The sequence below is a fragment of the Patella vulgata genome, chromosome 6, assembly GCF_932274485.2.
Source record: "Patella vulgata chromosome 6, xgPatVulg1.2, whole genome shotgun sequence".
Classification (NCBI taxonomy): Eukaryota; Metazoa; Mollusca; class Gastropoda; family Patellidae; genus Patella; species Patella vulgata.
The window spans coordinates 23,227,993-23,300,081 of record NC_065884.2 but is presented as its reverse complement, the minus strand read 5'-3'; the positions used below and the strand labels follow the sequence as shown (position 1 = coordinate 23,300,081).

The following is a 72,089-nucleotide window of genomic DNA, read 5'->3' as shown; positions in this document are numbered from 1 at the left end:
TTATAGTGACGTGGTGACCAGCTGTATAAACAAACTGGTAAAAATGATGGTGTAACTTGCTGTACGTCTATAATCACCTCGTATACACCTTTATATCTACATCTCAAACTAATCACATCTTTATGTATTCGTTTTAACATCTACCATCTTTGATAAACAATGTTAGGTGTTGAAGATGGTGCTACTTGTCCTGGTAGTGACGATGGCACTGTGTGTCTTTAGAGTAATTAAGATCGTTATTCAGGTTAAGGATGATATGCATTCGTTTTATCAATTCGGCTAAGGAAGGAAGGATGACCTTATTCATTTGTTTTATCATCTATCTTGTAGAATATGATGCTACTGATAATGGTAGTGGTGGTGACGCTGAGTGTCATTAGAGGACTAAAGATGGTCATTTAGATTCAGGATGATCATTTCAGTGATGAAGACATAAAAAAAACAATTGAAAGTGAGAATAATGATAGTATTGTTGTTTTTTTGTTGTTGTTATTGCTCATGGTGTGTATGGTTTTGGTAATGTCGTAGGTGGGAACATTACTGTTTATGCTGCTGTCCTACTGTTGTTGGTGATGTTGTGGATGGTGGAATGGCTACTGTTTATGCTGCTGTCCTACTATTGTTGTGGATGGTGGAAAGGTTGCTGTTTATGCTGCTGCCAAAAATTAGATATCTGTATAATGCTGAAGATGAAAATTGTATGAATTTGATAATAAATATGTCAAGGAATGAATGAATGAAATGTGGTTTTATGGCACGTCAGCTCCAACCGGGCTATATTGCGCCAAACATAAAATATGTCAAGGATGGTAGTGTAATGTACTTATTAAGTGTATACTAGCGTATGGAAAAGAAGGTTTGTGGGTGGGGTTTGGGGCTGGAAACAAGTTGTAAAAGTTGATTATTTAGGAGGGTGGTAGTGTGGAACTAATAATATATATATACATATCCGGAAAGCAAAATGTAAAATTATAATTATTATTTCTATAAACTTTATAGATATTTTTATATCATGATTAGCCTTCATAAATTTGACATATACAGCTCGTTTTAATATAAATATTTAATAAATCAAACAGATTTAAGAAGCTTTAATGTATCTCATTCAACTTTTTTGACAAACTCCAAGAAACTTCTTTTGATATTACCCACGGGCTATTTTTTTTATTACCAGTAATTGAGATATGGGTCAAAATCTATTCTAGATTTTCAATCAGACTGAAGGGTACTAAAACGAAAAACCATTACATTTGATTTGTGTAATTTATAAAATGTGTCAGTACTTGAGTAAGTTACATTGTTCAATAATCACCGTGTAAATATAAACCTGATATCTAGCAGGCATCTATATATTTTTATCCCCCGAATTCCTGCTTAAACAACTCTTCTCTTAAATGTGTCTTTAAGCCAGCGATTGTAAACCAGAAACAGTCAAGATAGACGAAGAAATTAAGCACCGATATCTAGAGTTACTAGAATTGACGTCAAGCAGCTATCAGTTGGTGCCATTTCTTTTTATCTCAGGGCAACTATTGGATTGAACTTGAAGACATTTCAGTAGTAGAACTAGTCTATCAAGCATCATCCTCATCTTTTTCGTATGTTATTCTGACGTTAACTTTAACCTCATTGGAATTTTTATGCAATGCCCCTGTATTAAGGACAGCATGTCCGCAATGCATGTCTATTCTCAAGAACACACATATTTAATCAATGTTTTCACATACACATTTTCTAGATCTTTTCTTCTCTTTGATAAAATGATGCAAAGATATTCATGTCGACTTTAACTTAAAGAAACATCTGCTGAGTGTGAATTGTGAAAAAATTTGTTCGGTATATTTTGATGTAGTAATCAGTAACTTAAAACAAAGCAGAATGTAGGACTAGTCGTCTGTTATCGCTTTAAATATAATGATGAGAACTGGCCAGATATAACGGTTCCTGATTCCAGCAGATATCAACTTCTTATAGAGATTATAATGTTTACATTAGACTAGATCTATATACTTATATCCACTTCGTCTGTTGCTGGTCAATACATATATACGTCCATCGGTTTGTTAATAACTCCCATCATTCTTCCACATCTGAACTCCAGGTTATACCAGACAGTATTAAATTTCTTTTAAAGTTGGTGAATAGTACAACCGTGTACGACACACTCGCCCAATCGTGATAGATCGAGATCGAATCTTATGTGTTTACTTAAATGATAAATGATAAAGTAACTTGTTAATCTAAAAATTATACTTGTAAATTGTTGAAAAGGAATTGAACTATATTATTGTTTCATTCCATTTCTACCAGGATTTAAAATAAAAAGCACGCAAACATTATGTATAATTTGCTGTAATGTAATACCGTTTATATTATTTAAGATTGGGGCAATGGAGAGGTTATGGTGTCATACACCCGAGTAGTATTCATACGTGGAAATATCCTTTAGGTTTTGCCAATGCGTCAGACCCGGATCACCATACTTATTAATTATACATCGAACAAAGTTCGGGTAAGGTATGGTGTTCGATGACAGATTCAGATGGTACAATCGAAACCCACCGGTTTATCGACGTACAAGAAACTTAAAATTCAATCTGATTAAAACACAGGTCCTATTTCGTTTTTGCTTTAGTTCAAAATTTCGTTTTACTTGTCTTCACTACCAGGATCCGAAAGAATGGTAAAATGAAAACTCACGTTCTGGGTGATGTGGGGAATTCGTCAATCAAATCATCTGATGGGTAGAGTTCTTATTCAGTGATGCGTGGTGGAATTGTGGGTAGACATTCACAACGATTGAAAACGAATAGCCGCTTGGAACACCAACGCGGATTGTTTAATCGAATGACGGACGTCATAGGGCCAAAAGTTGCTCGTATGACCCCTGACGCGACCTCCTACTACAGCCGTTCAGATATTCATGTAGTAGGATGTTCGAATGTATAAAAAAAACCCGAAATGAAATATAGATCTATATTTAAATAAGATTGCTTGAAATTCGTAGGCCGCGGTATTTAAAGGTCTATGTGAATCTTAAAAATACTGATGCATTGTGTTCACAACACCCGAAACTTAATCTCGCTTATTTTCTCAGCATTGTTACTGATTTCGTAAGATTGTAAAATGTTACATACAAATCAAGAAACACAATTGAATGGAATTTTATTGTCAATGAAGCCAATAATTCAATAATGCTCTGAACACTGCATGTTATAATAGTCAATTTTTTAAACACTCTTTATCAAATTACCACATCCTTCAAATTTTGTTCCATCAGTTTTTATATCACTTGTTATTTTAACACATCAGCGGGTTAAAGTATGATTTATTAACGAACTGAATATAGTGATGTTAAACTCATACAAGTCCATTCTTTTATACCAAATATCTCTCATCAAACATGCGGAAATTTCCATTAATGGCTTAAAAAAAATATTAGGTTTATTTTCTTGTGAACAAATGATGAAAGAGGGAACTTGTTAAAACCAATTGCTCCATCAATTAAATCGGAGAAAACACAAATTGACTTTCTTTTCACTTTTAATGGACTGAATTAGTGTTTCTTTCTTCTCCTTTCCACAATCACTGAACGTTGCAGTTATTCCTCTACAATAATGTTTTGTTGGTTTTTTCCTTCATTCATGTGTCTCTATGAAGACTAAGAATTGTGTTTTATTAAAGATTAATAGTTCAATATCCGTTTATTATTCATTAGCACGTGACAAATGATGGAATGAGAAATTTTGGTCAATTCATAAAATGTAAAATAGAATATTTGCATCAAAGAATTTCACTTGAGGAATATAACGAGAAAAATAACCCAAAATAACACATATGCACGTAGATGACAACTGAAAGAAGTTTAGCCTTGGAATTCGTGATAGGTGTCTATTGTAGAAGTATAACTTTTAGAGAAACCTAGTCTTGGGATTCTTAATAGGCGTCTAGTGTAAGCATAACTTTTAGAGAAACCTATTCTTGGGATTCTTCATAGGCGTCTATTGTAGATGCATCACTTTTAGAGAAACCTAGTCTTCATGGAATTTTTCAAAGGCGTCTATTGTAAGCATAACTTTTAGAGAAACCTAGTCTTGGAATTCTTCATAGGCGTCTATTGTAGATGCATAACTTTTAGAGAAGCCTGGTCTTGGAATTCTTGATAGGCGCCTATTGTAGAATTATAACGTTTAGAACTGATCCTTGGAATCGTTGATGAGCGTCTATTGTAGAAGTAGAACTTTTATTATTTAAAGAAACCTAGTCTTGGAATTCTTGATAGGCTTTTATTGTAGAAGTAAAACATTTAAAGAAACCCAGACATGGAAGTCTTGAATCTCATAACACACTGTTTCCAAATAGTTTTTAATATGCTAATATAATTCGAAATATATTCATTGAATATTGAACGATAAATAGTTAATGACATGGTTGTATAGTCATCAAACTTTTTGTTTCCTTTTAATTGTTCATGTAAAGATATTTATTATTACAATTTACATGTTATACATGCAGTACGTTCTGTATCAGTACAGTTTTGATAACAGTTTATTTTCTCTTGTAATGATATTTATTATCACAATCTACATGTTACACAAACAGTACATTCTGTATCAGTACAGTGTCGATAAACGTTCAATTGCTTTTTGGGTTTAGATATTTTGGTTCATTTTTGTTGCCTTTATTAATATATCCCCGGAAGTTCAGACCACTCATGTCAGTTTCTGAGCTTTTTCTAAAAGTTGATTTTAGGTAGCTCTCTCACTATTATCCATCTATCGTTCAGATATAGAGAACACCTCCCTTAAACTCCCAAGGTGATTTTCTAATTAATAAACTTAATTCCTACCATCATGTAAAAAAGAAAACAACCCTACTTATCCTACTTCGTAATATTTACACACAATGTCCATAACATCTAATTTTCAGTTTGGAAATTTTCTGTAAGTGTTTGTACATGGAATCGGATTGTCTTTAATTAAGTTTTTAAATATTGGCAATAGTTTGTCGATGATCTCTTGAGGAATTACATGATACACAATACCTTCTTGAGAAATGTAAACAGTTCTACGAGTACTCCCAGAGACATTACGACCGGGAGGATTTAGTTGTATTATTAGATTCTAAGTGTTCCTACACCCAGTCGATCAGAAGTTATAACGTATATCGACAAAATATCAACCAATTCAAGTATATAGAGCAAGGATATTCAAGCTATTTAAGTGTGTAGAAAGCAGACGTTGAAAGCAGACGATGTGCAGCTCGAGTATGTAATTAACAACGATGATACAAGATGGCGACCAACCATGACAGATCTCTTTTGACATTCGTATCTACAGGGAGTAAAAACATGTGAAAATCACCAGATTTCTGCGGTTAAAGAAATTTGAAAAAATACAGAAATGAGGAGCGACATGATGTCGACCGCCCAGTAGGGGTTATAATAGGAAGAACCGAATGAAAACAAATAGCAATAGCCTGCAGGTTGTCGGTTGTGATTGATTGAAAGTAGAAGATCGAATGGGGTTTCTAGTTAAAACAGAACCCGCGGGAAAATACCCGCCATGTTAATCTGTAAAAACCACAGGTTGAAATTTATATAAATCTTAAAGCCCTTGGCGGTCTCTAGTAAATCAAATTGTTTTACTATTTTTTCTTGGTTTAGACTCAGTTTAATTTTTTTTTTGGCGAGGGACATGTAGGCTGCTTTAACAATGTACTTAGAAAACATTCCTGTTATTAAAAACAAATAGTATTCTTGTTAACCCGCTTATCCGTACCAATTACTGACACCTTGAATTCTCCACTAGTCTTTTGGTAGAATATATGGCACCGGTGTAAAATAGTCTTGGAAATTTTGAACTTTTATTTGCTGTTCTGTGTACACACACATTTACCTTTGTACTAAAGATTACGTCACTTGACGCCAGTACACAGTTTTTTAGAATTTATAACTTTTAAAAGAGGGAAATTATCATTTTAAAAAAAAAAAAAAAAAAATACAAATCGGGAAGGAATATCGACATAAAACTACGCCGTATACGAACAGAGTAAGTGCCGGGATAGTTAGAGTAGATTTTTTTTAATGAGTTTTTGGGTCTGTCAGAAGTAGAGTTACGGGGGTCATCTTCCGTTCCCACTAAAATAAACAGTACATCATGTGCGTGTGTATATATAGTTTGTGTAAAGGTAATCTTAGAAGACTGATAAATATCCACCTGTCGACTAAAACTAACCTCACCTAACGTTAAAAGATTCATCAGTAATAATGATGGGAACAGAAATATTTAAACGATTGTATTATCATTCATCGTAAATTTTTTTGTTTTATTTTTAACAAATCTAAACAACCACTTTATCAAAGTCGTATTGTATCAATCAATAAAAAGAAACAAATTCTATGAACTGTCCTTAAATGTTTTTAGTTTACATAAACGTGGCTCAAGTCGACAATCTATCTTCTACATTTGATACATCTTTTGTATTACTGTAGTTCAATCACTAAGCTGGTGACTGGGTGACAAGTTCATTTTTATTGTACCACTGTAGCTAAATCACTAATAAGCTGGTTACTGTAGGTGCGCAGTGTGCTAACTTTTTATTGTACTACAGTAGTTAAACAACTAGGGCGACCTTCGGTTATAATGTTTTGCACAACTAGTGGTCCTGGGCCCTGTTTCTCGAAATTTTAACTAAAGATAAAATCCAAATTTTAGTAGATACTTCCATTTTGATTGGTTAAGGACTAAAATCAATCTAATATTATCCAATCAAATTACGAAAATTTGGATTTTATCTTAGTTAAAATTTCGTGAAACAGGCCCCAGACCATCGTCTGTTCAAAGATGGCTCCCCCCATTGACATGGCGGTGTCATTTTACTCTGCTTTAGACCTCGACCATAACCCTAAAAACCCTTAAGGTTAAGGAAGGTAAATTCATCTAAATAGGAGATGAATCGCTATGATATAAGATGTTATACAGTTAAATAAATAAATAAATAAAAAAATACTTTCATGAAATTAAACTTGCGCATGCGTAATTTTTAGATTTACATAGATTCAGACATAACATACGAGACCAAAAATATCTGCTTATAGAAGTATCGACCATTTAAAATTCCTACAAGCTTTCCTAAAACCACATACTAAACAAAAACATTCTTACTAAATATTCTACACTTACGTTTCATCGACATCCGCCATCTTGGAACTACTCCGACCATGCCACAATAGCATGGTAGAGTATTTTCGATCTATGGTCCGCACTAATTGAAATTCGGATTCAGTTCAAACAGTAAGTGCTAATTTCATTTTTAGTGTCCACTGTAAACAATGCAGGTGACTTTTGCTATGCTGGGTGTCAATTTCATTCGTGTCGTACAGCTGGTGACTGTTGATTTGCTGGAGGTCACTGGGTGCGAACTTCATTTTTGTTGTACTCCTGCAGTAAAACAACTAACTAATGGTGAATGCTGGTGCATCAGGTGCTAATTTCTCCCCAAGTTCCCCTCAGTTGAATAGCTTAGTTGTGAGTATACAGTCTAATGAAATGAAATGAAATGGGGTTTTACGTCCTACTGCTCTGCTCTGAACTGGGCTAATGAAGACGGGCATATGACATACGGTGTGCTATGAGGGGCATTTTGCCCGAACAGCGGCAGTGCGGCCTACTCTTATATCGAACTCCAACTGTCAAGGGATCTTTTACGTGCACGCCGGTGTGTATATGGGACCTCAGTTTTTCGTACCATCCGAACGACTAGACGGCTGTCCTGCATCACGAGTATACAGCCTAAACTGTGTGATTACTTTCGCTAGAACATATAATGCGACTTCATTTAGGGATACTAACCGGTTGTGTTTTACTTATTTGTATCAATAAACGAGCTGGGTAATAAAATGCGAAAAAGAGGTATTCTTGTTCTGGGACTAGTTCAGTGCGCTTGCATATTACCTAACATTCTTTTAGAGTTACCTTACATCACTAAGATCAGTTGCGTCCACGTGTGACCTAGAGTTATGGTTAGAAACCTATATATCACAAAACCCATTTGACGTAACGATTGCTCTCTGATGAATGCTGTAGAATCGTGAATAATATGTGGAGGATTAGAATAACCATAAATATGTTTTCACTGATCTGTAGTTTAGGGCATGATGGCAGTGACACAAGCCAGGCGCCAGCACTTGTGGGGATTAAACTATTGCATGCGCTATTATCACAAGAGCTTCACGGATTTCCAAATGTCAGAACTGTAATCTAGACATTATACACAGTTTTATCGAGCGACATTAAGCTGAGCAGAAACAGTTATCTGCACACTAACATAGCACTGCTATATTAATTGGCTTTGTTTAAAATGAAACAAATTGAGTATAGTGATGTAAGGCATACATTTAATACAACATCATGTAACTTGGACTCTAATCTCTATTACAGTTTGCCCCATGCTGCTTTAACTTGCCATTTTCATTCCCTTTGTCTATTTTTTACTTTATTATCCTACCTTTATATATTTTTTGTTATCGTTTTAGGGCACATAATATATATTTTTTTATTTAAGCAAGCTATTTCTGTTTCTTAATGACGTACCACAGACTAATATATTTTGAAATAAGAGTTATTCATTGAGATATAAGTTGATCCAAGAGACATGGCCTAAACAAATAAAAAATGGGCAACAATTTTAATTCCAACTAGTTAAAAACACTCCTAGGTTAGTACAAAAGGAGACATGATCTTGGTAATCAGTGACATATTCAGTTTCAAATACAAAGTGAATATATATTGGAGTCCAACAATATTGCATATGTGATGGAACTGGTTTAACACATTTCAAATATAATTTTAGTACAGAGGCCACACGGTTGGTGCATGGCATGACCGGATTCTCAAAAGTAGAGAGCAACACTTAATGAATAGGTCGTCATGACTTTCATATTGCGTTTTCTTATTTTTTCTATTTCCTTTCTCAGACCAAGTTTAATTGTTTAATTCAGTTGGTTTTCTAGATGAAGAGTATAAATTAACTGTGGTATATAGAAAATAGAATAATGTACAAGTGCAGCAACATGTCTTTGACGATAGATCAATCTTAGATCAGAAAAGGTTGCATAAACCTTTCCTTTAAGTAAATAATTGAATGTGACTTGACATTTATAAAACATTGTTCTTTCTATAGAACGTATTTCCGTCTCTGCCTGATTTCTTTTATACAGCCCGGCATCGATAACGGTTCCAGTACTGTCGAACATTTCGCAGATTTTGTTATCAGAATTTCAGCTATAGTTTCTGGTAACCTTTCGTGCTATTAGATCAAGTGATAAACCCAGTCAAAATAGAAGAGGGCTATCTGCTCAATCTCAAGATTGCCCAGATCAATACTAATAAAGACTTGGCAGTGATCAGTTGCGGGTGATAATTGAATAAGCTGGTCACATGACGGACTAAACTGAATCTGTGCTCGAAGGGGTATTTCAAGTTATCATTACTGCTTAATTAATAATAATACAGACCCCCTACAGGCTAGAGTTCCTGCAACTAATAATCATTCCACCATTCTCAAATTCTAACATTTCGTCTCAAATGAAGGCATTTTTTTTATCTCTATCTCTAACAAGACACGAATTTTGGGAATAAAAACATTTTGGTTAATAATCACTTTATAAGCGAGGACTTATTACGCCCAATTAAAATTATATCTTTATGTCTTTCCAATATAAAAGCAAATCTGATCCACATTACATGCCCAAATCCAGTCAGAGCTTACAAAGGCACAATGCCCTATCATATCAATCATAGATCTACATTTACTTTGGACAGCTATTAAAACGGATCGCACAACTTTGTAAATATCCCCATAATTATTCTCATGCATCTAGGTATATCTTGATCTTTAAGAAGCTTTTTATGACATTTTTATTATATATTACATCAGACAGGCAGGCGTGCTAGACAACTGTACATCATATATTTTAAAATTACAAGGCCACAAAATATTAGAAACCCTTCATTATATTTAGTAAAAAAATATGTTTAATATTAAAGTATATCATTTTAAATCATGTGTAAGTCAGGGTTATGCTTACACTTTCCGGAACACCTTATACAACTTATTGTGTGTATGGATTTCGAATGTGATGATTTCAGCATACAATTACACTGAGTATATGGAATTTAACTATCGATAGTAGAATATAAACTTGAGATGTGGTTTAAAAATATGAATACTTGATTTCCTTCTTTTAGATCTACATTAATGTTTGTTCTGGCAAAAGAGGGTATTAACGTAATTGGTATATTGGTTAAAGTAGTAGTAGAGACTAGAGACGTCTCTTTCTATATTACTCTTAGTGTGGTGCCGGATTTTTTTTATATTAACTGGGACAAATCATATGATACTTAATTCCCGTTTCTTGTTCTTAATAACGATTTTGATATAATATTATGATTACATGTTGGCAGTGCAATTCAATTTTGTAATTGGTTATTAGGATAAAATGAAAGAAGTTCATCTACCAAGATAAGAATTATAATTGCGTGGATTGAAAAATCAGAAATGTTTAAAGTCTGCTAATGGAATTGGAAAATGAAACTGCAGCGCTGGTAATCTGCGCTTTCAGGAATCTGAAGAGATTCTTGATCTCAAGAAGACGTGGTTTCTCATATTGGCAAGCTCTGTACATGCAACTCAATTTCCGTTCTTTTTCATTAATCAGTTATACAAGTAAATTAAAAGAGAAAACGTTAAAGACATGGTATCAAATTCTATCCTTCAATCTATTAGATTCTGTATTTTATATAAAGTGAAAGGGAACATGACTCTGCCATATATATCTGTACCGATACTCGCATCTACTCTGATCTTTTACACTTTGATAAAGACATAGTTTAATTTGATGGAAAATTTATAGAAAGAAATACGGAATGGTTATATTTTTAAAAGTTAGTGTTTCATCAACTCCTAGACCATTGTTAAAACAATAATATTGTTTGTATGGTTAAAATATCACCAATATGCATATTCACCATTATGGTTAAAATATCACCAATATGCATCTTCAAGCACCACTATTATAGTTAAAATATCACCACGATGTTTCTTCACTATTATGGTAAAAATATCACCAATATGCATCTTCAAGCACCACTATTATAGTTAAAATATCACCACGATGCTTCTTCACTATTATGGTTAAAATATCACCAATATGCATCTTCAAGCACCACTATAATAGTTAAAATATCACCACAATGCTTCTTCACATGACAAGTGTATTATTAACCTTTACAAACAGAAGCAGTGGCACATCCACTGATATTAGCACTCTGGTTGAATTTTGCTCAGTTATGGGGTCATTAATAGCGGGTCTCTAATTCGGGGCACGGACTTCTTCTAAGATTAAAAACTTAGAGATTTTGTCCTATAGTTGAGACACTGATCAGAATATATTCCAATTCAATTTAGCGATATCTATAGCTAGTACATAATTAATGGATTTAACCATTATAACGTATAATGGATAATTTCCTATTTCATTGTTTTGAGTTGTCAGGTAGACAGAGGTACTGACAGATTAATATGTTATCAACTATACATTTCACTATTAATTAGACACTCTTGGTTAAATTCGTATAATATATTAATATGTGGCTTACGGGCGTTAATAAAGCTATAATCTTAAGTGAGAATCAATATATGTTAAGTCTTTCATTTCTCTTTTAGGGTAAATATAGAACATGGAATAAGGAATGACAAAAACAGAAAAACGAAAATACACCTACAACTAATCCTGATCAGGATGGATCACCAGAAAGCTGTTTGGGTGAAGATTTAGTCTTTATTTCAAATAAAGGAATTAATTTTTGAAAGCAAAGTGACAGTTTAAATGACCTGATTCGTATCCAAATATTGTTGTAAGAAGTGGAAAATGTTATTCATAGAAACAAGGACCCGTCTAGAATATTAGCGTTTTCTCATCATTATAGCGTTCGAATATTAAATCTAATAGCCGAATTCCTTACAATTTGTGTGTTGATTTGTCTTGTTCGTCTACGAAACGTACAGGTGTCCACTCAACATACATTATAAATAGCCGTTATAATTTTGAAAAATAAATGTTACATTAAATAGTTGAAGATCCTTTTAACGTAAAATTCTGAATTATAAAAGCCAACTATTTTTGCATACATTTACAAAGAATCTCCTTGAAGGATTTGTTTCGTATTTTGAAATTCTATACGAGTACTTCGCCCTTACAGAATAAAATTCGAAGTAGAAAGATGTAAGGAGATAATTTCAAAATGTAATAGTGTTACAGATTGTGGTGAATATTTATAAAGGCAAAGCAATATGTGGAAAAGCAAACTCTACGATAGTAGTAGGACTAACTATACGAAATTAACACAAGTATAAACAAAAACATACGTTATTTTTTACAGGTGAACTGAAAAGAACAACACACAGAAAGTCTACGCATATTTTTATGCATTGAACCGTTGAGTAGATTTTATGTATTTAAATTGAGATGTATATAACCAAGTTTGGCAATCTGATTAAAACACAGATCCTTTTTCGTTTCGTTTTTTATAGTTCAAAATTTCGTTTTACTTGTTTTTTCTACACTAGGAATCTGGAAGAGTTGTTATATAAAGCACGTTCTGGATGATGTGAGGGATAAGCCAATGAATCAGTCTGTTACGGTGACTTCTTGGCGTGCCATACACGGATCTGTTGGTAAACCACTAGAAACGCCAACGCTGATTGATTAATCAATGTCTCACGTCATAGGGCCAAAAGTCGCTCATACGACCCGTGACACTACCTTCGAGTACAACTGGTCAGATCTTCATGTAGTGTAGGCCATCGAAAGTATTAAAAAAAACGAAACGAAATATAGATCTGTATTTTAATCAGATTGCAAGTTTGTCTTCAACACAGATAGCCAAAATTACAATTTGATTAAAATACAGATCTATATTTCGTTTCGTTTTTTTATACTTTCGATGGCTTACACTACACGAAGATCTGACCGGTTGTAGCGATAGGTCGCGTCAGAGGTCATACGACCGGCTTTTGACGTATGATGTCAGACATTTGATTAACCAATCAGCATTGATGTTACTATAGTGGATTACCCACAGTTCTGTGAAAAACACGTCTAAAGCTCGCCGTAACAGGTCGTTTCATTGGCTAATACCTCACACCATCCAGAACACGTCAATGATAACAACTCTTCCAGATCCTAGTGTAGTAAAACGAAATTTTGAACTATAAAAAACAAAATGAAGTAGGATCTGTGTTTTAACCAGATTGCCAAAATTAATACTTTCCAGCAAATAAACGGTGTTCCGCTTAATCCTTAGAAGCCATGGTTGCTCAGTGTGTGGGGCACTGCCTCGCTAACTAGGAGATCCCTGGGTTCGATCCCGGTGTTGACCGAGAGGGTTCTTCTTCGGAACGAACACACTAGGTTTTCGCCCTTTTCCTGACAAAAATTGGCATCAAAGCATATTGCATAGGATATGCCGGTCTTCATTACCCGGTTTTTGCAGAGAACAGGACGTTAAGCTTCATTTCATCTTCCTAATCTTTTGAAACAAAAATTTAATCGCGTGGGTTTTTTTTCGATTACTAATGGAAATGGCGCATCAGATTAACCCATTTCAATGCTTTATCTGGACTTAAATCAAAAAGGTTTAACTTCTTTAAGTCGCCTGTCTCTATAGGTGATGCTTTCGTATATGTTCAACGCCATTAAGGCAGATTCTTCATTTTAAAGTAGTTCCTTAAACTTATACAATATAAATTGTTTCAATGGCATTTAGTTTCATTAAACTGGAATATACAGGTCACAATTCTATTCAATGTAGTTCTCTGGAAGTGGTTATACTGGGCCCATGAACCATAACATTTTATACTCCCCTGGGGGATATGTTTTTTTTTAAAACTCTTGCACATTTTACCCAGTCCTATTAAAATTATAACAGCAGTTCATACCGTTTATTTCTAAGTTGTTTCATCTTGCTCTAGAGACATTCTGACTTGGCCCCGTTTCTGTAATGTGCAGTATGTGATTTATAGACTCCAGGGCATTCAACCAATCAAACCCCTTGATACAGAATATTTCGCCAAATCTTTTAAATGGATTGATTATCCAGACAGACAAATAAGCAAAGTAACAATGTCATAACCGGGTCTATAGATTGTATATTTTAGCTCGATCTCTAAAAACAATCGAGCAAATGTATCAATGTATGTTAATAGAAAAGTGGGTTGAAACAGAAAGGGGCTAGCCTGGATTTTTGTAATTATTTTAATCTTTTAATTTATAAATATTTGTAGTGTTGAGATATACTATCAATACGTCCGACCAGTGGAGGAACTGCCATGTCTAAAAACAAGACGTTGTGCGGTATGTAGTTGTCAGTATTCTAGACTTATTGTGTCAACTAACTGTCTTAACCAGACTTGTTATCATCCTAGATTAGTCAAGCGACCCGAATTAATATTATCTCTTCTAGTAGACTGAATTTACTGACATTATTTAAATAGATACATACTCATGTGGACGGCTTGACTTATTATCATTTTACTTGATTCAGTCTGGTTATACACATTCTCGATAACAAGTTTTTACTTAATACTCTTCTCTTCTATATGGATAAAGCGTTATATACATTATAATCTCAATTGTATATAAACATATGTATATTTTGTTACGCTTTAATCTTTGCGAAAGAAGAGGTCATCTAAATGATGATGATGGTGATGGTGCTGCTGCTGCTGATGATGATTTGGTTACGATTGTCGTATACAGAACGTATTGGTTTCAGGCGTACTACAACATATTGTTATTAAACTTTTTGCTTGTGTTTTATCCCGGGCATATAGTAAATAATACGACAGTAATATTTGCAGCCCTTCCATAGTAGTGTACCGGGTATTAAAATCAAATATCAGAAGGCTTGCTTAATTGTCAGATCTACTGACCAGTTGTTAAATTATCCAAACTCTTATCTTAGATCTCATAGGAATGCTGAAATTTCATTATTTCATCATTGGACCACCCGTTTTACTCTTTATACATGCAACCAGACCTTTTATACAATTCTTCTTCATATAGCCTATGTGTCAAAACTGCTTCGCCAACAGATTAGCAATTAGTTCCCCTGAAACACAGCAGAGTTAGAAACGTGAAATGGTGAAATCATGGAAGGTCGAGGATGACAGTAGAAAGTTCATATTGAAGTTTAATCGGATCAGTATAATGTGAAATTATAAGAGAGGGCTACAGAAAAAATTGCCCCGAGCCACCGATTAATTAACGTAGAATTCCGCTTCCACTCGGTAGTGATCCAGGCACGGTTTTTAGACTAACTTTAACCGCTGTAATCAGCCGCACATATCTAACCGTCAGCCCAAGGACGAGGATTCTTGCTTAATCAGCTTGTGGAGAGATTGCCTGGCGAATAATTTCTACATTTATCAAGCTTCAATTTGTTTATTTAGAATTATTTGATTGGAAAATGGATGAGTATTGTCGAAGTTTTTCTGATCTGTTAAAAAGAATCGAGTCTCATCCCGAGAAACTTGTCAATCAGGATTTACATCTAATTTCATTTTCTTTCTCATTTCATCGAAATCTTACTTCGTTATAAAAAATACTGAAACTCACCACAAAAAAAAAAAAAAAAAAAAAAATAATAAGAGGAAATTCTGGCATGGTCTTCCTGCACTGTTCCGTCTGTGATCAAAATGAGAATAACATATATTCAGTTTTAATGAAAATTCTTCATATTCTGAAGCAAACTGATCAGCAGTGAATATTCGCTGGGCCGCCACAATCACTGATAAGGATGACATCGATGCGACTTAATAAGCCACAAACATTAACTTTTTTTCTCCGACAAATTAAATTCTAAAACATTTTTTTTATGTATTAGAAAAATAAATAAAGAAGTTTGACGTATTTGTAGGTAACATTTATTTCCTATTTTAGTGTAAATGGGTATTAAAATGAGTAAAAGGCTCCATTCCGCCCGAACCAGTAAGGTCTTATGTAAACAATGCATGCGTCACGTGTTAAAGGTAGTCATCTTTTACAGAGATATTAGAAGACTTTCGTAATCCTCTGTGTAACAGATTGATTCTGAAGCTCTTATATTTGCTGTACGGTTTCCATTCGCAAGGGTTGGTAGTTTTAAACTGGCAAGTAAAAAACGGGATAATCGAATTCCAACTGCCAAGGGTTCTTTTACGTGCACACTAACCTTTACTCGCAAGTCTTGTTTTCATGCCACCCTAATGACTACACGCTGATCCTTATCCCCCTAATCCTAAACCACTGACAAAGGGGGAACTCCCTGAAAAAGCCCAGTTAGTGAGCCCGCGCCATCCTCATTGAGTCGCCATGGCGCCACAAAGATTACCTTAGCGTACATGGTCATGACAATTGAAATTCGACGATAGAAACAAATAGGGGTATTTTAGATGTTCACAGGCGATAGATACGGTGAATAGTAGGACCACGTAAAAAAACAAAATAACCGTATATTGGTTTCAAAATGAATTTAGTATTGTATTTGTCACGTTCGAAAATATTTAATGCTTGTGGAGTTAATGTTTCTGCCTATCGTACCAAACCACTGATGGACATACGTCCTCTATCTCTAAAACCATTTGAGGGAAATACTTTTGAAAGTGGTCTGAGAAACTGCATGCCACTATAATCTGCACAAAACGACTTTGTTGGTGGTATTCGGTTGGTTTTACTTTCAAGGCTTGCTCAGAATGATCTTATATAATCCGATTCTAATCCTTGTCATAATCCTAGACTCATCCTTCTATTTTTAAAGCCACATTTAATCTGCTTGATTCCCAAGTATTAAAAAAAGTTAGCGTTCAGTCCATTTGTTTTTATTCGATCTGATATTTTTATGGAGAGCCATAGTCGTCTGTCGCTAGTCCCAAAGGGACAATGACATCGTTTATAAGATAGATTGCTAGACTCATATTTCATCACTGTAAATTACTTTAGCTTTTATTTAGAAAATTGAATAAGTCTACTAGATTTTAACGGAACATCGACTTTTTAGACTGGATTAAAATAAAGACAAATCTTAAGTGATCGGTTTTTTTAAAATAAAGATTAGTACACGCCTAGATTTCTTTTTTTTTGCCCTAGTGCTGAGCAGCAGGTCGCTATCCAGCGGGTCACCAGCTACAAACTATCAGTGCTGGATATGTGCGCTGGTCTCATTTCCAGTTCCACACACAAACTCATCCGTAGTCAATTACATTTATTTGGCTAAACGTAATAACGGATACAATATTTTCTATAAGAATGACCAATATTCTACGGTGGATTTAGTAGGATTAATAATAACAGACTTATAGGAACTATGGAACCATGGTGCCGGGAATTTCTTTCTTAATCTTTTCTTTCTAAAGTAAGAGATAAAAGACAGAAAACGTGTCATTATAAAAAGAATGAAGCCATCATATTATTGTGGTAGATGTTCTCAGATTCTGCCAATAATCTTCAGCTTGAACGATATACCCCAGTTTTCATTAGATTTATTTGTCCAGTTAATATTAGCGGTGTAAAGCACGTTCTTATACCATGTTTAATTAATATAATCAGTGCCTATAGCTAATCAAGTCCTTGTTGGTGATGTCCTGGGATGGGAAAGTCTTGGAATACAAAGGTTAGCTAAAGTTAGAATAAAGTTAGCCTTTTAAATAGATTTGTTGTTTTTCGTTTATGATAGCTCAGATTCATTGTTCAAAATAAAAGAAAGGCTATTTGTAGGCATTTGGCATTCAGAATACAGTTAGCATTTCAAATTGTAAACTGTGTTTATGATAACACAGATTCATTCTTTCAAATAAAAGAAAGGCTATTTATGTCAATATGGCGATATATAAGTACATACATATCAAACCGAGGCCAGGTATTCTTGCACTTCCGGTGTTACGAACTTTGTCCTGAATGAACTTGAATGTTTTACTACATGGCAGGTTTGTGTATATTTACTGATATCTTGAACAAGATGGTACTAGTCATGATACCATCCGGTATAATTTCTTTGCGGACATAACCGAGTTCGAAAAAAATGTAAAAGCATAATTTTTAACTATGTAAACTTCCCTCCAAAAGGAGAATCAAGTGTTCTAGTAAGATTAAAACTATGTCCAGAACACACTGGTTGTCATTATTTGTATCTAAATGGAGGGATAGCTTGGACTTTGGTAAAAGTAAAAGTAACCCCAGGGTATGGACACCAAAAAAGGCACGTACTCAGAATACAAAAGTTACTATGTAACCATGTCCACTTTGCAAACCCCTTTTTGTCCTGGATTATAGTCTAATTCAAATTATATCTTTATTTCGTTTCGTTTCTATGGCTCGGATTTTCTACAGTCCATAAAATCTAACATAATTCAGATCGAGTTGTATTCAGATGGCTGACGTCGTCTGACATCCACGATACTCCAGTGACTAGTTTTCTTATAAATCAGTGGGCAATGTCTTGGCTGGATTGCTACACTGGCACTTTCATTGGCTGTTTACAGTATAATAGTCATATGCATAGAAATTGTCACATGTCATAAAGTAAAATGATATCCGATAATCATAAGATACGAAATAGGAAACGAAAGAAATTTAAAAACGAATCGCAACAAATCTTAGTTTAGTCAGATGCCTTGGCTGACCACATCTTCAGAAATTCATCGCTCTTCTTTTCCTGAATAAAGTTTATTAATCAACCCTCGCTAATATACATTAAATTGTCGTTCCTTTTAGCAGATCGACAACTTCCAGACCTGACGATGCTTAAATTATCCGTTTTCGGTGTTTATTTTGAATAACAATCCTCGAAAGGGTTATTTAAATTATTGTATACTGTCAGTTTCGAAAGATCTGGTAAGGGTAAAAATATTCGCAGTGTCTAATATTAGTAAGCAGTAGTCGATCAAAGCTACCGACTTTGATTACACGAGCTAATTCCAGAAGAATAGAAGTATGAATAACGCTGATATCAGAATAAATGGTGGCAATTTACTATGTCTTTATAACTAAGATAAATCTCTTCTGGTAGAAAAGGGAGCCGTTCATTGCTATCAACCTTTGGCATTAGCAATCATTTTTATAATACAGCCATCTTTAAAAGAATTCATCACCTTTTTGTTTCTCCTATGTCTCTGTCACAGACTATTAAAATGCCGTTTCTGGAGAAGCTGCTCTCTAGACGGATGGCGCCTTCAAATCATTTTCTTAGAAACTTGGTGATGTTTTTTTTGTCAATGATGTTTTATTTTAGCGACATCTCAAGATGGATGTTTGTTTTGGAGATCAATCATTTTCACGTTTGTTTTTAATAAGTTAATAATCTAATTTGTTGTGATTTATCGGTGGCGTTTTAAACAGTGTGTGATAAAAATTTCTCACTGAAAAAAAATGTGAATGGGTAGGATATCGGTTTTATAAATATTTTACAGAAATCACTTAGGATTTTGTTTATTGTTTATTTGTTTCTTGACATAATATTTTCAGCTAATAATCTGTTTGTATCTTTGCAATTGTTACTGTAATGCGCTAGATTTTATTTCATTTTTGATATATTTGTGATCTTTATGAGTAGATAGTTTTGATTAAGGTGTCCAGGTGGTGCGATAGTTTTGATCCAGGTGGCACGATGATTTTGACCTAGATAGCTACTCATCGGAAGGCACATTGTAATGTTTTAGGCGTGGGGGTGTCTAGTGGTTTCAGTCGTGCGTTTTATATCATGATGTCTGTCATTGAGTCACTTTGCGTTGTTTCGATTATCAGCTTGTACGTGACAAGGTGTGGGGTTGCCTGTCCAACCTCTGTTGATCCATATATACTAGTCCTGAAATGACACTGTTTATGTTAGTGACTTTAAATACCATTTCTCTGCAATGCTATGGCCAAAAGATCACCAATGTAGACATAGGTCTAAAATACAATAACTGCTTTGCGAATTTAGTAAATTGGCATCGGATGAACTTGAAGTATATAAGAATACTTCGCCTTGTACACGACACTTCATGGTTAAATAGGTTGATAGTTTGAGCTTGGGTTTTTAAAAACAACATAATGTCTGGGAAGATGGTAGTTTACTGTTCCAAGGCAACACTATTTACTGTTACAAACATGTGACTTAATAGACATTTTTTGTTTAAGTGAAAATAACTTTAAGTATAAATCTAATACCACCACCCGTTGTAGAAACGCGTCATTTCTCAAATATATAAACAGTGATGTATTTTGTCGGCGAAAAACGTGTATATCTAAATGTGTTATCTAAACAACGCTATACGGGCATAACAAATCATTGTGTTGTTCATTTCGCGAAAGAATAAAAATAAACGTGGAAAGGTGTTCAGCAACGCCATTATATGGTACTACCAGAAGTGAACCCTCTACATATTTGTTTCCATGTGTGTATACGGTTCCCATTTCATAACAGTCGAGAATTGATTTATCATGGTGCTTAACTTTTGTTTTTATTGTCTTTATGAAACATTCTGTTGAGAGCTTTCAAGAATTGTTTATTTTTAATAAAGATCTTTGTTTTGGTGTCGTATTTCATATTTGTTTACATAATTTTCTTTTAAATTTATTATTATTGGGTCTAATTCGGTGTATTAGTGTATTTTGTATCTTATGTGTATCTACCATTTTAGTTACAAAAATAACAAGGTCTTCTTTTATTTGTTACTAAAAATACAAAGGTACCGAGCCAGACCGGATACCAAATCAAACCACGAAAGCCACAAAACAACCTGATCTGGTATTCAAAAGTATGAGAGCAATAGGCCAACATAGTGACCGGGGGCCTGTTTCACAAAATTTTAACTAAGATAAAATCCAAATTTTAGTAATTTGATTGGACAGTATTAGATTGATTTTAGTGCTTAGCCAATCAAATTTAAGTATCTACTAAAATTCGGATTTTATCTTTTGTTACAATTTCCTGAAACAGGGCCCTGACCAATAGACAGAAATAAACGATTTTAGGAAAAGGTACCGAGAAAAAAAACAGATTCCAATACAAAACACAACACCGGAAGTAACGAAAACAACCATGACACTGACCTAAGCTGGTCTTCAAACGTTTGAGAACCATCGGTTATCGTAGTGGCCAGACCATGACCAATTGTAGAATGGGTGAGTGTGGATCGCGGCTTGTATTTAAAAAATACCCAGTACAACGCCGGAAGGAACTGCGAATTTTTACTTCAAATTATCACGGAAACTTTGTTTATTTGTTTTTAATATGTTTCCGCCATGCGTTGGTATCAAAGGAAAAATAAAATAAATACATGATAATCTTATAATAATATATATGGAACAGCCATTGCTGTACACCTGTAGTACGAAACATGTGTAAATCATATGCAACACATCAACTGTCTGTGCAGTTGGTCCATTCGTAACCCCTACGTAGAACATATCTTAGAAGTTTTTCACGGTTTGGTAATGAGCTAGCGGTATGATATGCGGTTGACTTCATAATAATGATAAAAATAGACTCTTTAAACATAGGTTTTCCTTTTTCTATATACTACTATATATAATATAAATAAGGAAACCAAAACAACATCTGAACGATTGTTTATTGGTATTACTTTTAAAGGAGACGTCCTCAAAAACCTTGTTTGGAAGTTTCAGCCCAAGATACAATCGCCAAAGCAGTCTATAGGAGTTACCTAACAGATAAATGCGACTTTGTGATAGCTTTTGTGAACTTTGCCAAGAGGGTAGCAACAACATAACCATCAAAATTATATCACTAGCCGATAAATAAACTAAATGAAAGTATAACAGGAAGTTGTCACTCCGTAGAGTTTATCCAGACACAAGATGGTTGCTATAGACTGAAACTCGTATCCAACACCACTGGGCGTTGCTATTCCTTCGAAAACGCACCACATAGCGTCATTAAGTTCCTTGGGGTTAGATTAAAAGCTTCTACGATCCTTCGACAGATAATTAAACATGCTTTATATCTTGGAATATAAATTAAATAATTTTATTATTATGAACTTATTTCTATAAATAACGCTTTTACAAACGTAAAGTGTGAACTGTTTTTTTAAGACAATCAATGTTTCTAGTTAGTTTCGTACTCGAATGTTTTAAATATATTTCATTCAAAATAGAACCGATACATATTATTCGCACATTGGAAACATTAGTTCGAGTTATATTTAGGCATATTATTTTGCCTATTTCGACTGACTTCCGATATTTCCATAAAATCTCCCTTTAAATAACAAGAATAATATGGGGCTAATTATGATGTTATTTTCATTATATGCATCATTTAAAACACTGCGAAGGTTGATATATTTTTAATGCCCCTTCATACTTACACGAAGAGCAGGTAGTTACTATCGTGCAAATAATATAATGACTAACACATCTTTCAGTAACAGTATGCATCACATAATAGAACCCATTCTATCAAAACAACAGTTCAATTTCCAATTCTTAGATCATTTAAGTTGCTTCGACTAACCTACGGCAGTTTATATATAGTTATGGTTTATATATGGTCATCATCTCGAATTTGTTCAAAACTATAAATATAACACGCCCATGTTTGTTATCATTTCAGGCCCCGGTTTCACAAAACATTCTCAGATTTAATTAAAGAATTGACTCAAAATTGATAGCCTTATTTTAACTAAAATATAGCCCCTTATAAAACTTCTGTTGTTTTAATGTATCATATACATCAATAAGAAATTATGTGCAATGTGTGTGTTTCTGGATCAAACTCTTTCTATAAACAGTGATTGAAAGTTAAGTAAATTCTTAACTTACGTCCGAGAATGCGTTCTGCAACCGGGGACAGATCTTATAATCTCTGTCCAATGCCTTAGTTTTTAATAAATTGGAAAATGATGGTGTGGCACACCAGGCAGTGTAAGCTTATTATGTATAGTAATTAAAGGAGCTAGGTTCAGGTTGTTTCGAAAATTGCGTACAAAATTTCTACCATACTAGATGAGTGGACAGCGGTAACCGATACTCTTTACCTTGATACTTAAGTTGCGGGTCTCCTTCCCATGGGGGTGAAGGGTCCGACAAATCACGTCTTAATATTGAGTTTAATTCGACTTTTGCATAAGTCGATCAACTGCTTAAGAAGGCCCCCGACCCTTCCTTCCTCCCTTAAGAAGAGCCCCCTTACCCCCCCCCCCCCCAAGAGATGAGTTAATTCGACTTCCGCGTACAACATTAATTTTTTCGTTAAAAGTTTCACTATTAGTCCACTAGAACACAACACTAACTTAAGAACGCGAAATCTCATTCTGTCTCAGATAAGAACGAAAAACGTTGGGCCCATGGGTGAAATGATCCAAATTGACGATTTAATTCGACTTTCGAGTACAACGATCAACTTTCGTGCATACGTCGACCAACCTCAGATGTCATCAAAATCACTGCTTAAGAAGACCCCCGACCAATCCTTCCCCACTTAAGACCCCACCCCCTTCACCCACCCCCCACCACCCCTTAGAGATTAGTTAATTCGAATTCCGCGTACAACATTAATTTTTGCGATAAAAGTTTCTCTCTATTGATCCTGACAAAACACGAACTTAAAGTAGTTTAGTCTCTAACTCAATATCATCCAAAATCTTCAACATTGGAAACACGATTTATTTGTCAAATTATATCAACATTCATGTTGTGATCTTACCAGAAAAAGATGGGCTTTTGATATCCAATATTTAAGACAAAATAAACAGTTTACCATTGGTACACGAATCGTGTACCATAATGCGCTTCAGCCCCAGTTCTATCAAGAGACTCGAGGGACGAGGCTAGATACATTGCACCAAATCAAACGGCGTATGTAGACTGGAATAACCAGGCGCTAGAAATTTGCACTCGCTCGAGACTGCTGGCTTATTTTGCCGAGGGGGGTTGGATGGCTGAATGGTTAGCGTGCGCGCGCTGTATCATAAAGTCTGTCATTGAGTCGACTGGCGTGGTTTCGATCCCCGGTTGAACGTGACAAGGAGTAGAGTCGCCTGTCCAACCTCGTGGGGTTTCTCCGGGTCCTCCGGTTTCCTCCCACTGCTAAAGACCCCTACGCGCAAGCGAATTATTGAAATAAAATTAAACCATATGTTAGTCCCGAAATGACCTAGTTTGTGTCGAGTGGACGTTAAACCCCATTTCTCTCTCTCTCTCTTTCTATTTTGCCGAACATAACTGATTTGAAATTGGACTAAAAACGGAAACCATTGAATGTAAATCAGTTTATATACATTCATAGTACAGTATTATATGCGTTGCGACCCATTTTTGTCAATTTCTAGGTCCCAAATGTTAGCGATTTAGCTCCTTTAAGAACGCAAAATCCCCTGAATCAAGGTACAGAGTATCTGGCACCGCTGTCCACTCATCTAGCATGGTAGACATTTTGTACGCGATTTTCGAAACAACCTGAACCTAGCTCCCTTACTCTAGGACACCTAATACTACACTTTATTTATGAGAAATTTATCTTTTATTTTCAATCCATTTTTCTTTTGTCTTTGTCAGTATCCCTGTTGTTTATTTCCGTACATGTTAGTAAATGGTCATAATCTGTGTCTGAACGCCCTAGAACAGGCGTGCGTAGGTCTTACCAGACATGGTGGACTTCCTACACAAAATATTAATTCCTAATAAATTATCAACAAAATGTATTATAAATTGAATAATGAGCAAGAAAATGAGAATTACTGGATTGAAATTCATCTAATTTTAGTTTAAAGTGTTTGAGGAAATTAAAAAAGCAGAACATCATTTATTTGAAAAGTATGTAATAACATGCGAAATTAAGATGATTTAATCAGTTCATTTGAAATTAATAAACCAAAGGGTTTGGTCTTTATTGAATTTTTTTTATATTAAATTTTAAGGTTGTCCAGACTTGCAACAACAAACACTTGATGTGTAAATGTATCTACCGCTAATTCTGGTTCCATTTAATTTAATAAATGATATTTAGAAACTTATAGCGGAAGTTATTAAAAGTAATGTCGATGTACGATTGGGACTAGAAGTCGAGGTTTCTTTACACCGGGAGAACGAAACAGTGAAAAATGGAGTTCAACGTCCACTCGACCCATCTAGGTCATTTCGAGACTAACAGATGACACAATTTGACGCGTCTTTAGCAGTGGGATGTGACTGGAGGAGCCGGAGAAACCCCACTAGGCTGGTTAGACTTCACCTTGTCATGCAGACGCATGGGGTCGAAACCATGCTACTTGACTCAATGCACGTGTTAGTCCGCTAGACCCCCCCCCCCCGACCATCACACCGTGGGAATGGATTTTCATTGTACTGTAGAGATCAGTCCCAGTTTTCACATGATAGCCATTGATAACATTAGGCTTAATTATGCAAATCAGACACCAAATGTGAAGAAATGACCCAGTTACCATGTCTGAAAGTTTAACATCAAATTGCCGAGCCTTTTGAAAATAATGCAATTAAGAAACGCCTTAATCGAAATATCGATTTTGTGGGTCGAGCAGATAATGTAATTATGTTTTATACGTACCAGAGTCTGTATTGTTCCGTCAGCGACAGCCTTCTAGTGGGATATACTTCCAAATATATTTTATTTAGTTCTGTAAACTATTCATTGGCATACAAACTTGTTCAACCGAAATCTTTAGTTAGTTGAAGATCGTACATGAATGACACATTGTATATATAAGGCAGTCTAACATGAGGTTCTCTGCAAATTATTTGGCCAATAGTGATAAAAATGTAACACTGTCATAAACCTTTCTTACACTCACGATAGTCTTTGACCACTTTACTGTTTTTGGTTTTAAACAATCTTTGAAACAATCTTCCTCTAGTCTTGAGGATGGGCAATTGGAAGGGATCTAAGAGGTGGAGTAGCCTTGGGACTCTTCGTCTAAACCCGGCACTGTATGCCAGCCACATTAACCATACCAAGGGGAGGGGAGGGGAGGGGAGGGGAGGGGAGTGAGGGGGGGGGCGAATGCTTTAACGCGTGCGCTTTAGATTATTCGTTGGCTTCGTTTCGATTGCCCGCTTGTACGTCGGTTATATCCGTTTCCTTCGGTTTCCTTTCAGTGTTGGATTACGTGGCACTGTACGTGCTTTTAATATTAATATACAGATCTCTTTATTTTTACAGTGAAAACACTTTGAGATAGTTCAGCAACAACAACAACAACAACAACAAAAAGAATCCCATTAAAAAGATAAGTTACCCTTCAAACAGACAAACAGAATATAATAGTAAAATACAGTCCGTGACCTATTTATTTAACTCGGGTTAGAAATAAAAAAAACAAGCTTAGTAGAGTTTGTGCTAGACTAATCCCAGACAACATTTCAAGTAATTGCTATATAATTGTTTAAATCGTTTATCTCAAGACGGGGTATTTATAAAAACAAGAAAAAGCTTTAATTACACTTAATCAATAAGTAGAAAGAATCTTTAATCACCACATCTTTATTCTTCGGCACGATTTAGGGAAATTGTGCAGGCATGAGAGATAATTAATTAGTTCAAATCCCATCGACGTCTTTGAGGCCCAAATCTCTCGCTTAGCTTCCTTCAACATAAATCAAAATTTGTACACGAAATAGGTCTCATGTTGGGCTAGATGAAGCGAACTGATTTAGACTGTAAATAGAGGGTAGGATAAGTCAGGGAGTTAGGCGAACAGCAGTCGAATTTATCAGACTTTGACGAATTTTGGGTCAAAAAGTGTAGAAAATAAATAGCGTTTTAATCATCGTTTAAACAATGTATTTATACAGCGGTAAATAACTACTGTAAAAGAAGCGAGATTCTTTCAACTTCACTCGTGATAAATGTCGAATTAATGGAATGATTTGAACCAAGCCGTCAATTTCTGTCAACACTGCTCACTAGAAAATTGCCTTGGTGGAAAAGCGATAAAGAGAATTTTTAAAAACCCCTTTATTCGCATTTGTTGTAACTCTATAGTTCAGTAGATCGCGGGTAAAGTGATATATAATACAATTTTACAGACAATATTATACTTTTATTAAACTGTGTTCGTATTAAATAATCTAGAAATATAATGAGGTGACATTGAATGTCAACTTCTTCAATGCGATGGATGGGTTTTCCAATTTATCTGGGCATTGGTGTGCACAGCTTAACTACATACCACTTTATAAGGGGGGGGGGGGTGTAACCTGCTTCAATTACGTATTAAGTAGATACATGTAGTTAATTAATTCCCACAGATTTGGAAATTACTTGTATTTAATCACAGATTAACAAATCCCGATTGACCAGTCGGGAGCAGCAGCAACTCATTCATTAGCAATTATAAACTTCTTACATTTGATCTGTGGTCAAGCACGATTAAAGATTAACTCAGCAAAACTCACTGGTAAATAAAGAGTTTCGGTTCATATTCGTGAGTAAATCTGCCCACTGCTGGTCTTTCTTTTGGCTTCAAATGTTATAAATTATTATTGAAACATTTATTAACATGACAAACCCATAATCAACTCTCTAGAACATCGGATGACCCAGATTTAAATGGATTTAAACATCTGCGAGATTTAAAGATTTAACGATGAAATGAACAGGACAACCGAGGCTAAGAACGATCTACACTATGTCTTCAAAGATATATATTTTTCATTATCTATTTTTTGAACTATTATATCAAAAACGTCCATCTCTTTATCATAATCTTACATAATACATCTTTAATGTCACTGTAAGCATTTACAAAGGTCAAATGTGTATTTAGATATAATAAAACATCAAAATGAAATGATACGGCTCAAGTGCCAATCAAATGCCATCACTCCAATTTTAATGTTTAGAAATGGAAAAATAAACTTAATTTGAGAGCTATTTCTACATACATGAAACATGTAACATGCTTAAGATGGAAAACATACAGCCAAAGCTAACCAAATAACAAAATGAAAAGTCTACTTTCCCATCCTGATTTAATGAATTGTTCAAAAGCAAACTAATTAATAAAGTTGAAATGACATCAGAAATGTTCTTTGGGTTCATAAAACTGTTTAGAGGGAGGATTTGGGTTTTTTATATAAAAATTGAACTAAGAAAACGCATAAAGAAAAGGTCGAGCAGATCTACTGATATAACTTTATAGAATTATTTTAATCACATATGTGGAATCTATCAAAGGGAAAATGATTAACACAGAAAACAATATACATTAAAGAATCTATAAAATGTCATATGCTAAAGCTGCTTTCAGATTACAGCAGATGGGTATCAGATCACTGGAGGCATATTTATTTCAATGCATAATTCATAGGCAGATATAAAAATTAGCATACCTAAAAGAAAATTAAGAATACGGTGCATTTCTTGAATGAAGCCAATCCTTATAATGCATTATCTTGAATGAAGCCAACCCTTATAATGCATACCTTGAATGAAGCCAATCCTTATAATGCGAGAGAGAGAGAGAGAAAGAGAGAGAGAGAGAGAGAGAGAGAGAGTTTAACGTCCACTCGACACAAACTAGGTCATTTCGGGACTAACACATGGTTCAATTTTATTTTAAAAATTCGCTTGCGCGTAGGGGTCTTTAGCAGTGGGAGGAAACCTGAGGACCAGGAGAAAACCCACGAGGCTGGACAGGCGACCCTACTCCTTGTCACGTACAACCGTGGAATCGAAACCACGCCAGTTGAATCAATGACAGACCGCATGATACAGCTCGCACGTGCTAAGATCGCCCCCCCCCTTATAATGCATATCTTTAATACAGCTAACCCTTATAATGTATATCGTAAGAATTACAACTTTCTATAACTCCCCTTAAACAATATTTTGATTCAGAATATACCTGAATTTGGATTGGGAAATATGGTTAGCCTATGTAAATCTCTCTCCCTGGTGGCGTTTGCGTTTCGATAGTATGTTGGGTGATTCTGTCTTCTTATAAGTAATTCTATAATAATCAAATGTCATACATATTATTCATTTTATTTATAGCGATATTTAACATTTTGGACTATCTTTGAACATTATTAGAAAACACCGGTACTGACTGACATGGATGTCTCTTTAACAGAAGGTTGGAAACAGTTTATAAATGCCTGTGGTGAGAATCTACTTGAGAGCCGTTAAACATGAATTATGTCATGTGTCAGTCAGTAATAACATTTTACCATTTAACCACATATATAATTATCAACCGGAAATAGAGGGCTAATCTTGGTATACCGAGGTCCTCCCTTGCATTAAAACAGCTTTATGACATTTCCGCCTACCACTGTAAAACGGTAAAAGAAATACCATCGGATTCCATTGATAAAATAACTGCAATGTTGAAGGAAGATTACCCAAATGGTTAACGGTGGATATTTTATAGCCCTAATTTGGACACAACTGGGATTAACGTTTTCGAAAACAAATGAACATATATAATGAACGACAAAAGAACCGACGCGCATTTCACATGAGTTAAAGTTTTGAAAGAAATTGTGAAGTATCACCCCAAGGCATCAAATGGCGCTAAAACTTAATGCATTCGGTTATTATCTTATAGCCAGTTAAAGACTTTCATAACAGCAACGGAATCAGTCTGCTAAGTGCATAAACGCTTTTAGATCACCTTGATCGTTGCTAATAACGTCAACATGACAACGGGGGTAATTCCTTTTTAACGATTTTGACAACAACAATGATCGGCAAGAATCACGTCCGCGGATACAAAACTGCCACTTAATAAGACTTCCGACCAGAGACCACACCCTTCCCTCCCTTTGCAGGAAAAAAATTGACAATAGACTAGGGTCAGCCGTAAATTGGACCCAAGTTGAGTCCAACATAGCCGCCGCATATTTATCAGTCTACTTGGGGAATACCAACCCTAACTCTAACCCTTTTATAGAAGAAATGCGGTCAAGTTGGACTCAACTTGGGTCCAATTTGACATCAAAATACGTATTCTGTATATCGTATTATAACATGATCTAATCAGTGGCTTATCTAGGGAGAGTGGGTGTTGGGGGGGGGGGGTCTATTGGCCCATGTCCCCATCTGGACCGCCCCGTGAATCAATCATTCCAAATAATGCTACTGAGGTGGTATTTAAACCTTCCAAATATAATACGCCCACATACCTGACCCCGTTCCACATAACCCCTGCTTTTGCCAGAAATCATTTCGACAATCTTATATCAAAATTTTTTTTTTATTATTCTCCATACTAAGAAATAATAGAGCCAATAACTCATGTTCTGTTCATATCATTTTATAGAAATAAATCCTTTCTAGACAGTATATCGAATCAAGAACAAACTATACAGTCCGCCTACTATCATAGAATAGCTATCCATTAAAATGGCCGATTTCTTTTGACAAAGTAAAGAATTGCAAATAAAAGAATTTTAATAACGGTTGATTTTTTCCACATCCAAAAAAATCGACAGTTAATAAACTCTCGCATGGATGTCTTGTATTTTTTTTATCAGTGATTTTTATCTGAAACTCTTGCATGGGTAGCTGTCTAACTCGCTGGTGTGAAATAGGAGAATATTTACCCGGCGTGGGATGAGTACATAAAATGATAAATTGATTTCTCGCCAAAATCAAGAGAATTTTCACGTCTTTCCCGCACACAGAACTTGTAGATATTAACTTAAAATTCGTCAATGGTAAACCGGAAGTGCGTCATTAGAATTATCAGTCACAAAGTACGAAACTGGAACATGAAAGCTGGCAGTGGTATTTTGTTCTTTATCGTGTTAAAATACCAATAACATCAGCCTTCCAAGTTTGTTGTCTAAACAATTACTTCCCTTGGGCTCATTTTTGTCAGAAACATATCTGTACATATGATGTAACCTCACGTGCAGTGGCATAAATAACTTTTCTCGAATGATAGACCTCAATTTTGTCTCCTTGTACCGGAAGTGATAGGTTAAGCATATGTTCAAGCAGACTATCGAATCTCACTGAAAAAATAAAAAAAAGAGCAAAGAATATTTTGGGTCAGATCAAGTGGGTTCATGTAGGTTGTGAGGAATCTTCATACCCGGTAAGAATGCTAGGGATGAAATTTGTGTGCGACTAAGTATTTTTTTTAATAATTATGCGTGTGGTCGGGATTTTCAGCGTGGTTTCCAAAACTGGCATGCAGTTAATAATAGAACCCGATAAGAGCAGGCCGTAGCACCATTGTCAGAGTAACATTTCCCTCATAAGGCACAGTATGGCGCTACGTTATTTTACACATAAAACTATGCGTCTTTCTAAAACTAACATTTGTTGTGTAGAAACATGTACATACCACCAATGAAATAACATCATACCTTAGTAGATATGGTTTAGCGTTTATACGAAACCTTATTGAATTTGATATAGACAAACCCACAAAATGTATATTCGTTATAAAATATTTGACACAAACCATATCTGGAGAAATCGGAACCTTCCCAGTATGCCAATAAGTGTATAAAATGATCTGTTATAATGAAGAACAGGACGAAAGAAAAATTTTTTTGATAGATTCTCAATGGATTGAAGAAAGTTTTGATCAATTGTATCTAAAAAGTGGTTCTTCATTGCGTTGCTCTACTAGCAGAACGTAATAACTATTATTGCCTTCACGTGCAACAACCCTTAATTTCTGTCATCAAATTGTGGCGGGAGTGATTAGCCTCGTTATCAAATGTTCAAGATGATATTAGGATAAAATGAGCTCGTTAGCAGAGCTTGGTAGCGTCTAAATTCTGGTCATCGAACTGACCTAGGTCTAAATGACTGGTTTTACAGAGGAAAAACGAGTAATTTTCTGTCATTTAGTTTTTCTTTATTATATGCATTATTCTGTATAATAACGACTTGATGATTACTACTCGTTATACTCCATTATCCAGACCTATTGATTTATATTGTTATACACAATATAATGAAATACCGGAGTCCGTTCTGTCTAGTGTTCGTATAACCTACTAAAGCCACATATTATTATTATTTCCTTTCCGGCATTAAAGATGGGCCCATTCACGTTTCGAGGACTTTTTTACAAATAAAGGAACACAACAGGATGAAATTAAAGATACATTATGGAAGATTACATAAAGAGCGGACAGTTCTCACTATAATAGCTAAAAACTAGATAACGTAAAGGGAATATGCTGAAAATTTCAGTCATATTGCTTCACTCTAAGCCAAATAACATTAGAGGACATATTTTAAGCAGCACACTTTAAAGGAGCATAAAAATCAACAAGTTGATGGTGGCCATTAAATCGCAGAAGCAGAAGTTTTTAACTCAATATCATCCAGTCTTCGACATTGCAAACACGACTTATTGGTCAATTTAAATCAACATTGGTGTTGTTATCTTACCACGAAAAGTTGGGCTTTTGATATCCAATATTTAAGACAAAATCAAAATGATAAACGATTCTAAAATATTCCATGTAGGAGAATACTATCGGTGTAGACTGGAATAACCTGACGCCGATCGTAACTGATTAGAAATTACAGTTAACAGAAACGATTAAATGTAAATCAGTTTATATACATTCATATTATATGCGTTGCGGCCAAAGAATAGTGATTTAGCTCCTTTAAGGCTAACAAGTTTGAATACGACGAAGAACAACCCCGTGGCTTCCAGTGAGTTTCGTCAAGTTGAGAACATGAATAGCTGATTCCGGTTACAAACTAACTGTCCCAAATAAGAGAAGAGGGGAAGGCGGAAAGAACGCGAGCGGCGATTAGAACCAGCAATTAGACTGGGTAACAGTTTGCGGTAGAAGATAAGATCAGTAAGATGCTTGGAGGTATACTTTTTAATTCGGAAACTCGTAATTACCTTTATGCGGGATGTTGGACTGATCCGAATGTATACTTAATGGGTGCACAAACATGTATCAAGAAAATACAATACGATCTGCCATGGATACATATTACAGTTGTAAATATGGTTAATAGTAGCGGTTTGTAGTATGATTTGTTATTTTCAAAATAAAAGAACGAATTCGTTGTGAGGTTAGATGCCACAATGCAATTCTTTATTGTGAACACATTAACAAATATAGTATGATATACATGTAGTTCACATCAAATTTCCGAACTAATACCGGGCCGGTGGAAGCAATTCTTAATAGGGGGGGGGATACCATCCTAGGATTTTAGGCGAGAATCGAGGGGCCGCCTAGGACCCGGAAGCTCCTTGGGGTCTTGATCGCCAGAAAAGCTTTCTGAGCGATTTCCGGCTAATAAAATTACTCAGCAATGAAGTGTAATTTTATTTCTTTTTCTAAATCCCTTATCATGCAAACACAGTCAATGGAGGTTTCCTGCGTTACTAAACTTTACAAATATGTGTAGGATAAAACACGAGACTAAGGTTCTGGGGTTTTTGGGGGCCAACCTGATCAAACTGACAATGCATGTTTATAACCGAAAGATCTCCATTTCTTTCGATATTGGCGCATATAGGACCGTAACTTCCTATATATATTCTTTTTTTATCTTGTGGATCCGTGTAAAAAACTTTCAAATATATCACCGTTACTCTTAATTAAGGTTAGTGCAAATTTCGATATTGGTGCGTATTGGACCATAACTTTCTGGATTATGACGTCCTCAGACTGTACGAAATATCATGTTTTCAGCTTGTTGATCCTCGAAGGTTCACCAGTTTATATTGTTTTCAAAACCTTTCAGATATCTCACTGTTACATAATAATTATGTTTGAGTCCGAATTTAGTGAAAATCCGACCGAAACATTCGGTCAAATGGCCGCTCCCCTTTACGAAAATAGTATAAAAGCATGTAATACTCAGGTTGTGGACCATCTAGAGGTCAAAACTTTGTTCCTATTTAGATGAAAATTAAAACGAGTATCACCAGTTCTTGGAGGAGTTCAATTTTGGAGCGCATTGACCCCCTACCTTTTACGCAAAATTTGAAATATGAATGAAATTTGTGATCCTTCCGGAGGCGACAATTTTTGCCCAATTCATGAGATGAAAATGAAACTTAAACTATGTGTTAGGGATCAAAAGTTATTGGATGAGTTTGACTTTGGTACATTGTAGAGCTATAACCCCTGCCTTTTATGCAATTTGTGAAATATGTATGAATTTTGTAGGTCCTCCAGCCGGGCTTGTAGTTAGATATACTGAGCGCCATGGAAAACGCATCACTTAATTCTTCGTATAACAAAATGATCCTGTAAACATATCTTATTTATTTTGCTTCTTATTGTGAACAATATTCAAATGGGAACACATCAATAACAATACATTTGTACACTTATGGATGTTTAATGTGTAATCAACGGTACAAAGTCAGAGGGGTCAAAACCAAAAGTACGACATAGATGTCAGTAGCGCGTGTGTCCTCCACGGGCTCTTACGCACGCTGTGCAGCGACGTCGCATGGAATTTATCAATGTTTGAAAGAAGACCTGGGGCAAATTGTTCCATTCTTGGACAAGAGCAGCTTCTAAAGCAGCAATGGTGTGCATCTGTGTTCTACGATACAGACGGCGTCCAATCTCATCCCAGACATGTCCGGAGACATGGCTGGCCAGTCCAAGATATTGATGTTGTTAGCAGCCAGGTAGTCCATACTAAAACGGGCGGTATGCGGACGTGCATGATCCTGTTGGAAGTGCTGAAGTTGTGGGTGCGCTCGAAACATCGGAACAACAATTGGTTGCAAGACATCATCACGGTAGGCTACAGCATTAACGCGACCCCTGCAAATGTGTAGGGCGGTCCAGTGATGAAATGTGAAGCCTCCCTACACCATTACACTTCCCCACCCTATCGATTCGTTTCGAAGACACAGCAGTCTGCAAGACGTTCCCCAAGACGTCTCCACACACGTTGACGGCCATCAGCGTGATAAAGATGAAAGCGACTCTCATCACTGAAGAGCACACTTTGCCAGTCTACTCTTCTCCATGCCTGGTGTCCTTGAGCCCATATCAAACGCCGCTGACGGTGATGATCCCTGAGGACAGCTCCAAGATAAAGTCGTCGTGCACGGAGTCGTACTTCTCTTAGACGACGTCTTACGGTGTTGGCACTTACTGGTCCTTGTCTTCCGACCACTGCTGCACCTGTTCGAGTCGCTGGGCGGAATCTGCCACGTAGATGAGTGACCCGGATGTAGCGGTCTTGAGCCTCGGTTGTAACGCGTTGTGGACCAGGACGTTGACGGTCACGTGTTGATCCAGTAACTCGAACACGTTCCACCAACCTTACAGAGAGAGAGAGAAATGGGGTTAAACGTCCACTCGACACAAACTAGGTCATTTCGGGACTAACATATGGTTTAATTTTATTTCAATAATTCGCTTGCGCATAGGGGTCTTTAGCAGTGGGAGGAAACCGGAGGACCCGGAGAAAACCCACGAGGTTGGACAGGCGACCCTACTCCTTGTCACGTACAACCGGGGATTCGAAACTACTCCAGTCGATTCAATGACAGACTTTATGATACAGCGCGCGCACGCTACCCATTCAGCCATCCAACCCCCCTACCAACCTTACAATAGTGGACTGATGACAATTGAAGTGTCTGGCAATAGCACGTGTAGACATGCCAGCCCTGGACATTCCCATGGCTTCATTCCGTTGATTTTCAGTAAGTCTCGGCATCTCTAGCTCGATTCCTTCACACGTCCAACAACATATTACGACAGATTGACGTTTCACAGTCCATGTACTGCACATTAAGTTGAAAACATGCTTTTAAAAGGCTCACACACAATGCTGCACGTGAATATTGGGTTTTTCATGTGCATCTCGTGCAATTTTTTTGTGTGCACACGGGCCGATATTTTTTTGCGTTTGGGAGCATTGTGTGAAACAATAGTTCATAGTATTGCATAATATTATACATACAAAACCACCTAGTAATAAAATATTTGGGAAAAAAAGTGATGCGTTTTTCATGGCGCTCAGTATATATACCGCAAACAAATTAGAAATAAAACAGAAACACGCGGGTGGGTGGATGGGGCTCTTTCCCACAGATGCTCGCTTCGATCGTAAATACCCTCTCACCACCACCCTTTTACGAAATGCTGCATGGATCCGCCATGACAATGATAATTAGCCTTCATCCGAGTAAGAGGAATTCATCCATGTAGGGCTTGTGACTGCCTTAACACGTGCCGTCACAGCACGCGGGGTCAATCATGGGCTGAATGGCGCGTGCATTGTTTACATAAGACGTTACTGCTTCGGGCGGAATGCTGCCTTTTAGTCATTTTAATAACCATTTACACTAAATAGGAAATAATTTTTAACTACAAATACGTCAAACGCCTTTATTTATTTTTCCAATACATAAAAAAAAATGTTTTAGAATTTAATTTGTCGCAGGAAAAAAGTTAAAGATACATTATGTAAGATTTAGATAAAGAACTATCTATTCTTGCTATAATAGTTCGAAAGTAGATGATGTAAAATGAATAATTTGAAAATTTCATTCAAATTACTCTATTGCAAGCGAAGATATTAGCCTTTGAAGGTTTGACAGACGTGTGCAATAATTTAAACCACCGTACTGGTTGATCGAGGCTAAGTCTCAGTCCTCCATATTTGATTAAATCAAAGTATCGCTGAACCATTCTAATCTATTTAATATCGGAGAAATCTGATGCCATCGAGAGTTGATTAAGGCCTGGATCAGTTTAATTAATGTCTAATTAATACTTTAGAAAACATTTCAGGCCTAAAGAAAGACCTGCACTAGGCAGATTTAGCTCTTGTATAATGCATGTTTAATATTTCTGGCTCATTAAGTCGCATCGATGTCATCCTTATCAGTGATTGTAGCGGCCTAGCGAAAATTTACTTCTGATCAGTGTGGCAAAAAAGTATTATAAGATAGATGGTAAAAGGGAAATTACTCTTTTTTAGACTTTCATTTTGAGGTAGACCACCAAATATTCTTTCATTGTATTAAATGTTATTTAGAACTTCTCTCTTTGCCCGACTCCAGCTTTTCCCATAACTTTCGTTGGGTTGAACGCTCTGCAATACAGAACAAACTGTCTAAAGGTTGTATTTGGTTCACTGTGAACATTTTGAGATACACAAATTTAAAGCATTCATTTTTTTTTTACTTAAAACATATTTATTCTCACATAAAGCAACTACATGTAATACTTGTTTTTTTTTTGTTTTTTTTTATCTAATATAATATATTATGTGACAACAGTTAGTGTCGATCATCATTTTTAGCCAGGAATAAGATCTGAAAAAAAATTATCACTTCCTCTTCACCAACTAAACACATTTCGCGCGTTTTGCATGTTTCTCAAAATACTGAAAACTCTTTTATAAATACATAGTATGAATTCGTGACAATTGTTTTAAACCAATCTGTTATAGGTTTTATGGCACTGAAGAGAACCCCTAGTTTTTTTGGATCACCAACGTAAATTAGCAGCGAGTATCTTACCGTGTAATATATGTCTTTATATATTGTTTCCAGTCGGTTAAACTACTTAATAACCCCTTTCTATATTATAATGTAAATTACAAGCTGTCTCGTTCGGAGCGGAAATAACAAATAATATAATATCTAAGTCTAGGCCTGTAGGAGCGATATTCATAGAGGGTGGTTGCGGGCGGGGGGGGGGGGCGGTGCTATCAGCGTCCAGTCGGATAAATTACTTAGTAAGCTTTTGACAGCTAACGGTGTACTTTTATAAAGGTTACAATATTCGTCACACAATTGCAATTCCGCCAATTCGTTACGTTCTGGACTGACAATCGAGCACCCCTAATGAGTACCAATTTTGAAATAATTCTTGAAGAAAGGGAGATAAGTTTTTAAGTTTAATGTCATAGTTACACGCTGGAGTACATGTTAAGAATAAAATTATATGTTGTTTTCCAAGTCTGTGAGCTATCATCATTTCATTTAAATGCGTGCGGCATTTTCCGGGCATTGCTTATTATTTGTGAATGCAGCTACAACAGTTTGATTCGATGATTGGAATTCAGGTCGTTATGGAATGAGATTTCGGTTGCAAAACCATTGGACAACGTTGAAGAAAAACGCATCTGCGGCAGTTAAATTTTCTCCGGTATAGCGCTCCCCATACTAAACGGTTGATTAGTTGTTTGGAATTCAGCTCAGCCACCTAAGTTACTGTATTCACTGTCTTGAAAAGCGGGAAAACGCGTTTTCGGACATCAAGTTTTCCACATTTTCTTGGGGAGGCTTCTACACGGTAAGCTCCGAGATTTCGGCTCTCGCTGACGAACAAAGACACCGTCTGTAAACGGGATATTTTTCGGGAATTAATTCAGGTCTGATCCCCCTGGAGATATTGGATTCAATCCAGGTTTTGGCTTGTCAGTGGTGCAAAACTGGGAGTCTATTTAACAAGGAACAGTGTCTAGCCATTTGGATGGTACAAAAACGGGGACCCGTGTACACATTGGATAGCTCGGAAAAGAACCAATTGCAAGTTGGCATTCGACGAAGAGTGGACGGAAACACTGTTCTCCGGGCAAAATTCCCTGTTTTGTGTATGCCTGTCTTCAGTTGGCCCTGTTGGTAGAAAAATGTTGGACGTTAAACCCCATTCCATTTCATTCCGGTGCATATATTTGGAACTCTACTATCGCATTTTTAGTTGAATTAGTATTAGTTGAACATTGACAGAATGACATAAACCAGAGATTCCCAACGTGGGGCGCAATATTACAAAACTCAATTTGTTTTCATATCAAATTTAAGGGGGCACAAAATGATTTGCGATGTTGAAATGGGGCATGGTAAAAAAAAAGGTAAGGGACCACTGACTGTTACTGACATAAACTATATTAGTATTTCAATTTTTTTAAATTTTTAACCGCGCAATCGGTAATTCCCAGAATTCCGTGCACATCTCGCGCAAAGCTCAACTAAACAGTGCATTTTACTGGCTACACTTCATCAAACAGAACACTGCTATTGAGATGGGGGCTGTGAATTCCTCTTTCGTCCTTTCTTCTGTAATATCGCCCTAGGTGGAAACGGGCCACTACTTCAGTCTCCGTGAAATTTGAGCAATAAAAAACGAAACGAAATAGGATCTGTATGCGTTCAGATTGCTTAAGCCGATGCCACTTCAATATTACTTGGGTAGAGAAGTAACCGAATAGTGTATGGGAGGTAACTCCATTTCATTTAAGAATAATTTTTCGCTTGACTGACACCGTAATCAACAAGGAAACGTCTAATTGTCTTTGTTAACATGTTTAGAAGATGGAATGAACAAATATTTTGACAAATCAGTTGTAGGCACTAAAACTACCTACTGCATTACACTGCATAAGTCGGAGCGGGTATACTACTCTCATAATGGCAATTTAGTTACGGTAAGAGAATATTATCACATCAACACAAAATCAGTGTGTATGCACTGTATACGCGACATTACAACGTATAAGCGGTGTTTTGAATTGTATAACCAAGCATGTCATAATAATGGCCGGGGGCATATTTTCATTACGGTATTTATTCATAAATAACTCTTAATTGTGAAATAGAGCCAAGTCGAATACTGGGTCAAAATGTGATATCCGTCTGCCTTGCTTTAAGATAAATGCAATACAATATATGATAAGAAATGACTGCTCAGTGGAAGTAAAAACATCACAATATATTCTATGTCCGAAGATTGTAATAATGAAATGTAATTCATGCACACAACTACTCTCAGTCTCATATGACAAAAAACATTAAAAGACGTACATATCTGTATTCAGTTTAAACATAATTTTATGGTACCCATATTTAATGGACTACATGTATGTATAACCAGGGTTTTCTATGACAGCGCTTCCTGAAAAATATTTTGTTCATTGAAAGTTACACGTAGAGTTGGTGATTTTCAACTCAAACTGACAGAAAAAGGAATACACAGAAATTATCCCTTGAAACAGAAATGGGCTTTTTGCAAAATGTGAACTTAAATGCTTTATTTGCTTAGAGAAAGACATAATTTCTTCCACTAATTGTACTTATAGCTTGTATCTCAACAAATTATTATTACTTACGTACATTGGTAAAAGAAGTAAATTTTTGCTATAAATGGCTATACCTATGTCTAAAATGGAATTTACACCCATAGTTGTACATAACTCATTTATTTAGCTACCCGAATTTCTCTGTTTTTGCCTGCATATCACCAGACCCCGAATTTACACTGATATAATCAAAGATACATGTATCCTACTGAAACAAGCTCAAGATGAAGCATTCTCAAGATTCTTTGAATTTGACATCTTAATATTGATAGGTGTGGATTGAATAAATAGAGAAGTGTAAAGATTGCTTTGAATTTCTGTGAATGCCATGCCCAAAGATTTGGGGGCACACCAGTTCACCATTGTCATCCCCTCGAAAACACCTTATAAACATGATGTTCAGTAAATTTCCTCTATTACTTCAAAAGAAGACACTATTTCAGACAGTTCATCCCCATCTTAACATTATGGTGATATATTTACATATTGACATAGAAAAATATCATTGACAGAAGAGATTATTTGATCTCCTATCACATCATCTCTTTAATCTCTGGTTTGTATACACATGTATTTATAATAACCCATAGTTTGTATGTATATTCTATAGTTCTATATACAAAGAATGCATAAACAAGATCATAGGTTATTTCAACTATTCTCTATCATTACATTACTCTCTTTTCCAGTTTTACTGGCTGTACAGATAAACTGTATATTCGACCTGCGGCAGTACTACTAGTTACACGACATTCAATGATTGAATGAAATTTTCATGGTACAACAATTTTGTAACAGGATATCACGGACATAAGAAAACCGTATCTCATTAAACCAAACTGTAGGGGATATATATACATATAGCAATCTTTCAAGGAGCTGTCAATTACACAGAAATTTAATAACCATTATATCCGGGTGAAGTATCCAGTTGGAAATATTGTACCTAGACTCAAGTTTTACGTTTCGAGCAACCCAGGTATTGTGATTTTGTGTTAAAAATTCATCTAGGTTAGAGCTATACTAGCATCTTGTATCTAGGTTATGTATGAATAGTGATTTTGTGTTAAAATTTCTAGTTTAGTGCTACAAGAATCTTGTATCTAAGTGACTGTTCAAATGCCAGTGAGGGTAAATCGTATGTTAAAATCATCAAGACTGTATTTACCAATAGAAACTATCCGTATTTTATCCGTATTAAACAGTAACTCTGTGCCTTGAACACATAAATCTGACTTTGAGTTTGTAACTAAACAATAAGTTCAATTACAGTAAACAACCAAATGATAGCTTATACATTGAATCAAAAAAGCTGGTGGTTTAGAAAAGGTGTTAAGCACCTCTGTTGAATCTTGTGATTGGAGAAACGGATAGTCCAAAATATCGTATCAGAAGCTAAAGCAGCCCATTCACCGACCCCAGATATTGAGTGCGTGCGATTGAGATTTTAAGAATTTTTAAGCAAGTTACACAGATTTTAGTTCTGTTACATTTGCGTCAGTCTAGATAATGGATGAGTTAGCAATAGCATTAGCTCATCAAAACATGTATCAGCTTTGTTGATTGGTGGAGGTATTTTCTTCAGCTATCACATGCTTTGGCACCCAATATTCTTTTGGCTATAGTGTTCTTATATTCAAATGCAAAAATAATCATGTGAATTAATGCTAAAATCTCAAGTGAAGCATGTGTGAATAGCCACTCCATTGTTCAATACATAGTAAGCATAATACACTTATATTGAATTGAATTACCCAAGTTTATATAACAAAAATCAGTTGATTGTATCTATATTTTTTTATTTATATCTAAGCCTAATATGGATCATAGCTTTTTAAATCTGTTCATATCGTAAACAGTCCAAGTCATTTATCTAATGTAAGATGTATATTACCTATATCTATCAAAATTCTTATCTGACTTCAAAATTTGTTGAAAGTTAACAGTATTGTTTATATATTTAATTGTAAATATAGTCTAAAGGTGTTTGTGTATAACAAAAAAGAAATGAATATTGTTTTGTAAGTAAGAGCATTGTTTTTTATATCTAAATTTATCTTTTGTTTAAAGGTACTTGAGTGCTATAATAGACATCTTTTATCAAATTTATAATTGAGGGAGAGTTTTTGGATTTATCTATTTTCAAAATTTTAAGCATGATTGGTTTCTTAATTGTAAGCAAATATGATTTTTTTTTTAAATATAGATATTTAATGCACTTTAAGTCATTTTAAACTTGGGACAAAATCGTCTATGAAAAGTAATTTTTATTATTATAGACGTCAATGCATTCCTTCAAATATAAAAAAATCTTGTAAACAATGTCTGGAAAGTAATAACAGATAATAAATTTGATAAATAAAACCGACCTCATTATCACTGTCGGCAATATTATTCAATTATTTGCACCTTTTTACAAGGAAGTACAACTATTAGTTGATAAAGATTGTCTACCTGATGAAATATTACAATTTATATACTATATATAAATTGTCAAGTGTTCTTGTGTAGATATTGTTTTTCTGTATTATTTCTTAGGATTTATAACTGTCTGATTACCACAACTCTGTATAACTTAGTTGCTGAGATTCATCCACTTATCTTAAGGAGTTATTTTGTCAACATCTTGGAACCTTGATTTATATATATATAGTGTGTTCAAAACAGGACTTACTTTTGTCAGTCAATTAACATGCCATAAAATTAGGTTTTTTTTAGACAATTCAACCATCAAACACAATAAATACAGTTAAATTGATGGTTTTTTATTTGTAAAAAAACACTAGATATTGACTTAAATTTGAGATAATGCTAAACGCTGTCACATTCTTTGAAAACAATCTCTTGCTTATTTGAGATAAACAAAACACACTAAAAAATTAACCAGTTGGCAGAGTTTTAAATTGAGCATTATAGAGATTAAACTTTGTAGCTTTAAGTATCAGTGCTGTCTCAGGAAATTTGTCTGGGATATCTTTGTTAGTGGAAGGGGATGTTGAATATGAGTGTGTTACACAAATGGATACAGATTCAGCACTATAAATGTGAATAAAGTACTTTATCAATATCTGAACAAGAAGAAAATTGACCATGGCAGTGAAAGGTGTAAATTGTATTTCCTTATTGGCAGTAATTTGGGCAAGTTTTGAAATAATGACATTTGCTGGAATAATCTTTGGCTGGCATAACATTGTCTATATCTACAAAGATCAAGGCTACTTCAGTCATTTGTGTCCAGCACTGAACCAATCACAGAAAAACAATGGGTCAATGTTTAATGAAACTTTCCTAAACAGTTCAAAATATTTAAGTGATACAAAATATTTGTTAAAGGGTAATATTAATTCATCGAATAACGAAGTTCTCACTGTTGGAATATATACGAATGATTCTGTGAGGAAGGGCGATTTGTCATGTGAAGATCGCTACAAATTGGCAGCCATTGAGTTGAGATCAAATTGTCGAGAACAAGATGAACAATTTAATCTGATATTTACTTTATCTACGTTTATTACTGGGGCACTATGTTTTCTTAGTGGATGTTTTTATGATAAATGTGGTACAAGAGTCTGTCGGATACTCTCCATGTAAGTTTACTTTTTCTTCTTCTCAGCCTAGGACTGGATCAGTCAAATTCTCTACTGTCTGTCCAACTCAACATAAAGCAAGCTCTTTGGCTCAAAGTGAGAGGGTAGGATAAAGATACTCTACAACTTTTTATGTGGTAATCAATATCGGCTAAATTTAAATCATATTTATTATTCGTTTGTTTAAACTAATGAATGACATATTTCAAACACATTTCTTTTTGTTGAAATGTTGGTGGTTCTTCCACACCAAGTGAAGCTGGATGTGGAGTGGACCTTTAAATTGTTTTGCAGAGCTAACAATAAGGAATCATCTTCATTAGCCTGGTTTGACTAACATATTGTTCAATAATTTACTTGCCGTGTAGTGGTCTTTAGGAATGGGAGGAAAACAGAGGACCCAGAGAACTGGGAAAAAACCCATGTACAAGCAGGGAATCAAAACCACACCACTTGACTCAATGACAGACCTTATCATGCAACGTGCATGCATTAACCCTTCGGGCACCCAACTCCTCAAGAAATAAAAAGCTAATCAGTCTATAACTATTGAAATATGAAACAGTCGAGTCTATATAAATTATAAACATTTTTTATTACAGGTTATGTTTTATACCAGGTTTATTATGTTTAATTGTGGTCACACCAGGTAGGAATATCTTTATAAGTCATAGTGTTTCTTTTTATTTATGGTCTAAATTATTATGTGTTTTATGATATTGTAAATATTGGAAAAATTGGAATTTTTTGTCAAATACGCTCTGATCCAAATTAAGCCAGTTTAAAAATGGTATCTGAAAATTCAGATTATGGTGGCTCAGTGGGTAGGGCGCTAGCTCTCTAATCTGGAGGTCTAGGATTTGATCCCAGGTTCAATTCCAGTTAAGACTTAGAAGGTTCTTCTGGATTTTGTGGCATGGTTTCCTCCTTGTCAGTAGTTCAGGATGTAGGGCTTGGCAAGAAACAGTGCTTAGTTGGGGCAAAAAATGAGGCCCAGTGTATACAAGCACGTGCACCTAAAAGAATTAAAAAAAAAGGAGTAATCTGTATCGCCGCTGTCTGGGTAAAATTCTTCTCATAGCAAACTGCATGGGCTTATCCCTGCCTTCATTAGCCCAGATGAAGCAGAAAGGTAGGACATTAAGCCACCAAGTCAATTGGAAGTCGTTACTAATCATAAGATATTTGTATTGTAGAAAGTGGAGTACTGTTATACCCAGGTTTTATATTAATAACATTTGGTGGTTATATGGTTCTATTTACCAATATACAGGTAGCAAATCTAATACCTGGATATCGTTCTATGTTAATAGCTATTTTCTGTGGCTCATATGATGTTAGTTCTACCATTTTACTTTTCTTCAAGGTAAGTTTCAACAATAGATTTAAAATATGTTTACTTTGATCATATCATAATTTGACTAAAACACACTAGGATCTGGACGAGTTGTTATGTAACCTGCGTTCTTGTTGATGTAAGGGATTAGCCAATGAAATGGTCTGTTGTGACGAGTTCTCGGCGTGCAGTCACTGTGAAGACAAAGCAAAAGCGGTATTTCCAAATACCCACTTCAAATATCAATTCTGATTAGTTAATCAAATGTCAGACGCCATAGGATCAAAAACCGCTTGTATGATCCCTGAAGCAATCTCCCACTACAACTGGTCTGATCTTCATGTAGTGGAGCCATCGAAAGTATATAATAAAAAAAATGAAATGAAATATAAGTCTGTATTTTAATCAAATGGTTCATATCATTGTCATTTGATATGGTGAATATAACATTAAAATTTTAAATCTTCAGATTAAACTAGATTATTCCTTCCTGTGTTGTCTTGAGTATAAATAAACTTCTTACTGATTCCCCGCATAATTATGCAGAATTTATTTTCAAACATCAGTTGGGCAGTTATTGCCATACCTAATTCTTGCCTCCGAATTTCTGAAGACCTAGTTCCACCTGTCTTATAACTGTGAGCCATGGTGGCACGTAAAGTATGGCTCTGTCTCACTAACCGGCTGTGTCCCGGGTTTAATCTGGTTGTTCCTCAGGATCTTTCAGCCTAGGTTACCCATGTTAGTGGTGCAGGACAAAGGGCCTGGTAAAGAAAGTGTCTAGTCATTCGGATGGAATAAAAAGTTGAGGTATACCATTGTGTCTAGTCACTCGGATGGAATAAAAAGTTGAGGTATACCATTGTTCATCATATCACACAAAATATATATGCCGGTGTTCATTGGACTGTTGATTATTTTCCCTTATTTCTAATCACTTAATTTGTATTATTTGATTTCAGTTGGCGTATGAGAACAGTGGAATAAGTCCGAATACATGTTTTATTTGTATGTTAGTTGTATACTGTCTCGTGGTCACGTTTGGTACCTTTTGTCTACTACCTAGATATAGACTACCATGGCCACACCCAACTAAATACAAATACAAACCATTCATTTATAGACTTCTTGTACGAGAAAAGTCAGTAACATTGGAAAATGAAGGTATTTCTAGACCCTTGAACAAAGAATTGACCATGGATGAATTTGGAAGCGTCATGGTACACGAAGAAACTTTATCGCAGCAAATTGTAATTGAGAGTGATATAGTTAAATTCGATGGAAAAGAATTAATAGAATTAAATGGAGAAAAATGTAATTTAGTCGAGGAAAATATCAATGAGAGCGATTGCAAACCAAAAGAAGACGAGAAAAGAAATCCTGATTATGTCATGGTGCCAAAGTTCAGTAAGATGTTATTGTCTCCCCTGTTTTTGTGGGATCTTATGTGGATGTGTTTTCAAAGATTACGTAATTGGATGTTTATTGGTGTATTTAATCCGTGGATGACAAGATTAGCCTGTGGCGATAAATCTGTTGGTAAGACTTTTGTAAATGGATAATGAGCAGCCAGGTTCTGTAAACCTGATTATCTCCCTTTAATCTTCCAAATTATCTGTGAACAATTCATGTTTTCAACACTGTACAGTGCATTGGAGTTAACTCTAATTTAACAAGTTATATACCATCATTGCATGTACTTTTTGTAAGAGTAATAGAATCTTTTGAGAATTTTTCAGTCAGACATTTTATGATGTCAACAAGATATTTAGACAAATAAATACCGATAGTAGTTCCCACCACTTTAATGCACATATGCTTAGTACAGTATCATGTTTTTATAAGCCCACATTTTCAGGTCGACGTATAGTGTTGTCCGTCACAATTTTTATCCAATTTTGACAAAACTTGAAATATAGCTTTATCTCTAAAAGATCTTGGTTCCCTTCGATGTTGGCCTGTATCGGATTGAAACTTTATGGTTTATGGCCCCTGATTGTATAAAAAATCACGTTTTTAGCTTGTGGACACTCTAGAGATCACAATGTTCATCTGATTTTGATGAAACTTGAAATGCATGTTTATAACCCAGAGATTTTGGTTCCTTTCAATATTTGCACATATCATATTGTAACTTCCTGAATTATGACTCCTGATTGCATGAAAAATCGCTTTTTTTAGCTTTTGGTCCCTCAAGAGTTCACAGTTATTATCTGATTTAAAAAAAAGTTCGACTATATCACCATTACACCGGAATGTCGAATTTCGTGAAAATTGGACCAAAACTGCCGGACAAAATGGCTGCCCCTTGTACACAAATAGTGTAAAAATATCGTATATCAAGGTTGTGGACCCTCTAGAGTTCACAATTTTGATACGATTTTGATGAAACTTAAAATACATGTTGGTTCCTTTCGATATTATGACACTTGATTGTACGAAAAATCGCAATTTTAGCTTGTGGTCCCTTTAGAGGTCACATTTTTTATCCGATTTAAAAAAACGTTTTAATATTTCACCGTAACACCCTGTTGATGGTTGAGTTCGAATTTTGTGAAAATCGGACCAAAAATACTGGACAAAATGGCCACCCCTTGTACTCAAAAAGGGTAAATATATGGTATATCAAGGTTGTGGACCCTCTAGAGGCCACAATTTTAATCCGATTTTGATGAAACTTTAAATTTGTGTTTATATCACAAAGGTCTTGGTTCCTGTTGATAATCATGCATATCAACTTAACTTCCTGGATTATGACCCCTGACTTTTCGAAAAATCGCATTTTAAGCTTGTGAACCCACTAAAAGTCACAATTTTTATTCAATTTCAAAAAACGTTTAAATATATCACCGTTGCACATCAATGAAGGTTGAGTTCGAATTTCGTAAAAATCTAACCCAAACTGCCACTCTTTATATGCAAATAGTTTAAAAGTATGTAATACCAAGGTTGAGGACCCTCTAAAAGTCACAATTTTTATCCGGTTTTGATTAAACTTAATATATATCTTTTTATCCCAAATATCTCAGTTCATTTTGATATTCGTGCATTTCAGACCATAACTTCCTAGCAACCTCGGGTTATTTTTGAAATAGTACTTTAACACAGTCCCAAAAAAATGTTAAAATGCTGTTGTAGTTGAGGCAAGAGTGATTTCAAATTTGAGAAGAAAAAAAAACTGTACATGTTGGATACTATTTTATTTAAGCCTAGAGCAAACGATGAAACATTTATGTCAACAAACAAAAGCACCAAACAAATATTTTTGTTCTTCTTGTCCACAGGCGACGAACATGGTCCCACAGACGAGCGAATGTATTAGGTCAAACAATAAGTCTTGCGCCACGTAAAATGAACATGGTCCCACTGACGAATGAATGTTTTAGCTCAAACAAAATACTACAGCCCAATGACGTATATATATTAACATATACGTCATTGCTAACGCCACATAAATTCATGTGATCGCTGATTGGTGCTGTGTTGAAGAAAATGTTTGACTTCGATGCAGACGAATTGATCGTAACGATATTTTAATGGATGTTCGACTAAAATGTTCCATCGTCTGTGTTTGGCTTAATATCAAGAAAATTAAAACCAAAGAGTAGGCCATTTCTGTCACCATCTTTGAAGATTAATAGGAATGGTTGATTGATATAAGTTTGTATATCAAGCCATGATAAATCAGCTGACTACACTCAGATTACTGAGTTCTTTGAAACACAGTTAAACTTACATCCGTATTTTGGTGGGTCTACTCTTATCTGATTGGTGGATTTTCGAAACATAGTGAATGGATTGATAAAACTTCAAATTTACATATCAATATCTCGAGAAAATATTAAATTCCAAGGTCAGCACAATCCATGCTTCTTTAATTAGCCTGCGGCAATTTGTTTTTTCATATTTTTTAATGCAGTAACCGTAGAAATTTATATATTTCTATGGCAGTAACCTTATTTCTAATGAACAGGTATCAACTTGTGTAAACAATATCTACCCTAACATTAATGCCATCTGCACATAGATTTTTTTTAGCTCACTGAAAACATTGATTGATTGATCATTTTACACATATTATTGTCTGTCTGTATTAATGAGCCTAATACAGTCTGATTACCAGTAGTTGATTCTGTCAAACAGTTCTTCTTCTGAGCAATTATCAGCTTTAATTCCAACATCAATGCCATCAGCACAGTTTTAATTACCATACGACAATCTAGGTGTAAGTTGCAATCATCGTAAACTATCCTACCTACATGTAGGTATGTCGAAGTCCAATTCAGTAATAAAATTAATTTTAGAATTGTCTGTCTTGACTTGTATATTTTCAGTGAGTCATTATACATCATTTCTGTCATCAACACAGTTCATTGGCATTTTTACAGCAGCATTTAGTGGTTGTATCATGGATAGAAAGATCAAACAAAATTATAACAACATTAGAAAATATGGTGATTGTATATATTTTTTTAATTTTCACAAAAACTAATAGTCTCATATTATATAAATACAAAATAATGATATTTAAAGATCAATTTTGAAAATACATGTTTGACAGTAAAGCCTATACATGTGTCAGTCATGTCAAATAAACAAAAAGCTGACCATTGTCCGAACTGATTTTAAATGCAAGTTAATACCTTTTTGATGATTTATACGGCTGCATTATCAGACCAAAACTTGCTTATTTGACTCCCATGTAGAGTAATTATATTTCTATTTAATCGTTTGGCTTTTCTGTTATTTTTCAGAACGAATCCATGCCTCAATTGCCTCGTTTCTGATGAACTGTACAGTTGCCATGTTGTTATCTATTGGCATGACAATACCTGTTTTACAAGTTCAATATGTAACCTGTCTTCTACATACATTTCATCGATCTTTTCTATATGGACCAAATAATGCTTTTATAGCAAATGCGTAAGTTTTTATTTGTTAATAGGACAAGACAAATAATAGAAGTAAATAACAGTCTGGCTAAATAGATCACTTGAGAATTTTTCATTTTCAAACTCTATCCTCTATGTACCACAGTGGCACAGATAACTAATCATGCTGAACATAGCAACTTGCATGAGAAAACCAAGGCCCTAAATGTTGCTCGTGATTAACAATTTCCATTTTGATGGTTTGATTTTTCCCAGAAAGATTTCAACAAATAAATAATTGTCAAAACAGTTTTTTTATTTATTTTAGTTTACATTGTGTTTTGGAACAAACCATAATGGATAACTGTGATGAGCTAAATCCTACAGTCCCGGAAATAGAATCGTTTCTTATTGTGTCTTATTAAATTTCTGCTGTCTTCATGCAATCGTGTCACGGCGTACTTTGTGGAAATGGTCCAATGCAAACCCCATTCACTACAATGATAAAACTATCCTCAAGAAAGACTTTACTATCAACCACAGTAAAACACAACAAAAACTCTCTTAAATCAGTGTTCTACTGCAATTGCAGCACACAATTTAATCCCTTTTAGTTACCATATATGATTACAACATTCAAAATATACACATATCAATTATGTGACTACAGCAAAACAGTCTTTTATAAGCTCTTAAATAATCGCTCTTCTCCAGACGTTTTGTTAAGTGAGTATTGCACTGACTTACTAACCAAGATATCCCTGTATTGGCCGAGAAAGTTTCTGTGAATTTTCCAACATGTTTTTGTCCTTGTCAGTCTAGTTGTTTGAATGGCCAAACAAAGCTGAGGTACTCAATCACAAGTCATCCTTGGTATCCCCAGTGGTCTCATTCCGTTCCACTCCACTAACCCCTGGGTTCATCCATAAGGCAGACATGTATTCAAATTATCTGCCCTTGATCATTGTGCTATTTTTATCGACCAAGGATACGCTTGGTAATATAACGACTTGCCACTGCCTGTTTTGACTGACATAAAAACATCTTTCCCATCAAAAAGATGTTTTGGGACATCTTTTTGTGTGTATGTCACTTTTATATTAAATGTCTTGCAAATTTTCGCAAAATCAAGCAAACAATTAGCCGCCATATTGTTGTGAATGTAAACAGTGAAGCTAAGACTGGTTTGTAAACTGTTTTTTGATTGATTCGTTGAATCAAGCTACGATCAAGGGCAGATAATTTAAATGCGTGAATACTTAATGGATGAATCCAGGGTATAGTGGAGTATAACGGGATGAGACCACTAGGGATACCAAGTATAATCACAAGTAGGCAGAAATGTTTGTTTAGAATCCATAGTATTACACACCTCTTTTGAATATTACAGATTTCCAACAGAACACTTTGGTAAATTAATGGGAATAAGCTTGACTGTGTCTGCGATTTTTGGAATGCTGCAGTATCCATTGTTTTTATTAATACAAGGTCCATTCGATAATGACCCTCTTGTGGTGAGTATATTTATTTTTTCTCTCCACTTTTCTTTTGAACTATATATTGATGAATTCTTTTTCAAATTGATGAAATTCTTTATTGGGTAATAATGGAGAACCCTATTGAAGTTCAGAATGTGAAATGTGAAAATTTACAATATTTTTTTAATGTATACATGGATGATGGCTCACTGAGTAGGGCTATCTTTTTACGTCGGTTGTTATTCTTAATTTTACTGCCCAGTTAGTATATATGTTTTAAATTTTACTCTAGTAATTAGTATATATTCTTAATTTTACTGCCTAATATATACATGTATATATATATATATATATACTATTCAAAAAAAGTAGGGGATATTTGATTTTGGGGGCATAATACTAAAATATGCAAATGACTACGAAAAAAGTCACTATAGAACCTAACAGAAGAAACATTTCCAGTTACATGTGACGCCCAAACGCACCAATAGCTACCGCATGGAATGCAGGTGATGCTTGGGATCATCATGGGGGTCCAACCCAAGATTTGCACGACTCTGACTTTGAATGTTACAGTCATTGTGGCATTGAATTCCAGGGTGGAAACATCAGTTTAATTGTTTTAGTGACCAGAAAACAAATTTTGATATGCGTCGGCTTACCCAAAATGAAAGGTTACGTGCCCTTGGCATGCTACAGATCGGCACAACACAGGCGGTTGTGGCGCGGACGATGAATGTTTCTCAGTCTGTCATAAGCAGGCTATGGTCCAGATACCGTGATACACAATCTGTACAGGACAGACCACGCTCAGGTCGACCAAGGGCGACAACTCAAGCCCAGGATCGATTTATCCGTACCTTGGCCTTGAGAAATCGTGTCATCACAGCAAATCAGATCAGCGCTCGTCTTCAAACAGACACTGGTGTGAGAGTGAGTGGCCAGACGATTCGGAATCGACTGCATAGGGGTCACCTTCGCGCCCGACGTCCTCGCGTGATCCCTTGTTTGAGAGATCATCACATTCAGGCAAGATGTCGTTGGTGTAGGGATCGTCAACACTGGGATAATCGACGCTGGAGCAATGTGATGTTTTCAGATGAGTCAAGGTTCACTGTTGATTTTTTGGACAGACGTAGGAGGGTGTGGCGTCGTCGAAACGAGCGCTTCCAAGACGTTAACGTCATCAGACATGATTGATTTGGGGGTGGTTCTGTTATGGTTTGGGGAGGCATCACTGTTGCTGGAAGAACGGCTTTACATGTTGTTGCAGGGCGTGTTACAGGCCAGTACTACCGGGACAACATCTTGGCAGTCCATGTTGTGCCGTTCGCACGACGTCATGGCCGCCGTTTCATCTTCCAGGATGACAACGCAAGATGTCACAGGGCCAGGATCGTTACAGGTTACCTCCAACAACAGAACATCACCACATTACCTTGGCCAGCACTGAGTCCCGACCTCTCCCCCATCGAGCATGTCTGGGACATGCTTGGACAGAGGTTACGTCAACGTCAACGTCAACAACGTCCTGCCAATGTCCAAGAACTTGCTGCTGCGTTGCAACAGGAATGGGACAATCTGGACCAAAATGACCTTAGACGTCCCATTCGGAGTATGCCACGTCGGATCAATGCTTGTTTGGCAAACAGAGGAGGATTTACCCGTTACTGACTTGGTTGTGATGCTGTGGTAACTTTGCTGTTTGACCCTGGGTATCATTTTACCCTTAAAATGGTCAGTCTGTGCCTTACTTAGTCTAACGATCATTTGGAATAAATCGATGAATGTGAACTTCATTTCATTTTGTCATTTGTTTCTTCGTCAGTTTCATAAGGTGACTTTAATAACACTTAAAAATCAAATATCCCCTACTTTTTTTGAATAGTATATATCAAATTTATTACCTAGTTTGTATATTATATAAATTTTATTTATAGGTAAATGTACTGATTTGTGTGATGATTTTATGTACCTATCTACATCCTGCTTACATCTGGTATTATCTACGTAAAAAAATAGCTAAAAATAAGTTTTGAAGAATGTGAAATAATCAATAAGCTTCTTGAAATCAAGAGTTGCAAACAAATCACTTTGATGTGTTTAAAAATGGAGCTGGTGTGATTGAGATGTCTCACAGAATGCATCATATGCAGATTTAATACAATATAAATTGCTATTATTCACATTATGTTTTCATTATGTATTCCTTATGTTATCTGCCCACATTTTCTCTGGGAATTGTCATCACTTCTGTCCAGTAATTATTTTAAGATGTATTACTCTTGATCAATGATTACTGTGAAAAATCTTATGAGATGCTCCAGCCATGACAATTACCATCTGATTACACCAATAATTAATTTTAATGGATTTTTTTGCCCATAATCAATTTATAGTGTCCTGTAAATGCTTTGGTTGCCTTTAAACTTAGAGATCAAAAGAGTTAGGGGCCTGGAGTCAATGCAAATAAGCATAATCATGACGGCAAATTCTTAGCCGAATATCTTTGCACACTTTTCGGAATAATCGACTCCGGTGCCAAAGATCGACACCGGTCCATCTGTGACATCACATGTGCTCCGGTGCCCACCGACACTATATATAGAGGGCCACCGCACATCCTCATTTAAGCCTGAAGAGTTCGAATAAGAACAAAACTAGTAGCTATGAGAAATCTGGGAAGGCTGTTCGCCTATTTACAGATTTTTTACTGCCTATAAAAGAATCACAATACAACAACCCAATGAACTGCTCCAGACTCCTAATTAGCTTCTGCAGGCTTTATGTTACCTGGCAACCTATCTTTTATAAAGTTTTGCTTTTAAGAAATTATTTTAAAGGATGTCAACCCTGATTTAGATATTTAATTATAGAATCTGAATAGGTCTGGGTCTTTTTTTTTTGAAAGCTTAAATCTCTTAAAATTGATTGTTAACTTAAAATCATAACCAGACTTAGTTCGATTTGTTATTATGGTTGGCTTAGACCTAGTCACAATTTGTTATTATGGTTGGCTAAGACTTAGTCACGATTTGTTATTATGGTTAGCTTCCATTCAAGTTTTAAGTTACAAATAGATTTCAATAAATTAAAGCTTTAGTATGGCCGCTGTATATTTGATATTTTAAATGACATATTTTTTTTTTAACAAGAAAGGACAATCTGTGTATTTTTTGTCATCTTTGTTTGTACATAGATGTATGTAATCTATAAAATGTTCATCATGGTTCAGATTGTATTTCTGTTAGATTGTTTTTAAAAATGAAATATAATAATTATTATTTTACAAAACTCGGCTAATATCCACCATATTTGTTTTCCTGGTTTCAAGTAATAATTGTTATGTGTATTTTTTGTATACATACTGATAGATAAGAATTCTGTTATGTTTAAAAATTTGATTTTGAAATGGTTTATAAGTTTTATCACATCAATACCTTGACTAAGTTCAATAATAAACATTTTCTGCTGAGGGTAAGCAGAGCTATAACCAATTGGATTGGTCGATTTTTTGGAACACAATAACTCTGCTTTTAATTGAGGTAGAATGTTTAAACTTGATGTAGATGTTCATTAGGTGAATGTTTTGATTGAGTTCAATGATTAACATTTCCCGCTAAAGCTAAGCAATTTCATTGGCTGATGCTCTGGGACAAGATAACGTTGATTCTATCTGATGGAGAGTGATGAAACTTAGTGTATAGTTGATAATCAGTTTGATTGCTCAATACTTTGAAAAAAATAAATGTGCGATTAATTAATATGTGTCATCTATTTATTTGGGGATTTCGGCGGGGGACATCAGCCTCACTGTTGGCTTGTTTATGTAGGTTTGTTTAATAAGATGTATAGTTAATTACAGGTACATTTTAACTGGTACATGCCCACTAGGTGAATCACGAGAGAAATTTAATATAACAATATGGTTTTATATCTGTTATTGTTTTGTTAATGATAGTCAATGGCATTAATTAGCACACCTTTATTGATCTTTTGTCAAATTTGATAACATATCATGTAATCCTACCATATTCAACATAGTAATTACAGTTTCATTCAGTATCTGGATTGGATTAGTTGGTTGCTTGTTCACCAGACTTGGGTTAAACGATCGCTAACATATCTTTTAAGTTCTTCAATTCAGGTGTTACCCTATTATATAACAGATGAGAATTGATTATTTCAGTTGCTTCATATATTTTATTCAATGACTTTATGAATTGCATAAATTGCTCTAGTAATGTATTGAGTGTTATATTTGTCCTGTATCTACATATTATATACGCCACCATTTAATGTGAATATACAATAAACCAACAAGATACTTATAGATTCCACTACTAACCATAGATATTTTTTCATTCAAATTGAACCCACTATCTTAAGACACAATCAGATCTTATGTGTTTGTATCAAGAAGAGGAATCCATTACCCGGTCTTTAACAGGGGCCACTATTGTACCTTATAATTTACATAGTGCTAGTTCAGGAATTAGACATGACAGGGATCATATCTTTCTGGTACCCATCTAGGTCGAATTTTTGTTTCAACATAAAATTGCTAACATCTCTATAATATGGTGTAACCTTGATGACCCTATAAGTTTATAATAGGATTACTGTCAACCAAGAAATCATTGTATCATAAAATCAAGCATGGAAAGTAGCCATCTGTCAATGTCCTGCAGTGCCTGTTATTTTTTTGCCCATTTCAAGGTTTTTATTTTATATTTTTATTGCAGGTCTATCTGATTGATATTTTGTCTACAACTAAAGTTACTATTTCCTGGTCTACATAATAATTCAAATTGACCTGCAGTTTTATAAAAATGATGGCCGTGTGGCATCATTGTTGTGTGACCATCAACATTGATTAGCTTACTACTAATAAATCACTGTTGTTTATTTTATTGTTTTGAGTAGGTATAAAGTTTAACCATATAACAGATTTATGGACTAACTACTGAACTGTGTTCTTTATTTTGTTTTGTCACTGAAGAGATGTGCATTGGTTTCTTATTTTGCAGTATCTGTCTATTGGTGTTCATACCAGGCTTGTTAAAAACAAATATTTTCATACCATGTTTGTTTAAAACAAATGTGTTTGTACACCATGCTTGATAAAAACAAATGTGTTTGTACTAAGTTTGATAAAAACAAATGTGTTTGTACTAAGCTTGATAAAAACAAATGTGTTTGTACTAAGCTTGATAAAAACAATTGTTTCATTTCATACAATGCCAGGGGCCGATCCAGGAATTTTTGCAGGAGGGGATTTCCTATTAAGGAAATTTGACAGCTGATAATGTATGGCATCGTGGTCCCCAAATTACGTAGGCATACATAGGCCTACACACTGAGATGTTTAAAGAGAGAAATCCAACACCCCATTTGACATCAATTTTAATTTTGAATTAAAAGGCTCGTATTGTGATTCAATTTCATTGATGCAAAGCATTAATTGTGATATCACATATGTCTATATCATTATCTCCCGCTTTGAATTACCATCCCATCCCACCATCTGGTGATAAAAGATAAAGCACACGACTGTGACACTTTTCTTATAAAAGTGCTGTTTTACAATTCTTTTTGTTGCTGAGCAGGGGAGGGAGTCGGGGGTCACCATTCTCTGGATCAGCCCCTGCATGCTTGAGATAAAAACAAACGTGTTCATATTCCATGCTTGAAATAAACACCTTTGTTTTGTACCATCCATGTTTTATAGAATCAAAATAATGCACATGTGTTCATACCATGCATGATAAAAGCAAATGTATTCATATCATAAATATATGATTTATTTAACTAATTCTATATATTTACAAAACCTAAATATTTTAAACTTTTATGACAATTTATTACACAAGTCTTTATATAAGAATATGGTGTTTTTCAAATATATTTATTTGAAATTTTAAGCTCTTTTTGTGGATTTTTGATATATGTAGCTTTTGTATAATAAAGAAAAAATTTTGTGTAGAGTTTTATTAATATGCTCTTTTCCATGGTGCTTTATGTAAAATGATGTAGTGTGTGTCCAAAAAAACCCAAAATGTTAATTACAGAAATGAAGATAAAAATCAGCACAATACAAACTATGTCATTTCTGGACTAATCCAAGGTGCAGTTTTAAATCTATAATTCACTTGCTCGGATGACATGAAGAAAACTCATGGCAGACAAACCTTACTACTTGTCATGTACAACATTTAAGGTGTGCTTACGCTCCTGCTCCTCTTGACGCACCTCAACTTTCCTTCACAGGAATCATTAAAGACCTCTGCAAATTAGCTAAATCGCTCTCCTAAATATTGAGGGGGATCATGTGGCTAAGTGGGTAAGATGCTGACTCGCTAGCCTGGAGGTCGGGTGTTCGAGCCCTGCATTGGCTGAGAAAGTTCATCCAGATTTTACGGCGTGGTTTCCCCTTGTCATTGATGCAGGACGGAGGGCCTGACAAGGTGGCTGTCTAGTCGTTTGGATGGGACGAAAAACCGAGGTCCCGTGTACATATTGGTGTGCACGTAAAAGATCCCTTGGCAGTTGGAATTCGATATAAGAGTAGGCCTTTGCCCGGGCAAAATTTCCCTCATAGTACACTGTATGGCATATGCCCGTCTTCATTAGCCCAGTTTAGGAGCAGAACAGTAGGACATTAAACCCCATTTCATTTCATTTCTCCTAAACATTGAGATGACCTTGAGAAAATCCATGGCAGACGAATCTTACTCCTTGTCATGTACAACCTTGGGATCAAAACCATGTTATAGACCACTCTACGCTACATCCTCCGTGCTGATAGAAAAGAACACTTTTAAAGCAAAATGCACAAAAGTGGACAGTGTAGTTAATAGACACAATGCAAATACCAAGATTTTATATATATTTATATAACATTTTGGATGAGGGCTTAAACATGTTTTCAAGGGAAGTGTCAGTCCTTCATGTTTACGGTGCACTTTGGTCTTGTGATCTTACAGGGAAAAGATGGGCTTCTGATATCCAATATTCAAGACAAATTAAACATTTTACCACTGGTACACGAATCGTGTACCATAATGCGTTTCAGCGCCATTTGGAACAAGGGACTCAAAGAACGCAGCTAGACATATTCCACAAGTCATGTCAAATGGTGACGCTATATTCTTATCTGGAGAGCATGCGCAATAAATATCATCGGTGTAGACCGGAATAACCAGATGCTAAAGATTGCCATTCAATTGAGACTTCTGGCGTATTTCGCCGAACATAACTGATTAGAAATTACAGTAAAAACAGAAACGGTTGAATGTAAATCAGTTTATATACATTCACATTACATTATTGTATGCGTTGCGACCCATTTATGTCAATCTCTTAGTCCCGAATATTAACGATTTAGCTCCTTTATATCCAGTGGCAAAATTAGCCTATTTAGCTGATCAAAGAGGGCATTTTCAGTTAAAGGTAACATATGTTCAGGTAATAATAAGAACTTTATCTTGTAAAACTACTATTTTCAATGACAGACTTTATGATCTAATGTGCACATGTTAGCCCTTCAACCAATCTCATGACATTACATGTATACATGAGAAACCTAACTAGTAACATAGCCAAAGATTCATCCATAAATTGCCTGGATTATAATATTATACATGTATTCTTAAAAACAGTCCCTACCTCCCCCATTTTGTTTACCATGCAGTTTGTTATAATTTATTTCCCTCTTCCTGTGCCCCATACTCTCATATTCATTGCAGACATGTTAAAGATGGGTTCCCGCGTACAAACTGGGTGATTTAATGGTATATATGGACTAAAAACATATTGAAACTAATTAATTTGTCATAATTATGCTTCAAATCCTTCTCAAACATTGTAATTGCGAAGGAATGCCCTGCTATTAAAATTCGATCAAACCAGGTCATGTTTACGTCACGTCTTGGATGTCAGAGGAGAATTCATTGCATACATAAGACGATGTTGTCTTTAATCGCTTACTATTTATTACAAATATCGAATCCTAATTAAATTCTCGGATTATTCACTACCCGCGTCGCGTCTTTTTTATCTCTGAAAGTGTTGTACGTCTAACTCTTCATAGCGTTTATCAACTTGTACATCAATGTTCGCGTGTGACCTTTGACATCATGCGTGCAGAAATTCTTAATCGTCGGGCTGTTGATTAGGGGAATCCTTACATTTTTGTCCTGTATACACTCCATGAGTGTTTTTCGGGGAATCCAGTATTTTTCTAGTAAGATTGGATATCTCTACTTTCCATATATACCAAAATTGCCATACTTTTATTGGAAATAACCATCCGATAAATACTTTTCTGGGAACCCATCTTTAAATAGAAAAAGAACAAATTATTTGAATTAAAAACATATGCTTTGTACAATTGATTAAACAATGCAATGTAGGCCTACATGTCAATGTATGAGGGGCAACATAGATTAGAATTAGGTAAATATTTCATTCTATTGCATTAACGTCACTTTTTTCCATTGATGTTTCTTTTACTTCTTCTTTATTTTCAGTAATATTCGTCTGCTTTTCAGATGTGTCACTGCACTTTAATTTATCATTTGTAGTTTCATTATCATTTGTAATTTCATTATCGTTTGTAGTTTGATTATCATTTGTAGTAGTAATGATATTGTCAGGTACATCCACACTATCAGTCTGCATTTGGTCCTTGGACAGATTTTCTGTCTCTGCCTTTAAATCTGAGGCTTGCATTTCATTTGATGGGCAATTTTGTTCATTTTTAGCAATCTCTTGGAGATTGTACTTCTTAAATTTTGTGAAATTTTTTAAAATACTAATGCAACAAATTGTACACAAAACTTGAACAAATATTAAGCAATCTGGATTATCATATTCAACTGTATGTGCTGGATTTAATTCGGTTACAAGATGACTTAACTCTGGTATGATACTATCACGTCCAATATTATTATTATTTCTGGCCTTAAATATTATAGAGAATGACATGCCTTCACCATATGGTGTTGAAAAGTACTTTTGAAATAAATTTCCTCCCAGTTTTTTTATTTCATCTAGAACTGCTTTACATGTTCCTTCAACGGGAAAAAGTCTCATCACATACCTTGACCTCTGAGTTTTAGTATCATATAGATTTTGAAATAATTTCTCAGCGAGTTCTGTAGGGCTTTCTAGAGTAGTCTTGATAAAAATACAATTCTTTGTCTTGCTTTCAAGCCTTTGAAATCGTCTTTCTGTTGATTTCGTTTCTTTAATTGCACCAACTTCTTTTGTCATGGCCTTTTCAATATCCTCATCCTCGTCCTCCTTTTCTTCACCGCCATTATTTGGAGCATCAGTTTTGAAATTTTCTGGTCCATATAACTTATCAGCATAGTCATTGAGAATGCTATATGCTTCTCTTGTAGCTTCCTTCTCTCTGTCACAACAAGTAATGATAAATCCCTTTAATCCACCCTCTAAAATATTTAATCTTTTACGTTTAACATTCGCACACTTCTTATAATATGACTTTGGACGCTTTTTCCCATGTTTCTTGCCTTCAGAACTCATTTTCTTAAACTTTCACCCTGAAAAATACCGACAGAATGATATTGTTAAATGACCATGTTACACTGTAGTATGGATGGGCTATCTACATTGCCGTTTCCAGTTGGTTTTAAGGAGATTTATTAATAGCCATCACAACAGTTAAAAAATAATGTTCAATTTGACATGACTTTGCTACAGTTACATCAGTGATGCTTAAATTAGATTTTTTGCCAATTTTATTTTACAGATCTGTCAACCTATCCTCAATGAGTTTAACAAATATCTTGTAAAAAACACTTTACTTTCCAAGTTGATGTGATATCATAGGGAATATTCACAAGCATGGGGTCATATAATGTGATAAGCTTCATTTTGATTAGAATATTACTTTTATATACAACTTTATTTGTATCATTACTAGTATCTGTGCTATCAGTGATACTGTATATTCATTGAGACTGGGGGGATCACGTGGCTAAGTGGGTAAGGCGCTGGCTCGCTAGCCTGGAGGTCGGGTGTTCGATCCCTGCATTGGCCGAGAAAGTTCATCTCGATTTTTCGGCGTGGTTTCCCCTTGTCAGTGATGCAGAACAGAGGGCCTGACAAGGACAGTTGCCTAGTCGTTCGGATGGGACGAAAAACCGAGGTCCCGTGTACACATTGGCGTGCACGTAAAAGATCCCTTGGCAGTTGGAATTCGATATAAGAGTAGGCCGTAGCACAGCTGCCCGGGCAAAATTTCCCTCATAGCACACTGTATGGCGTATGCCCGTCTTCAATTAGCCCAGGTTAGGTGCAGAAGAGTAGGACGTTAAACCCCATTTCATTTCATTTCATTGAGACTGGCGATCAATTGTTTCAATATATATCTCCTATATAGCACTCGGTTGATATTTTTCGTTGCCCAAACTCAAATGAAATCCCCCAACTTAACAACTGTGTGTTAAAATTTCACATAAATTAAACCATGTAATTTCCTTTTTATATAGTTTAAACATACATTATGCAAGAGTTAAATCTTCCTATTGCAGGTCTTTCTTTAGGCCTGAAATGTTATCTAAATTATTAATTAGACATTAATTAACTTTTCCAGACCATAATCAATTCTCAATGTCATTGCTAGCCTGCGATATATACTGAATTAGAATCTGATCTGCTGCTCAACGCTCATCGATGATTAAATAAAAAAATCGATAATCGAGACAACTTGTATGTTTTTTATCGTACCGACTTTAGTAATGATGATCAAGGCTAGGCCTAAAATTCAATTGCTAAATAATTCTCAGTTCAGAGTGGATCAATTTGATTGAAATTTTCAGCAAATTCCCTTTACATTATCTAGTTTTTTACAATTAAAGTGAGAACTGCCAGCTCTCTATCTAATCTCCCATAATGTATCTTTAACATACTCTTTGAATCTCTCGTAACTTAAAGGATTCCTAAAAATTAATTTCAATTTAAAATTTGAGAGATTAAAGATTAAAAGAAACAAATGGTTAGATGGGTCCTTGCTTTTGGTGGGGTCCTAGTCTTTAGCATAGTCAGTTTTTAGGATAATACGGCACTGTGACAAGTGATGGTCAAAATCTGCGATACTCTTTTAACAACAACAGCTTCATTGGTTTCAACCCAACACGTGATGAGGGCCATGAATGATGTGTTGAAATTTCAAGGGGCAACTTTTCTTTATTGGTTGGAATATTTAACCAATGGTGATTTCAAACACATAGGTAAGTTCTTTAGTGACCATATTAAAGTAGGCCTACTTTGTCTTCATATGTGATGAAAATACTCAGAGTGCTTTGGATGAGTTGTCTTTGGGATGAGTTGTCAGGTGGTATTCCTTATTTAGCCAGCATATCACTATATCAGTCCAAATTAATTTAAAAATTTTGTTAAAAAAACCATAGGGCATGGCAAATATATTCCTGTCATTGACAATGTCAGACTCAAACATGATCAAAAGCATGTTTCAAACATAATCCTAAAACCTCTTTATTTTATGAATAAATATAAATTATCGCAACTTTGAACTAAACTAGGTACCGTATATGACTACTAGTATTACTCATTAGCAGCTTACATGTAGTAGTTACTTTAGTAACGAATATTATCGGCCCTGCTCTCTATCCGAAATGACAATATATAGTGAATTCGATTTTGGCGTAGGCCCTAATACAGGGCTACACGAACTATGTCAATTCTAAGAAGACTTACGGCCCAAAAATCTACTACTTTCAGTTTATCAAAAATGTCCGCCTCCATTAATCGACAGGAAGTAAGTAACTTAGACAATTATTTGACTAAATCGAAATAAATACACAAGTCACCAACTGGAAAATATGCTTAATAGACAAGCTAAAGTCATCAGATTATTTCTTAGTTTTGAAAGAAGCAGACAAATCTGTCCTTTTCACCAAACACTAAATCATTAAACGCACCTTGTTTTTTTTTTCAACCGATATCTGGATTTCCGGTACGCGGAACGGAATGCGGAACGCGGAACGAAACTATTGTGACAAAATCTGGACCAGTCACTATCACATATGTGATAGAGCTGGTTAAACACATTCCAAATATAATTTTAACACAGAGATCATTGCTACGATAGCTGAGTAATATAGGTTGAGGTTTCCTGAATCGGAAGTGACGAACGCCAAAGGAAAACACGAGTCATATCTGACTGATGTGACGAGTGATAACAGATACACGGCCAAATTTCTGCTCACTAATAATTCCTTCGAAGACCAAAAATTATTGTGTGAGACTGTGAGAGGATATGACAATTCATAAAAAGAATTGACTGCCACTAGATAAGAGAACACGAAAGAAAAACAGAAAAAGTCCGTGCATTACCATGTTTTTATAAGGTACCGTAGGCAATAGAATGGATATAAACAAGGGAATGTACGGACTATTTCAATTTTTCTCGTTTTCTTTTATCTTATGACATTCAATTACTTTATTGAATTGTCAGGCATCCTCTTACAGCCCCATATAGCAACTTTTGGTCTTGGGAGGAATTATTAGTGAGCAGAAATTCGACCGTGTAGGCTATCTGTTATCACTCGTCACATCAGTCAGTTATATAGAGGGATTACTCGTGTTTTCCTTTGGCGTTCGTCACTTCCGATTCAGGAAACTGTATTATTCAGCTATGGTAGCAATGATCTCTGTGTTAAAATTATATTTGGAATGTGTTTAACCAACTCTATCACATATGTGATAGTGACTGGCACCAATATTGTCCTTTAATAGTAATACAGTGCTTAAACATGCATTATGCAAGAGCAAAATCTGCTTATTACAAGTCTTTCTTTAGGTCTGAAATGTTATCTAAATTATCAATTAGACATTAATTAACTTATCCAGACCATAATAAACTCTCGATGTCAAGGCTAGCCTTCGATGTTGGCTGGATTAGATTCATATATGCCGCTAACGGCTATTGGTAATTAAATCAATAAAAGTGGATAATCGAGACTGTGCTGTTTATATTAATGATTTTAGTAATGATGACCGAGACTATGCAAAAATTTCACCCGCTTCTTTCTCGGCTCATAGTGGATCAATTTGACTGAAATTTTCAGCAAATTACCTTTACACCATCTAGTTTTTAACTATTATAGCGAGAACTGCCATCTCTTTATCTTATCTCCCATAATGTATCTTTAATGTTTTATTACAGAATTTTTAAAAGTAATTTGAAACATTATAAATGTAAAATTGCCTATAGGCTTTTCCAATGGAGATCCGTCGTCCGCTTTACTATCCGAAAAGTACCGAAAACAATCCGAAAAGGAACGAAAAATATTAAAAAAAATGTTTTGATACTATACTCTATACTCTTAAAAAAGTAGGGGGTATTCAGAAACAATACAAAACTGCGGAAATGCACTGCGGTTTTTATTAGAGGTAACCAGTGTATGTTAATAACAGGCCAATTGCCTACACATGATAAACAGTTCACATGGGCGGCTTATTTAACGGCCCCATTTCACTCGCAAAGAGATACCCTGTCAAAAGTGAAAGTGGACGTTTTTGATTTTTGTCTTAATAATGAGTAATTGCTCCACCAATCCTCAGACATTCAGCATGCTCCTAATCAACCGTCCAATCACGATTTGGGGCAATCTGACCCACTCCACTTGCAGTGCCACGGCCATTTCTTGCAGTGTTGTCGGTTGACGTTGACGTCGACGAACACGTCTCCCGATCAAATTAAACGTAACACACTAAAGCAAAGATACGCTAAACAGTATATCTTATGCAAGAACCGATATGAAAGCAAACATGGATAGGATAAACCAGCATATGCGGCAGTTTTCATCAACCCTTCCTTGAAGCGTCAAATTTGACAATGAACCCCTCCCACGTGTATGGCGCTTTGCGTGTCGCACATGCAGCTCAGTGAATCTGTTGGGGGGATAAGTTCTTCATCTGTGAACATACTCTCAAAGCATGTCAAGTGTCCATGACTATTTATCATATCACAAATAGAGAAGAATTAGGGACCCAACTGGGTTCCCGAACTCCAAGCCTTCAGCCTTCCCAGACCCCGCCTTTATTGGCTCATCTGGGCGCCCAGCTCCCACTAGGTCTTCCCGGGACCAGATCTGAGCCCTCACTGTATCCGGGTGGCTCATGGGACTGCCACTCATAGATCCCATATGATGAGCCTATTGAACAAACTGAACGTACCTGTTGGGATTCATAAATTTCACTGGGGTCCGACCGTGAAAGTGGTTCTAGGACAATTACTCCCAGACAATTACCAAAACATTGCTTGGTGTTGGTAAATTTGTTATTGTTTTGGGTAAGGCAGTTTTTCGCTCATTTTTAGAGCAAAAGTACATCGTGGTAGATTTATTTCGTCTAATTAGTAAAATAACATGTACCTGATCAGACATAATAATTGTGTAGCAATAATATTTTCAGTGAGTGAAAAAACGTCAACCAGTCAGGGGGTAATTGGCAGTTTAAAATAGCTAGCCGGATGTGGACACTGTGTTTTTGATAAGGCATATACTGGATGTGGGCGTGGCCTGCCTCAAGGCCCCGAGACAAGCAACTCTGCGCGGGAGGGGGTGGGGTGGGGTACCGGATTCGAAAATGTTTGATACACGGTCTCCAGCGACATCTAAGGAAACAGGAGTTCACTTTGCTTAAACACAGACACTGGGATTTAATACAACATACACTGTTAAAAATAAATGTAAAATTACAGTGAAAAATATGTAATTTCTTTAACATAACGCTGTAAAAATACCACAGTATGTTTTTATACAATAAATTTATTGTATTAATGCGGTAAAAATTGGTATATTAACCATAAAAGTGTAGTTTTACAAGTTAGAACTGTATTTTGTTACATGTAACCTGTATTGATACAACTATGTTTGTTAACGTACATGTATGCTGTATTTTAACTGTTTTTATGTGTTATTCTACTATTCAAACATTTTTAAATACGGGATTTGTGTACAATTTACAGGAAACATGTAATTGTACATCTCTTTAGAACCTTAACATTGATAGACCTTTTAAGACCTCATTACTTTTCGTCTATAGTTCACTTATTGGCGGGGGGGGGGGGGTATCGGTGGCTAAGTGGGCAGGGCGCTGGCTCGCTAGCCTGGAGGTCGAGTGTTCGTTCGATACCTGCTTTGGCCGAGAAAGTTCATCCAGATTTTCCGATGTGGTTCCCCCTTTCCAGTGATGCAGACTGGACAAGGATAACTGTCTAGTCGTTCGGATGGTACGAAACATCGAGATTCCGTGTACGCATTGGCGTGCACGTAAAAGATCCCAATTAAAAGTATATATATACATTTATATATTTACAGTTATAAGTATACTTAAAATACAGTGTCCGATTTGGAATATCACATGTGGTTTGTTAACTTAAATGCATATATATACAAGGCTTATGTAAGATTACATCAAACGTAAAGTAGAAATACAACCATATTATGATGTCAGTTTACATTATGTGAACTGTATATTAACAGAAATGCCATTTGAATTATTATTTTTACAGCAAATTGTAAATTAACTGTCAAATAGTGACCACATCGGTTATTCCCTTTTTATCCACATGTAAGATTACATCAAACGTAGAAATACAACCATATGTCATTTTACATTATGTGAGCTGTATATTAACAGAAATGCATCACTTTTTTTCCAAAATATTTTATTACTAGGTGGTTTTGTATGTATAATATTATGCAATACTATGAACTAATGTTTCACACAATGCTCCCAAACGCAAAAAATATCGGCCCGTGTGCAAAAATAAAAAATTGCACGAGATGCACATGAAAAACCCAATATTCACGTGCAGCATTGTGTGTGAGCCCTTTAAAAGCATGTTTTCAACTTAATGTGCAGTACATGAACTGTGAAACGTCAATCTGTCGTAATTTGTTGTTGGACGTGTGAAGGAATCGAGCTAGAGATGCCGAGACTTACTGAAAATCAACGGAATGAAGCCATGGGAATGTCCAGGGCTGTCATGTCTACACGTGCTATTGCCAGACACTTCAATTGTCATCAGTCCATTATTGTAAGGTTGGTGGAACCTGTTCGAGTTACTGGATCAACACGTGACCGTCAACGTCCTGGTCCACAACGCGTTACAACCCAGGCTCAAGACCGCTACATCCGGGTCACTCATCTGCGTGACAGATTCTGCCCAGCGACTCGAACAGGTGCAGCAGTCGTCGGAAGACAAGGACCAGCAAGTGCCAACACCGTAAGACGTCGTCTAAGAGAAGTAGGACCTCGTGCACGACGACCTTATGTTGGAGCTATCCTCACGGATCATCACCATCAGCGGCGTTTGTGATGGGCTCAAGGACACCATTAATGGAGAAGAGTAGACTGGCAAAGTGTGCTCTTCGGTGATGAGAGTCGCTTTCATCTTTATCACGCTGATGGCCGTCAACGTGTGTGGAGACGTCTTGGGGAACGTCTTGCAGACTGCTGCGTCTTCGAAACGAATCGATGGGGTAGGGGAAGTGTAATGGTGTGGACAGGCTTCACATTTCATCACCGAACCGCCCTACACATTTGCAGGGGTCGCGTTAATGCTGTAGCCTACCGTGATGATGTCTTGCAACCAATTGTTGTTCCGATGTTTCGAGCGCACCCACAACTTCAGCACTTCCAACGGGATAATGCACGTCCGCATACCGCCCGTTTTAGTATGGACTACCTGGCTGCTAACAACATCCATGTCTTGGACTGACCAGCCATGTCTCCGGAAATGGCACCGATAGAACATGTCTGGGATGAGATTGGACGCCGTCTGTATCGGAGACCACAGATGCACACCATTGCTGCTTTAGAAGCTGCTCTTGTCCAAGAATGGAACAATTTGCCCCAGGTCTTCTTTCAAACATTGGTAAATTCCATGCGACGTCGCTGCACAGCGTGCGTAAGTGCCCGTGGAGGACACACGCGCTACTGACATCTGTGTCGTACTTTTGGTTTTGACCCCTCTGACTTTGTACCGTTGATTACAGATTAAACATCCATAAGTGTACAAATGTGTTGTTATTGATGTGTTCCCATTTGAATATTGTTCACAATAAGAAGCAAAATAAATAAGATATGTTAACAGGATCGTTTTGTTATACGAAAAACTAAGTGATGCGTTTTCCATGGCGCTCAGTATATTTTTACAACAAATCGTAAATTTACTGTCAAAAAGTGTTCAAATCGGTTATTCCCCCTCGACCACATATCGAATTTTGTGCAAAATATTTTCTGTTATGTCAGTCAGATTACTCTATTTTAGAGAAATAGGTTATTTAAAATCTGAATGCACCTAACAGGTGTATGCCATACATTGGGTTGTGTGGGACATTTTGCTTCGTGTCATACCTCCCACTCTTTCCATTGTAAAAAGCAGAACAGTAGGACGTTAAATCCCATTTTATTGAATTTCTTTCCATTATCGAATGAGGTTTTGCATGCTCGGCTGAAGGTCCGCAAAACTTTATGTGTTCGCCAGGATCAAACCTAGGACTACCTAGCCGAGTTTGGGACAAACACATTCCCTTTAATATTGGGGCACCTGGCTGCAGTCCAGTCAGCCCCAGCCTCGCCCCTTTTAATCCGGTCCTGAGTATTGGGTATTGTAGGCCTACACTGTAAATAATATTTGTGTAATTTTATCGTAAAATAACAGTATTTATATCCTCTAAAGCCAATTGGTATATCCCTGAATTAGTTCATTGGTCTAACGAATTCGTTGGTTCTTAAAGCAACGACCGGAAGTTTTACAACATAAGATGTACGGAGTTACAGCGAGATCAGGCAAAGCGAGATCAAGTCTTCCGTCTTCCATTGATCAATTCTTCCATTGATGACTAGGGTTAGTTTATAAAATTGTTAACGCGTATGAGTTGAATCACAAGGTCAGTCATTGAGTCAAGTGGTATTGTTTCGTTTCCCCGCATTTACGTGGCAAGGAGTAGGGTCTCTATCCCATCCTCGTGTGTTTTCTCCGGGTCCTCTGGTTTCATCCTACTACTAAAGATCCCTTCGCGCAAGCGAATTATTGAAATAAAACTGAACCATGTGCTAGACCCTAAATGCTTATGTTCGTGTCTAGTGGGCGTTAAACCCATTTCTTTCTCTCCCTTTTTCTTGGAAAACGATATGTGTTCAGACAATTACTGCACCTCTACAAACACTTCCAACCCAATTCTTCGGTCATACGCCATAGAGTGTGCTATGAGGGAAATTTTGACCGGGCAGCGGCACTATCGTCAACTCTTATATCGAATTCCAACTGCCAAGGAATCTTTTACGTGCATTCCAGTGTATACACCGGACTTTGGTTTTTCGTCTCATTCGAAGGACTAGACAGCTGTCCTTGCCAGTTCCTCCGTTCTGCACCACTGACAGTAGCACTCCGAATTCCAAATGCCAAGGGATCTTTTACGTGCAAATGAACTGAAGTGAAATGGAGTTTAACGTCCTACTGTTCTGCTCCGACTGTTCTAATGAAGACGGGTCTTTTACGTACACGCCAATGTGAACAATGGGACCTCGGTTTATCGTCCCAACCGAACTGTCCTTATCAACCCCTCCGTTCTGCACCACTGACAAAGGAGGAAACCACGTCTGAAAAGCGCGATGAACTTTCCCAGCCAACACCGGGAGCGAACCCGCGACCTCCAGGCTAGTGAGTCAGTGTGTTACCAACTTAACCACTGTGGCTCCCTCAGCATAGGCGTATGAGCCACGGGGGGGGGGGGGCACTGAAATGACTATGGATTAAAACATTCCGGTAAGTCACCTAAGGTAGGCTATATTGGACCACTTTGAAGTTACTATATTCACGGGCTGGAATATCATGAAAACGCGTTTGCAGTCGTCCAGTTTTCCAAATTTCCTAGGGGTGGGGTGTGGTAGGGCGAGGCGTACACTTTAAGCGCGGCTCCTTCGCCTCTCGCAGATGACCGTCGCCGCCGTCAGCTGTAACCCGAAAGTTTTTCGGGCATTTCAGGTTTTGCCCCCACCTCTTAACATGATCGAGCCCGTACGCCTATGCACCACAAGGCTATATCTTATCTATAAATAAAATCTGGTATATCTATATATATAGTTTTATCTTTGTAAGAGGACACCGGTGAAACACCTTTTATAAGTTACGTCATCATCCAACACCAACGCCAACCATAACACCAACCATATTTATCGTTAATGATATACATAAGTATACAATTTCACACACCGTCTTCTTTATATATTCTATATATTATTATTGGCATACTTATTCACCAAGGAAATTACTCAAATATCTATTTTATTTTTACACGTGACGGCATTAAATGGGCAATCTCGGTTATATTTTGGAGAATAAAGCTGCTTAATTTTGTGTTAGAAGCACTTAAAATCCTCTACCTACGAGTCGAGCTACTAACTCAAAACCCGTCACTCTTCATCTGGAAATGGAGATCGGTGTCCCAAGCTGTAGTATACAGTCAGTGCCGGATTAACCTTGTGGGGGGGGGGGGGGACATACCAACTGTGCGGGGGCCCCATTGTTGTTTGTTCAAATTGTTCGTACTGACCGCGGATCGTACTAGTATGTGCTCCGCCCCCTTGAGTGCCTGGGGTGTTTTCCTCCAGGAACTTTTAACAAAAGAATAGGATTAATTTCAGTGCATCTGAGACAATTTAGGGAGCGATTTCCTGGGCCCCCGAAAATCTGTTGGTACCTACCAGTCCCGGGGCCCCCAATATCCCTTACTGCCCAGGGCTCCAATCCTCGCCCCCTCAGCCTAGGTACTGGTTAGCTCCGTCCGGGATAAAATATTAGTATGACCCAGAATTGGGGGGGGGGGGCGGGACATTTGTCCCACTTTGCCCCCCTCCCCCTAGATCCGGTACTGTATACAGTGTCTGGATAAAACCAGATTTTAGTTTATAAAAATAACGTGTAGGTGACATTTACCTTTCGTTATCAAGTACAGCACGTGGTTCATGCACTGTATAGACCTCTAAAGGAACGGCAACCAAAAAACTGACCCAAAATCTTAAAAAGGTTACGTGTCCGGATAAGCAGTTTTTACGCTCACGACCATTAACTGCGGTAAACACATTCCAAATACAATTTTAACACAGAGATTGTTACTATGATAGATGCGTAACGAAGATTTCATGTAACGGGAGAGACGAAAGCAAAAACAAAACACGAGTTGTCCTTCTATATAACTAACTGTAGTAACGAGCGATAACAGATAGACATGCGCATTTTTGTTCCCTGGTAATTGTAGCACGATGGTTCGTTTGTCAGAAGTGGAAAGCGGGCCACCAAATCCGGTCGCCATATCCTACATATACCCATACACTCTTTTCTTACTACATATTTTAATAGCCTAGTATTTTCAATTTTTTTCTTAATCTTCCTTTTCGCGTTGTGTATTTTTTCTTATTATTTCGTTCGGACGCTTATCTTGTCATTAGTTAAAACGTTTGTCTTACCAGGAATAACAATGCATGAGTTCGTTGTTACATTTTATATCAAGCACTCCTTACATAAGATACAAGCATAGATTACAATAAAGTCATTCTCTCAATCCCATTCCTCCTAGATCTGGGGCGAGTCTGCTGATAGAAATTGCTACATCATATGGTCTAGGAACTCAGATGGTAATCTCTCCGAAATCCAAAGATATCTGAATCTTAAATGG

The 72,089-nt window shown here is 36.0% G+C and overlaps 2 protein-coding genes across 5 annotated transcripts; one reads left to right on the top strand and one right to left on the bottom strand.

The window, feature by feature from the left end:
- The first annotated feature begins 39,265 nt into the window (after positions 1 to 39,265).
- Positions 39,266 to 57,320, top strand: LOC126824757 (equilibrative nucleobase transporter 1). Its single transcript, XM_050554120.2, has 9 exons — positions 39,266 to 39,422; positions 40,763 to 43,660; positions 44,263 to 44,309; positions 44,857 to 45,026; positions 45,959 to 46,535; positions 49,331 to 49,450; positions 49,751 to 49,919; positions 51,258 to 51,381; positions 53,286 to 57,320. Exons 2-9 carry the CDS (start codon positions 43,164 to 43,166, stop codon positions 53,382 to 53,384), a joined length of 1,803 nt encoding a protein of 600 aa, XP_050410077.2. The 5' UTR covers positions 39,266 to 39,422; positions 40,763 to 43,163; the 3' UTR covers positions 53,385 to 57,320.
- Positions 57,321 to 58,635: 1,315 nt separating this feature from the next.
- On the bottom strand, positions 58,636 to 64,273 carry LOC126824761 (THUMP domain-containing protein 1). Of its 4 annotated transcripts, none has more exons than XM_050554128.2 (2): positions 64,251 to 64,273; positions 58,636 to 60,914 (listed from the first exon to the last, which is right to left on the bottom strand). In XM_050554128.2, exon 2 carries the CDS (start codon positions 60,895 to 60,897, stop codon positions 59,812 to 59,814), a length of 1,086 nt encoding a protein of 361 aa, XP_050410085.2. In that variant the 5' UTR covers positions 60,898 to 60,914; positions 64,251 to 64,273; the 3' UTR covers positions 58,636 to 59,811. The 4 variants fall into 4 exon arrangements, with proteins under 4 accessions (XP_050410085.2, XP_050410082.2, XP_050410083.2 ...); XM_050554125.2 differs by lacking the exon at positions 64,251 to 64,273 and adding an exon at positions 63,318 to 63,485; XM_050554126.2 differs by lacking the exon at positions 64,251 to 64,273 and adding an exon at positions 63,094 to 63,293.
- Positions 64,274 to 72,089: the final 7,816 nt, after the last annotated feature.

Excerpts from the sequence above, each read along its gene's own strand:
- LOC126824757 (XM_050554120.2), top strand. The coding sequence starts at position 43,164 with ATGGCAGTGAAAGGTGTAAATTGTATTTCCTTATTGGCAGTAATTTGG. Across the intron at positions 46,536-49,330 it reads CTGTGGCGATAAATCTGTTG|TGAGTCATTATACATCATTT; the intron begins GTAAGACTTTTG and ends GTATATTTTCAG. Across the intron at positions 51,382-53,285 it reads TCGATAATGACCCTCTTGTG|GTAAATGTACTGATTTGTGT; the intron begins GTGAGTATATTT and ends TTTTATTTATAG.
- LOC126824761 (XM_050554128.2), bottom strand. The coding sequence starts at position 60,897 with ATGAGTTCTGAAGGCAAGAAACATGGGAAAAAGCGTCCAAAGTCATAT.